This window comes from Mytilus edulis, chromosome 5, assembly GCF_963676685.1.
Source record: "Mytilus edulis chromosome 5, xbMytEdul2.2, whole genome shotgun sequence".
In the NCBI taxonomy this organism is placed as follows: Eukaryota; Metazoa; Mollusca; class Bivalvia; order Mytilida; family Mytilidae; genus Mytilus; species Mytilus edulis.
The window spans coordinates 44963369-45024316 of NC_092348.1; the positions used below are offsets into that span (position 1 = coordinate 44963369).

At 31.8% G+C, this 60948-nt stretch overlaps 1 protein-coding gene across 1 annotated transcript; it reads left to right on the forward strand.

Annotated features, from left to right (window-relative positions):
* The first annotated feature begins 10615 nt into the window (after nt 1-10615).
* LOC139523772 (protein turtle homolog B-like) lies at nt 10616-60705 on the forward strand. Its single transcript, XM_071318021.1, has 14 exons — nt 10616-10718; nt 11973-12263; nt 34425-34721; nt 38379-38660; nt 40649-40933; nt 42880-43188; nt 45542-45820; nt 48335-48625; nt 50450-50545; nt 53605-53635; nt 55415-55491; nt 55909-55933; nt 58308-58373; nt 60590-60705. Exons 1-14 carry the CDS (start codon nt 10655-10657, stop codon nt 60594-60596), a joined length of 2400 nt encoding a protein of 799 aa, XP_071174122.1. The 5' UTR covers nt 10616-10654; the 3' UTR covers nt 60597-60705.
* The last annotated feature ends 243 nt before the right edge of the window (nt 60706-60948 follow it).

Here is a 60948-nt window from a genome sequence, read left to right on the forward strand (position 1 = left end):
TTGCTCATTTTCGGAGTTCATGCGTTTCCCTATTTAAGTTTGTAACTTTGATTTTGTCTTCTTAATTGATTATGAGATTTGAACATCTTAAAACTACTATTGCTTTAAGTTAGCAAATAACTCAATTTACATTTTGATTTTAGGTAAGATATATTCCGTATCTCTGTCTTTCCTAATGGGTGTTGTCTTTATTCGTGAATCTTAAGTGATATAGATACAATGGATAAGCGTTGATTCTTGAAAAAGAAACCATGAGCCCGGAATCTTAAGTTTACGAACTTATGTTTAATTATTCGAATAATACATTGTAGTGAAGACCTATCTGATAAAAAATCACAACAACCTCTCACAATGAACCCTTTGTGTCGTATTTTGGTTCTAAATTGGTTAAAACTATGTTCTTTAACTTCACCACGGTAGCAAGCAATTTATCTATATTAAAGATGCGGGTGTTCATAGAAGATAGGCGATTTTTTTAACATGGTTAATTACCGTGCTGTTAGTCAGTTGTGATGTTCATTGATTTTTTTTAGAGTTTGTTTGCCTTGGAATAGAAACAACACATTTTCTACGCTTCCTCTCATTATATCGGTAACTTCTATGAAACCTACGACTACACTTCAATGAACTTTTTACAGAATCTTATGCACCTAAATGGACTATTCACCTTCTTATTAGTTTTTGCTTTTAAAGAAAAACATTGTCTTCGCAATATATATACACATATGAGACCAGGATATCAATTTTGCGTACTCAAACAGATGAAATGGGATAATGACTTTTTTGTATAAAATTTACATTGATACATTATGATATTGGTCTCTCCAGTCTCCAGTCAACGATGTCTTAAACTAAATCCATTGTAAGTTGGATCCGTACTGATTGATAATTTAGTCTTAGATGCATGATTTTTTTTTATATTAGTGTTATTGGATTTGAAAATTAAAATTCAGTAACTGACAGTACTCTTAGGCTTGCACTTATTGTCTTTTTGTTGTTTGAATGTACAAGTACCTGCCATTCCGTGTGTTTTGTTAGATGTACTTCTACCGACTTTTGACCTCGGTTTTTATATTATTTAGACAGGTTACCTACTCTGTGGTATGACATCCTCGTATTCGGTCAATTACGAGCTACCTCAAAAAGTAAAATCCAATATATAAACGGTGCAATTTGGGGGAAAGTTTACTGCTTTCTGATGATTTATTCATGTGTATAGAAAGCATTCAACAGTAAACTTTCCCCCAAAATCATACCGATTAAAATCTTAAATTTACTCATTTACGTTGCTCTTTCTTGACCGAGTACCAGGATGTCCAACTACAGAGAAGTCAAAAGTCGGTTATATAAAAACGGTTTATTCAATATATATTTAATTAGTTTCTATATGTCTTCCACACAGTTGTTAATATAACATATCAAATTAACATCTACAATCTTGTAGTGTACTACTCAATTTATATTCATGTGAAGTTTTTTTTTCAATTCCAAATTAAACAGATTAATTTGTAGCTATTGTTTAGCTAAAATAAATGTTAGCGATTATATGACGTCTTTGAATATTTCATTTATGTTAATCTTTAAAACCAATTATCAAACTTACATGGATGCTTACAAAATCAGCATGCATTAGACACTTAGACTACACACTAAATATTGCAATTGTAATATTTTTGTGGCATCTCCATATATATTTGCTTAATTTAAAATATCTAAATGTTAGAAGATTTACATCATGATTTTGATATAAAAAAGAGAATATGGTACATGTATACGTGCCAATGAGACAACTCTCCAGTCACAGTTTCTGAAAAGTAAACCATTTCAGGTCAAAAGTCGGCTTTCAACACAGAGCTTCGATTCATACCGAACAGCAAGATATGAAAGACCCCAAAATAGCTAATGTAAAACAATTCAAACATCAAAACTAACGATCTAAACTATATAAAAAACGAGAAACACGTATGAACCCCACCAAACGACAACCACTGAACAACAGATTTGTTTTGGCGTTATTTATAGATCTTTATAATCTTATAGTTATCATGGTTTTATCTATAGGGTTGCTATGATTATGAAGTTTTAATTCCTGAAACATTTAGTCGCTTAATGATTTTAATTTTGGTAATACTTATGACGGTTCCGAACAGGTTCTTGATGACAAACTGAAAAAAACAAATGTTCTTGAGATGATAAAATGACACACAATATTCCATAGTCATTACAGCAGATTTCATTGAGTATGTAGCCAAAGGTAGTATCTTTGGTTAGCTTGCTTGTTAGCTGAACCGTGAATTCATTATCAGGTCAGGTATACTACCCTTCTTTCGAAGTAGCCTAGTCCAACAGACAGATAGATTGGTTATCTGCCGGACTAGTCTACTCTTAAAGGAGGGTAGTTTATCTGACCTAACAATGACTTCACGCTTCAGCTAACAAGCAAGCTAACCAACGATATTACCTTTGGATACACACTCAATGAAATCTGCTGTAAACCGAAAAATGAGGTTTTCGGGATTGTTTCTGTGACATAAGGAACATATCCATGGTCTCCTGTTTTACTAATATTCCATGATGGCCAAACATATCAAGATTGTGTTAGTGAACCCCATCGACAAGATTACATGTACTTTCACATTCGGGACCCTCATTAATGTAAGCAACATCCATCTACGAAGGAAATCATATACGGAAATGGTAATGTTTATGCATGTAATATAGTTGTATTGCTTTCTTTGTTCAAACTATGATAAAGTAAAAAAAATCTATACTTTTTTTGGAAATTTAAAGAATCTGGGATATACGCTACATTTTAACGAAAAAGACTATTGTATTTCAAGCAAGGACCACAACTAATGAATACAACTTAAAAATTATGATTTTAGACACATTTCATAATGATATAATATAATGTTTTTAATATATTTTTTCCTGGTCAAATTATATATCATATAGTTAAGTAGTGTCCAAAACACAAACCTGTCTCTAACCATTCGTCTATTTACTGAGGCCGCAATGTTTACGCTTAAGGTTAATATAGTTGTATTGGTTATGCAAGTAGCTATGACCTTTGATCTTTCTTTACTTAATATGAAATGATGCGAAATTAATTTATACGCGTTTTCATTATTCCCCAGCAATACATTTATAAAGCAAATCTATGAGCGTATGTCATTTAATATTAGCACGCCATCCTCAATTTATGTTCATTTTTGTAATTAATGATTCGTAAAGTAATAAATATGCTAATTTACAAGAGGTGTTGATCAGCGTATACACGGAGGGTGGTGCTTAGGTTTCGTATTCGTCGTCAAATAGCATTAACTAAATCTATTTAATCGATTGTTTAGCTGTAGTCATATGTATTTTAGACATTTTAAAGGGGACAAACGCGTGTTTTGTTCAGCTTAACATGCAGACGACTGATAGCGGCGCCAAACTATCTTCTGCTCTCAGTGTGTTCCGAACGACTCTCAGCAGACGGTAATGAAATATTACCGCATGGTTACAAGTATATAGAGATCGTTTTAAAGTTTCAATTTGATATGACAAGGGAATTTTAACTTAAACATAGAAAGACAACGTATGTTAGAATGATCTATCACCAGGGCAGATGTCTTGGCTATCATCAGTGGAATAGAAAAAATGACTTTCGACATAGAATTTCTGTTTACCATATTAGCTTATTAAAGCATAACTTCTGTTTTTACAAATATCATTAAAGCTCGTCCTCAATCAAAGTCATAAATACAGTATACTCAAATTTTTTACAGAATGTTTCAATTTTAGGGTCTATGATTTTTTTAATTTGTACAAATTATCTATATTTATTATTTAATAGTTTGAACTACAAAAAAAATACAACTTAGACGTATATGTTTATAACTTTTGATTTATGTTTCCAATGATGTCAAAATTAAGGTTGAGTATATACAAAACTGATAGACAAAAATAAGTATACGTCCAGCGGACACCATGCCACGCGCGCACTATCCCAGTTTGATCTTTAGTGAACTGAACTATTTAGTTCCACCCCTTATTTGGCATATTATATTTAAAAAAAAAATAACATTCAAATAATCATGTTAGAAAAGTTTCAAGTAAAAACGTTACCACAATGGTATGGCAACTGAATTGACAACAAACGTTAACATGAAACTGGACTGAAAAAACGGACGAACAGATTCACAGACCAGAAATCATTAATACTCTAACAATCGTACTAGGTCATTTACCAGACACTTCACATTCTGTGACAATGTTTAACGCACACAACAATAGAATAATAGAAAATGAAAGAAAAGTTATATGTATTTGTACTTCATGGTATCGTTTATCAAAAGGACATTCAAACTCAAATTCGAAATAAAACTGAAAACGCAATGGCGAAAAACGAAACACGATGAATAGACAAACAACAGTTTACAAAACAAAGCATATTAAACAAAGACCGAGAAACACGAACCCAACTATATACCGGGTGTGATCTAAGATGTTCGAAGGGGCAATAGAATATAAAGATCGTGTCAGTATATTTTCAATTTTATAAGCTTAAAACACTGTATGTTTTTTTCGAGTAATTTTCCTTTAAATGTGAAGTTTTCTAAACGGATTAAGGAATTTTTCACACTGATAACTTATAAAAAAATGGCATCTCATCTAAGAATATCAGATATACAAGGAACCCTTAGTTTTTTAATCCAAGATAACAGGTTTGTTCAATATATTTTGCAATGTACTACTGCTTTAGACTTGGGAAATGTCCTTCTCCGAGATTTTGCTTTTACATCTTATTTGGCTGAAGCTGCTGACACCATGATAAATATGATAATGACTTGATTTCTGACCATGAGTTCAAAAATTAAAAAAGCAGAATAAATTGTAATCAATTAATTCTAATTTTCCTCAATTCACTTAATTCAAGAGGATTTTTATGTCCAATATAGAAATAAGGATATGTGGTATTCTTGCTAATGATACAACAGTAGAGACCAAAAAAAGTTGAAGATAGCATATTTAGGCAACCGTACGGCCTTCAACAACAAGCAAAACCAATTCCACAAAGTCAACTATAGAAGGCCCTATCTAATATGCTCTCTTATAATTGCTATCCAAAATTCTAAGATATCGATTACCAGTAACATTTGAAGACACAAACATCAGATTTGTAGAATGCTAAATGCAGTACATACAACAAAATGTCGTAAGTCATGACTCGTTATGACTTTTTGTTTACCTTCAAGTTGCAAATGAGACATATGCATTTACAGGAAGATGGTCACTTTACGTTTAACATACGGGACAGACAATCCGTGTCAAAACAATACATTTTACCCGTGCCGAAGAAATTATAATGCCTTTCATTGAACACAAGAGAGTACTAGTTCCAAACATTGAAACACAGTCTTTATGATCTGAAAAAGAGGCACACTATGACTTCTAATTTCATACAATGTGTCGTTATAAGATTCAACATTCAGAATGGGTTTTATAGTCATTCCCGGTCCCTAAGTTTCCTATGATACTAAAATTATGGCTTTTTATAGAAACTGACTTGTGTTAATTATGTATTACATGTACCCTGAATAGATGGTTGTATACTCAAAAAACAAATTTTATCAATTGACGTCTGCATTATTTACATCAAGTATGATTTTTTTACAACGACGACAAGTATGCACATCTTTAGCCCAAACAATATTATACTGATTTCATGCAAAAACTGGACTTGTAGTTTCATATTGTTTTCGACAGGTGTGACATTGTAACTGTTCATTTTTGTTTGCAGCAACATGAACACATACTTATATTCCAATGATTGATATACTATACGGCTTTAAAGCGATATTCGTAAAGAAAAACAACATACTTTGATGGTAGATTAGTACATTGATCTTGTAATAAGACATACAAGTATGGTATATAATATATAGCAAGTTTTTTTCTCTGTAAAGTCGCATGGTTAATAGAGGAACTTGATAACTTGACAAAAAGATTGAGCGACTATTTGCCTTTATGACATGCGAATACTGATTCACAGTAGGTAATAAACGGTGTTTACTGATTTCCAACGAAAAGATGGACGTGTTTTAGAAAACGTTATATTTTTAACATTTATAATTTAAATAATATCATATATATCAAAGTTTCCAGCCCAGCTTACTTCTACATTGGAACATGATGAATGTTTTCTTATACTGGTGATCACAGACCATACTATTTGTTTGACGACATATCCCGCTGCAGAGTTGAAATAAACGTTCATTTGAATAAGATCACAACAAATAAACGTTCAAAAGAATAAGATTGTACCAGTGTGACGCTTGTTTACAAGACTTAAAATTATGAAGTTTTTGCTAGTGAAATTGAAGAAGAGACGATTCCAACTGCGAAAATCAACATAAATGGAAAAAACCATCATATCAGACATTGTCGTTTACTCTCTATTAAATAAATATATCTTTTATGGGGTTAACATTACAAATCTTAAAAAAGCCTTAATAATTGAATAAATCTGATTACAAATTCATTTTACGGATATGATTACAAAGAAAATAACTTACATATTAAATTTAAGTAATAAAACGAAATTGAAAAGCTTTATAGAGATATATGTTAATGTAAAGCTAAACGATGTTCATGTAGGGAATTAGATTGAAACACTTCATAAAGTAATAAGGTGTAATCTCAATGAAGCTCCGTTTTCAATGGACAAATCAACCGCATAACAATTTAAAAACCATCGAAATAAGAAATTGAATATGATAGTTGTTCAACGTAATATTTTGATATTAAATACATCATTTTATATTTTAAAATACATACACTTTTCTAAATTCGTGTGATTACAAATTCTCCAACTACCAAGAAGTTTTTAAACGTGAAGCAAATACCACAAATTGAAATACAATCATGCTTAAGTCTTGTCAAAAACAAGAAAAAAGCACAAAATATAAAAAGAGAACAGAAAAGAAAAGACATTGATAAATTGTTTTCTTGTTATTTCTCTTACCAAAATTTATGAAAAGCAATTAATTTCTATTCTTTAAAAGTGAATTTCGTTTCATGAGTTGACTCTATTTTCGAGGATGTTACGTGGGGCTTATTACAGGAGAGATCCGTTTGCGCCAAAATATTCAAAAGTTCCAAATATTGGCGCAATTGATACATTTGGAAAACAAAATTTGGCGCAAATGATACCCTTGAAAAACAGTAATTGGCGCAAAAGGACTGCTGCTCTTATTACAGTAATACCATCTATCAATGTAAAATGTTTTTTTCATCAAATATTTTGCAAACATTCGTTTTGTGTTAAAAGAAATATTGATAAAGATTAATTTAATGTTATATGATAGTGTTCGAAATGTTCGTGTATACCTTAGACAATGACAAAACGTTTATCTTATTTTGCTTTATTAAAATTCTAGAGAATTTGACTTTTAACATTATAGATCATTATAAAGAATGCCTTTGACGCTGTTTGAAATCTACTTTGAAGAATAACAGTTGATATTGGAATTTTTGTATTGTTCTTGCTTATTTCTTAACTGATTTTCTTTGCATGTTAATATTTTTTATGAAGTGATTCTAACGTACGATAATCTGAAATATCTATACGTGTAATACTATACATAAGGCAATTAAACCAAACAATATGGCTACGGTTGGTTGGTTTATGCTTGCTTAACATACAGTGGCAACTATTTCATGCATGTGTATGTCGATATGGCTATGTGCCCTGAAGGTAGTATGACAACTGCATTTTATTATCCTCCACTATGGGATTAGTCGGTGAATAATTCGGGGGGAAAAAAGCAAAGTAACAAAAAATACATAGGAAACTTCAAATCGAAAAGTCCCTTATCAAATTACAAAATCAAAAGATCAAACACATCATATGAATGGAAAACAACTATCAGATTTTGTAGATTAAATCTGTTCAAGTTAATTTCTGGATTTCCTTTCTGTCATTACGATCCTTTTTTGATTTTATGCCTACGGCGACCGCTTTGACTATATGAATTTTCCATAACAATCACGGAAAACTTAAACAAATTCGGTTTACTTCTAAATCCAACTGCCATTAGCATGACTTCCATGAATTATTTCTTAAATATTGCTTTCTTTCTTATAATTGATTGATTATTAGTTGTTGTTTAACGTCACGTTAAGCACTATTGTGCTATTGTGCTATTTCGTGGCTGTTAACTTTCATTGGTGAAGGAAGCCGGAATGCACAGAGAGAACCAAAGACCTTTGTTAGGAAAACTGACAATCCTATATAAAAAATAAGAAGATGTGGTATGATTGTCAATGGAACGACTATCCACAAAAGTTCAAATAAAGTGAATGTAATTGTATGCGACCGTACGGCCTTCAAAACGAGAAAAACTCATACAGTTTGGTCGGCTATCAAAGTCCCCGACATGAAAAATATGATAAAACAATTCAAATGAGAAAACTAATGACCTAATTTAAAACAAAACAATTTACGAAAAACAAATATGACAGACATGAACCAACGCCAACCACCGAACTGGGGACAGGTACACAAAGAATGTAGCGGGTTAAACACTTTTGTGAGCGCTCAGTCATCATTCTAACCAGGAACAGCACACCATAAGAAGAAACTATATATATATATATAAAAACATTTGTTGAAAAAGGCTTAACTCGTCAGATCGATACAAAGAAAAAGACAGACAGACAGACAGACAGACAGAAAGACAAATGTGTGCGATTTACTCAAAATAACTGAAACACAGCATAGATTATTGAAAAATCCCAATCTATCTGAACGTTTGATATAAACAGTTGATTGAAATTAATGTGTCGTTTGTTTCAGATTATTTGCCTTTATTTAATTTTAAACTGCTTTTTATTATATTAATATTAGAGTTGAATCTCTTTTCACTTGAAAAATTACTATCCTTAACAAAGTAAAATATCGATAAACGTTTAAAAGAAACCAATCTAGACCATAAACAGTTTACATTTAAAGGCGGAGCACACTTTAATTTGTTGGGGGGAAAGTAAGAAAAAAAGTAAAATAACAAAAATACCGAACTCCGATGCCAAATTCAAAACGGAAATTTCACAATAAAATGGCAAAATCAAAGGCTGAAAAAGATGACAACTGTCATATTCCTAACTTGGTACAGACATGTTCTAGTGTAGAAAATGGTGGATTAAACCTGGTTTTTGATTTTATAACTGGCTAAATTGAACCTCTCACATGGGTGACAGTCTATCGGGTTAATTTAAATGCTTTTTATCTTACATATAAATAATAAAAAAAAAAAGATAAGGTGTATGAATTCATAATACAAAATGACTACACTGAAAGCAAATAACTGTCGTTCTTATGCTTTCCTTATCAGTCACAGATAACAACTGACGTGAATAGACCGGTTGAAACGTCCAGTTTGACTGAAATTCTATGCTATAGCAATATCAAAATGAGGTTAACGAGTTACTGTCTTGTATATGAGTGGCGACGGAAATCAAAAGCATCACGATAGAGATTAAAAGCACTTGCCTGTTTAAAAAATATAATTATGAGAATATCCTCTCTTTTTGTTTTTCTTTGTTTATATATTTCTTTGTTTTTTGAGTGATTAAGATTATAACATAATGTTGAATGCTGTACCCCTATTTCTGACATATTTGACCCATTACATGTACATGTGTACATGTATGTCGGGATTTTTTCACAGAGTGTTGTCAATTTAATGGAATTTTGTGCGACTGTCATACAAGTGAGAGGTTCAGCTAACTGTAAAACCAGGTTTAAGCCAACATTTTCTAAATAAGAAAATATCTGTTCCAAGTTAGGAATATGACAGTTTTTATACATTGGTTTAATGATATTGAACTTTTTATATAACCATAATTTTGATTATTGTCCTCGAAGTTATTTTATTATAAAATTATATTATAGTTTACTTTATTCCTAACATTACCCACAACATAATCCGTCTTCAATTGTAAAACCGTTTATGGTCTAGATTGGTTTCTTTAAACATGTATCGATATTTAACTTTGTAAGGAGAGTAGTTCTTTAAAGTGAAAAGAGAAACAACTCTAATTTTAATCTAAAAAAAAATAATTTGAGTTCAGATAAATTATCTGAAACAAAGGACACACAAATCAATAAACTGTTTATGTAGTATTTCACAGTTACTTTGATTAGCATTATATTGGTAAAATAATACGCCTGTCTGTCTGTCTGTCTGGGCATTCCAGCTTTCTCAACAACAACAAAAAACGGTAATTAAAACACCAACTAATCAATTAATTAATTATAATAAATACATACATAAATACTTTTAAAAGAACTAATTCATGGAATTCCTTTGATTTTTAAGTATATCTGAAGAAATTCTGAAAGCAAGTTGGGATCTTAGGTCAAATAATAATTTAACAGTGATAATTTTTACTTTTTAATTATTTCTAAATACCTCCTCCTTAAATGATAACAATAAGGAAGTTAATATCCTTACCAAGTAAACGTTTCGGTACTTGTTTTAGAATCGGAAAAGAGATTTTATAAATGATTACCTTTTCCTGTCGTCAAAAGAGACGATTTCCGGCTACATCAAAGTTACATGTATTCCGCAAAATTCGGTTGTTGTTTATTATTAATAAGAAACCGATGGAGTCAATTATCATTTTCTTAATTTTTAGCGTTGGTTGTTTTTCAGTTAAGCTGGCGACTGGTGAGTAATTTCAAAGAATATTTACTATTATGAAGCAAAAGGATGTCTATATGTATTCAGGGTTTTTAAAAAAACAAAACAACTTTGACATGAGTAGTTTAGCATATGCTATTGCACTATGATATGTAATGCTTGTCTCTATCCGTGGTATTGCATTTCCTTGCATTTGATGATTTAAACACGCGAGTGAGCAAATGAAAAGCTTGGCTTTAGGGGATTTATGAAAGTATTTTTTTTTTTAACCTTTTCAGTATTGGTATTTTCATTTTAAAATTTGTGAAGTTTCTGTTTTCAAAGATATGTGATATTTCAAACCGATGACGTGTATTAAACTAGTAACGAATATATTATCAAGAAACGAAAAGTGGATGTAAATATAAAAAAGAAGATGTGGTATGATTGCCAATGAGACAACTCTCCACAAGAGACAAAATTGTCACAGAATTTAACAAATATAAGTCACCGTACGGTAAAGAAAAGTAATTTTTGAAACCAGCAATAGCAGGAATAATCTGGATTTTCGGAAGATTATACGGGATAGCTACTGATTAGGTTATTTATAAATTTGACACTAATCATATTAGTGTTGCAAATAAGACAACTCTCCAATAGAAATTTAATGACGTAAAATGCAACATCATCGCCATGAAAATATGCGGAAATTTATACAGCATTTTCTTAAATGTGCTTCCGCATAGTTCATCTATTTGCTTGGATCTATCTCATTGACATATACTCACCATTTCTATTTGTAGCTTCTGTCATCTGTCAAAACCTTAGTTTCTGTCCTTAAACTATACAATTATGTATTTCTACAACATTATTGAATTAAGGATGTTCGTTACTCGGTTTCAAAATAACTAGCATTTCATCACATTATTATATATTGATAGGGAATTAATAAAGGAAACAAAAGAGCGAAATAAATATAATATAGGTCACTGTGCTTGTTTTCGAGATATAAGCCATAAATATTTTGGCGGGAAAATATTCTCTCTAAATGTTTTATAGCTTTATCATTGACAAGTTTAAGTTCTCAAAAACTATAAAAAAATAATAAAGATTTTATAAGACTTTTACAGATGGCTTATAAATATATATGTCAAAGATTAATAAAAAGAAAAATAGGGTTAATGGGCAAATATTTTTAAAGGCATTCAAATGGATAAAACCAGAGGATTCCGAAAATCTGACAGAAATTCCAAAAACATGACAAGCAAACATCCTTAAAGTCCAATTGTTGGTTGATTTCAGGAAAGCCAGATCCACCGAAAGATGTCAGAATACATTTTATCGGTAGAACAGCTAAAATAGCATGGAAAATTCCTACCAATATTGAAGGGGCAACTTGGTCTCGGATTTCTATTAACACTTCAAAAGAAGGTGATATGTATTTAGATTCTGGAAGACAATATAAAGATATAAGCATTTCAAAATCCTCCAGCTTTGAGGTCGACAATCTAAAGATGTGTTCAGAATATTATGTCAAAATACAATTTTTGAGTCCACCTTCAGAATTCACTACACAACAGTTTTGGATGACAAGTAAGTTATTATTACTTTCAGTATTACATAAAACAAGAATGTGTCCATAGTACACGAATGCCCCACTCGCACTATCATTTTCTATGTTCAGTGGACCGTGAAATTGGGGTCAAAACTTTAATTTGGAATTAGAATTAGATAGATCAAGTTGATGTAACTTTAACTTCACCAAAAACTACCTTGACCAAAAACTTTAACCTGAACTTCGCACTATCATTTTCTATATTCAGTGGACCATGAAATTGGGGTCAAAACTATAATTAGGCAGCAAAATTAGAAAGATAATATCATGGGGAACATGTGTACTAAGTTTCAAGTTGATTGGACTTCAACTTCTTCAAAAACTACCTTGACCAAAAACTTTAACCTGAAGCGGACGGACGAACGGACGGACGGACGAACGGAGGCACATACCAGAAAACATAATGCCCCTCTTCTATCGTAGGTGGGGCATAAAAATATTATAAACTTGCTACATGAAAAACAAGAGGCTCTCAAGAGCCTGAATCGCTCACCTTATTTTTTTTGGTTAAATCTCTCATCAATGATTATTTTGGCTTTTCAATTTATTTAAATGTTCTTTGAATCGTCCTATTTTCTTCAAAAGCAAAAAAAAAATCATTTTCTCCTATGTTCTATTTTAGCCATAGGAGCTATGTTTCTGACATACAAGGAAATGAAATATAAAATTTATACTAGATACTCTGAAACTCATTTAGCCTAAGTGTGGCTGAAATTGATACAGCAGTTTCAAAGGAGAAGATTTTTTAAAGTAAGTCAACATGATGAACAAATTGTGAAAAAAGTCTTTAAAGGGCAATAACTCCTTAAGGGGTCAATTGACAATTTTGGTCAAATTGACTTATTTGTAGATCTTACTTTGCTTAACATTTTTGCTATTAACAGTTTATCTGTATCTATAATAATATTCAAGATAATAACCAAAAACTGCAAAATTTCTTTAAAATCATCAATTCAGGGGCATTATACCTGAAAAACCAGTTACCCAATTCGGCTGAAAATTTCAGAACAGGTAGACCTTGACCTAATAAATACTTTAACTTCTTGTCTTATTTGCTCTAAATGCTGGAGTTTTTGAGATATAAGCCAAAAACTGCATTTTACCCTGTGTTCTATTTTTAGCCATGCCGGCCATGTTTTTTGACGAAATAAAAAATCGAAGCACAAACTTTATTTTATACACCCTACTGATCATTCAGTTGAAGTTTGGTTGAATTTGGTTAAGTAGTTTTAGAGGAGAAGATTTTTTAAAGTTAGCAAATATGATGAACAAATTGTGAAAAATTGTCATTAAAGGACAATAACCCCTAAAGGGGTCAATTGATAATTTTGGTCATATTAACTTAATTTGTAGATCTTACTTTGCTGATGATTTTTGCTGTTTACAGTTTATCTTTATCTATAATAATATTCAAGATAATGACCAAAAACTGCAAAATTTCCTTAAAATTACCAATTAAGTGGCAGCAACCCAACAATGGTTTGTTTGATTCATCTGAAAATTTCAGGGCTGATAGATCTTGACAAAATGAACATTTTTACCCCATGTCAGATTTGCTCTAAATGCTTTCGTTTTTGAGATACAAGCCAAAAACTGCATTTGACCCCTATGTTCTATTTTAAGTAACGGCGACCATGTTTTTTGACGGATCAAAAATCGAAGCACACACTTTGTGCAGGATAATCTAAGGAACAATCATGCTAAGTTTCATCCAAATCCATTCAGTAGTTTCAGAGGAGAAGATTTTTTAAAGTTAGCAAATGTGATGAACAAATTGTGAAAAATTGTCATTAAAGGACAATTACCCCTTAAGGGGTCAATTGACAATTTTGGTCATATTAACTTATTTGTAGATCTTACTTTGCTGATCATTTTTGCTGTTTACAGTTTATCTTTATCTATAATAATATTCAAGATAATGACCAAAAACTGCAAAATTTCCTTAAAATTACCAATTAAGTGGCAGCAACCCAACAATGGTTTGTTTGATTCATCTGAAAATTTCAGGGCTGATAGATCTTGACAAAATGAACATTTTTACCCCATGTCAGATTTGCTCTAAATGCTTTCGTTTTTGAGATATAAGCCAAAAACTGCATTTGACCCCTATGTTCTATTTTAAGTAACGGCGGCCATGTTTTTTGACGGATCAAAAATCGAAGCACACACTTTGTGCAGGATAATCTAAGGAACAATCATGCTAAGTTTCATTCAAATCCATTCAGTAGTTTCAGAGGAGAAGATGTTTGAAAAATTGTTAACGACGACAGACGACGACGACGACGGACGCCAAGTGATGAGAAAAGCTCACATGGCCTTTTAGGCCAGGTGAGCTAACAATATTTTAGGCGAAACTTTAAACAAGCCATTTATGGATTTAGGAGAGGTGCAGTAAAATCAAAAGTTCCATGACATCAATTATCATTCAGAATGAGTCGTCAATGATTACAAAAAGACAACAGAACCATATACACATGATTATGATACATACCATAATACATATACAGATGACATCTTGCTATTTAAGTATTTTGTTAACTGCTCAAAGTGTGAACATATAGCTATTTACAATAATCAAAATAATTATTTTATTTTGCATACATAATTCAGCTTTATGTGGTCTGTTGTTACAGTAAATGAAACATTTAGCTTACACCATTTTAAATGGACATATCTTATCAAAACAAAAAGGATTTTAAGCAATAAAGAAAAATAATATCTAACCAAGTTCATCTTTTTTGTCTACATGTGTACATTTAAAAAAAATATATATCAGCAAATATTAGCAAAAATATACCAAACTAATTATACGCAGCTCAATTTCTAGTTCTCTATTCCTGATAGATGAACATTAATATTTCTTAAGTGTTTTTAGAAGTATAGGCAATTTATTTTGATAACAATTGATATACTTTGTAATTTTTGACAGATTTCACAAAATTTATCTTAACATTGTACAATGTATGTCAAATCTCTCTATTCTCATAAAAAGTGTTACCCGCATATCGTAAATTAAAATAGAATGAAATTAAAAACAGTGTGGCTGTGGCCTTTGGTTGACACATTAAATTCATCAATTGACTGGGACAATTTAGGTGAACGTTTGTTTGTAACGACCACTGCTCACTGTGTACTTTTTAAAGACACTTAAACTATGGGGTCACCAAAGGTTCTCAACACCTCAATAAAGTAATTCGAAAAAATTAACCAGAGATAACACGATGTTTTGATTTATATCAATTATATAAATCAAAACATAAAGGTTATTCCTGATTATTTTTTCGAATTATTTTAAATTAAAGGCGTTAAGAAACCTTTGGTGACCCCACAGTTTAAATGTCTATCGTAGGTACGTCGTGAACAGTGGTCGTTACAGACAAACGTTCACGTAAATTGTCCCAGTCAATGGATGAATTTAATGTGTCAATCAATGGCCACAGCCACACTGTTTTGAATTTCATTCTATAGTTTATATATTGTGAGCTCAAATTCAAATTCATCACAAAAAGAGCTCAAGCCAAATATCTTATTTTCTTTAAAAAGAAACTAAATATTATGTAAATCGGTTTAAAATTATTCCATAAAAGATGTTCAACGCCCATGCATTAAACAAGCAATACATTTTTTTAAATTCTAAGATTTTCTAACTCAGGAATAGATTACCTTAGCTGTATTTGGCAAAACTTTTAGGAATTTTGGTCCTCAATGCTCTTTATTTGGCCTTTTTAACTTTTTTTTATTCGAGCATCACTGATGAGTCTTTTGTAGCCAACACGCGCGTCTGGGGCAAAATACAAAATCTAATCCTGGTATCTATGATGAGTTTATTTCTAGATAATATGGAAAAACTAGTTTATCAATCGTAACAATAAAATGCTATTGTACACTAGTTATTTACATTTTTGTCGGAATTATTTGTGGAGCTTACCTTACTTAAATGTGAAACTTGCCAATGTCGTTTTTTGGCATTCTTATATGGTATTTGCAACTCGCCCTGCAGTCTTAATGATAATAATAGTATTTGCCATGTATTGTTATTGTTTACCGTTTTCTGATCGATTTAGTTTTAGGGTTTCCATTATCAAAACATGAACCCTGCCATTTCTGTGTTTGAGGGAACGTTTTATATATCCGCAACTCCAAAACGCCGTACAGCAAGTTATTACAACTTTCTCGCTATCCTAACCACATGATGCTTTTGTACTTTTTTAAAGTAAATTTATTAACGTAGTTTGCTTCCGCAAATCATATGTACACATACAGTATACATTATATCACATTATCCCAAGATATCCTAAATGTGAATTTTTAGGACATAGAGAACGGTTATAAAAGGGGACAACGGCACAGAAAAAATCTCATTCTTTATTTGAGATATTTTAAATAGTGCAGAGACTCATGCAAACATAATGACTATTTACATGACTATGCAACAACGTGATGTTGTTAGTGTTCAATCGCACCAGGTTCTTAATCATTATGATTGCAGGCAACGTCACAGTCTACATTATCAGGAGTACTAGTTTCAATTATTTTAAATATGGTTCATGTTCTTCCTGGTTTCTGTTTATAGAAATATAGATTATTTGTTTAAGTACATTTATATTTTGTACTAGTGACATTCAATAGATCTTTAATGAAAAAAAGAAGTTTTTTACATATTCTATGTACAAATGTATAATGGTTCTGTATTGATAGTTGAAAAAAATCAGTAAAAATGCACCACTCTTTAGTCTAACTATATCTCTTAGTTTCGTAATGAAGAGTAGTATTCATCATTTCGACAAGGAAAAGCCATCTTGAATTCCAAAATGTCGTATTCCCAAATAATACGCAAAATAGATATAACTGCATAGTACCTAACACTATCTTTACTGGATAGCTGCCAGTACCTAACACTATCTTTACTGGATAGCTGCCCAATGGACCACTTACGAGTTGGTCCTTCACCGAAAAAAAACCTCATCAATTATGCGCGCCTTTAATTTATCACGTCATTTACCAGATAGAGGGGATCGCCAGTATCCCTGCACTATTAACGTTCATCAAGCGTCTTTAAATATTGATCGTCATTGTGCAGTATAAATTAAACTAGAAATGTTTGTTCTGTTTGTACTTATTCACAATTCCCTAATGTTAGCTGTGCTGATTGTCAATTATGAAATTTGCCGAATAATACGTGCAATATAGCATCATAGTATTCCAACCACTCGCTCAACAGGGGAACGGAAATTACGATGCCCCAAACGCACGAATGATGTTCATTAAAACCAAAGTTTTTGACGGAAATGCATCGAAAGTTTTTTTTTCAAAACAAAAACGAATCCCCAGATTCTCCAATGTTAACCTTTTGCACTTGGATTGTTTCTATGAAACCATGATGTTGCTATGACGATGACCTGTCTGTGCCAACGGAGTCAACAACATTTCATATAAATAAAGTTTCAATTTGTAAAGTTTGTCGAAATAAAAACAAAAACATGATATCATAATGTTAAAATTGCATAATAATGGAAACAAATGTATTCACGTTATGCACAATGTTAGTACGAATTCCATTCTGCTATAGCTATAGATTAGCATAAAAAAATTAAACACGTAGACCCTCAGTTTGATAAAATACAGTGATTTCTGATTGAATTCATTACATTAGACTTGAAATTAATGAAAAAAGGAACCGAAATTTAAATTTAAATATTTCGGGTTTGCGCATTTATACCGTGAAATTGAAAAAGCTGAGAGGAAAAATATTTTTTATATTTTGAAAGTTTTTTTTATTTTTCTGCTGGTTCATGATATTGTTTTGCCGGAAAACATTCGTATTATTCAATTGGAATGACTTCAAAAAGTATAGCCATCTTGTCCCAACGGAAAAAAACGCTGTATTTTCTTTAAAATTGAGGTTTTAACAAGCTGTCTATCAAATAAACATAGTTAGATCATAGAAAATGAAACTTGACAGTAAAGATTTTCTGTTTTTCTTTGTTAACAATACTGTGTTTAGTATTTTTTCGTTAGGTACCAAGGGTTTTAGATCGTTTCAAAAAGAATAGCCGTTTTGTCCCAACGTTTGCAAAACGTAATTGATGACATGCTAGATGATTTTTAATTTTATATCGTAATTATCTGTTTCCACTTTAATTCGAATAAAAAAAAAATAGATATAGGAAGATGTGGTGTGAGTGCCAATGAGACAACTCTCCATCCAAATAACAAAAGTAAAAAAAGTAAACCATTATAGGTCAATGTACGGCCTTCAACACGGAGCCTTGGCTCACACCGAACAACAAGCCATAAAGGGCCCCAAAATTACTAGTGTAAAACCATTCAAACGGGAAAACAAACGGTCTAATCTATATAAAATAAAAAAACGAGAAACTAGAAACACGTATAAATTACATAAACAAACGACTACTACTGTACATCCGATTCCTGACTTAGGACAGGTGCAAACATTTGCAGCGGGATTAAACGTTTTAATGGATCCAAACCTTTTCCTTTTTTCTGAAACAATAGCATAACATCACAACATAGAAAAACTTACGATAAAATATCAATTGGCAGGCTTAACTCAATCAAAAGATACAACTAATGTATGAGAAAGGAATTATTATTAGTTTAATTTAAATTCAAATGTTGACCAAATGAGATTGATATAAAAATAATATCGGGACCTCAGATTTTGTTAGCATATTTGTTTTATATAATGAAGATTGTCTATCTGGAAGTTTTAAATCGTCAAAAGTAACATGAAAATGATTTTTTTTTGTTAATTAAATAATATAGAGAAAACCCATTGCTGGCAATTATAACAAACAAAGGATATGACACAAAAATGGAAAACGGAAACGAGAAAATTTAAATATTTTGCGACAAAGAAAGCATCGGGGATGATAAAATATAGACAGGAAACGGAATCGGGAAGAGAATGAAATTCAAAACAGTGTGGCTGTGGCCATTGATTGACACATTAAATTCATCCATTGACTGGGACAATTTAGGTGAACGTTTGTATGTAACGACCACTGCTCACTATGTACTTTTTAAAGACACTTAAACTATGGGGTCACCAAAGGTTCTCAACACCTCAATAAAGTAATTCGAAAAAATTAACCAGAGATAACACGATGTTTTGATTTATATCAATTATATAAATCAAAACATAAAGGTTATTCCTGATTAATTTTTCGAATTATTTTATAATTAAAGGCGTTAAGAAACCTTTAGTGACCCCACAGTTTAAATGTCTATCGTAGGTACGTCGTGATCAGTGGTCGTTACAGACAAACGTTCACGTAAATTGTCCCAGTCAATGGATGAATTTAATGTGTCAATCAATGGCCACAGCCACACTGTTTTGAATTTCATTCTAAATGCAACAAAAGGAGTATGTACAAATGTATAAATATGGAAACAATAGGAGAATATGAATTCAAAAAATACTTTATATTGAAAATAAATCAGTGTAAATTTAGAAATTTATTTATCAGATTCATTAATGTGAACTGCTGCCGACCGGAAAATTATCAATTATGACCTGAAAAGACTTACAACTCCTGTAAATAAATATTCATTAAAATAAATATCTATACGATCACTTTGAGTTTTATTTGTAAAACTATACTTTTTTCAGAAAAACCGAAATCGGTTACCAAATCCACAACAGTAAATTGATCTGATCAATAATATGCTTGAACGCCTAAAACTTTCTTTGAAAACGTCGAAATCGCCTTATTTTGATCGAGGAACGTCATGAAACGCTTAGAAGTACCAACATCGTGCGCAACGTCATTGTAGTTGCGGACGTTACATACAGTATATCTATAATACTAAAATTACGAGGTCCAATTTGTCAGCCGTCATCACGTAAAAACGACGAATCAAAGAATTCAACTTTATATACAACTAATATAGTACAAAGGTGTAGATTAAAAAATACACCACTCCAGGCCCTTTTGTTTTCCACGTAATTAATATCGCCAATAATTAGGAAGTTCCGGGTCGAGTCCGATATCGATACCAATAGTATATTCACCTGTTACCGATTACCTTATCTGTACGTTCCGCATCTGACAGGCGCACCACCAAACGGTGTTTTCAGGATTAATATGCTATATAAACGGGTCATAATCACAGGGTTGACACTACCAGAGACACATATACACATGTGTATATATGTCTCTGACACTACTAAATTGTCAAATTGTTACCTATTGTAGTATTTTAATCCGTAAGACTTTCTAAGATAACAATACGAATACTAAAAATCTGGACTAAAAATAAGTTTCAATTTGTTAGCGGGCATGACGTATTAAAACAGCGAATCAAAGAATTCAACTTTATTTATAACTAATATAGGACAATGCTGTTGATTAAAAAATACTCCATTCCAGGACCTTTTGTTTTCCAAATATTTAATATTACCAATTATAATTGATAAGTTCCAGTTCGACGGGTTCAAACAGAAAGATTTGAAATCAGAGAAAATTGTGTATCTTATCATCGGCATGACTTTATCAGATGACAGTACTAATACTAAAATAAGGCTTGCGCATAGTTATATACTTTAATTCAGTCACGGACCCGTGATATCACGGGTGTGTTCTAGTAACACTAATAATAATCTGTTTTATCGGTTCCAATCCATTCACTGACTTTCACTTTGACTTTTAACCATGGCCCTTTATTCGGCACATTTTGCCCATCATTCTCTTATCTGGAAAACCCACCAGACTCTCATGTGTGTTATAGATGGATAGCCTATATCCTTTCTTTTCTACTATGTCAATCGAAGTGTTCAGATTCATTTTTGGAAGGAAATTTGTCACGGAGATTACGTAATTTTGACTACAAAAGAGTCTGAACATTAATATTGATATGGCTGAAGGCCGAAATATCTCAAAATATCATTGTCCATATACTGTATTTCACAGAACATCTAATATTCATGTACGAAGGGTGTGCGTCCCTTTATTCGGACATCATTAGTACTATTTGTGATATTATGATAAAAGATGGTGAACTGATGGAAAACAACTAGCTTTTGAAAAGTGTCTTAGTTTGTTATAAAAGTTTTTTTTTACCTTTTGAAGATACAAGACATTGGAAATTTCTCAGAAAACGGTACTCTCTAGAAATTTTATATTTTCAACATTCATAATTTTTCTTACAAAAGATTGTGAATTTATAAGATTTATTTTGCACTAACTAGATAAAATCAGATGATTCCAAATACCTTGAAAAAAACACTATAAAACTGATAATTTTATTTAAGTAGTGATTTTTTTTGATTTTTTTTAAATCATAATTATAGTTATTCTTTTTATTACATTGGCAAATGGCTTTTTTTTTATGAAATTAATGTAGAAAATGTAAGGAACTATATCTTTTTCCTACGCATTGACAATTTGTTTTGATCCGACGTTATCGACGTCTTGACAACGCCTATTATTATACCTTACGTATATTACAAACAATTCCATTGGATATCAACTTATCATGTGAAATAATTCAGTTGATTTTCATTTAATTGCAAGGGAGGACGAATAACCCTTAAAAATTACACCAGCGGTGAATAACCCTATTATTCACTGGCGAATTACCTTTTGAGTGTCTAGATTTGCACTCGAGTTATCTTCCATGAAAATGACGTCACATACTTAAATAAACAAAATGGCAGCGTTCACGTTACACTGACAGCCCATCGAGAGACGAGTAAATAAGGCTTTGGAAATGAATATAGTTCCAGCAGCCGATGATATAAACGGTCCTTTTCAGGGCCATATTTTACAAAAAAATTCTATCTTTGTTGAACATTCGAGAAATTCTAGAACACAAATGTATTCTTATTTTCAAACGTCAGCTTGTGTTTGTTATCATGTTATGTTAGTCCAAATAATTATGACGTCTTGAAAGGCTATTATAATTTTTTTTCTTTGACGCCTTACTTCGACGTAAGGCGTCAAAGAAAAAAATTATAATAGCTTTCAAGGCGTCATAATTATTTGGACTAATGTTATGTAAAAAATATAGAAAGTGTTAAAAGGGCCCTTTCACTGTTAGTTCGGTATAATAAAACAATTTTGGCCCCTTAGAATCGATGAATATCCAAAATTGTCAACCCTTAAAAGTTATTTCACTTCGGGCTGTGCCCTCATTGAAATAACCTTCTTGTGTTGACAATTTTGGATATTCACCTTTTCAACGGGCCATAATTGTATATTGTTGTATGGCGTCAGAGAGTGAAATAACCACGTTTATTTCACATGTGAAATTATCGGTTTTTATCTAACTGGGATTCAATGTAATTCATTGCAACCAATGTAATAAACTGAATTACGGTACTGCGGTTACTTAGGTTGACGTTGCTCTGTACTTTTAAGGTTGAGAGAAGGTTTTTTTTTAAGAAAACAAGCAGAGATAAAAGAGAGCCGTGGTGTAGTGGTCAGTGCATCGGACTACTTAAACAAAGGTTCCTGGTTGGATTCCCGTTTCGGGATGAACATTAAAGGGACTGAATTTTCGGCTCTCCCTTGACACCATGTGCGGGTATGGTCTTGAGGACACACTGATAGTCCGTCGGAAGGGGACTATAAATGGCTGACCCGTGTTAAGAGAGAACCATATCTCTTGCACGTAAAAGACACCCTTGTAGATTTCGAAAAAGAGCAGGCTAATGCCGCTATATGTACAAGGCAGCACTCGCACCCGCAATGTGGGAAAGGATTAAAAAGTTCCAATAATTTGATTCCCAATCCATTATAAATAAATATGTTTAAACTAAGAGATAAACGTAAAACGTTAATTGTATAGAAGTTTGCATAGTATTCTAACATATTGTTTTTTTTTATCTTTAATTTGATTTTTTTGGTACTGTTTTTGCACCTGCAGAAAAATTGGTACGATCGGAACTGTACCAACGTTAGCGTGTGCTACGCCAGTGCTTGATAATTGAATTACCACGGCGATTATTTTTAAAATTCAACAAATTTTCTAAATGATATCAATACACATGCATATCAAATCTATCGAAATAAAAAAAGGTCCGGTTACCTGGTTAGGGTTTTTGGTATTCGATATTCTGTCCTCCCGACGATTAACCGTTTGATTGTTTACAAAACTAATTTACAGCATTAATTTGCATCTGTTGCCCTGGTAATAGTTTTTTGGGGAAAATTCTATAAATGGGCAATAGTTTTACCGAAAAGGGGATGTCGCGTACAACTTGTTCACGTTTTTCAGTCGTGTTTGAGTGGACGGTTTTGTCTTGAAAACGCACACAGCAAAATTATTTGATACATTATCTCGCTTCAGATTCTTTTATTTTTATATATTTAGGCTATATATTGGTAAAACACTATTAAAAAACGAAATATATGGGTCAAGTGAGAATTAAGTCTTATTACATTTATAGTGATACGTAACAACATATTAGGTGTGTTTGAATAACATTTTTTTTTCTTAAGCCCTTGATGACAGACTGTACTTGTGCATCTTTTTGTGCACCTAAATAAAATTAAATTCCCTTTCTTATGTGCAAAACTATGATAAGTAGTCGTCAACCTCAAATTGTTTTTAGTGTGCCCTTTCAATCGATTTTTTGGATTTTTTTGTTCTGTTTGAAAATCCTACAGACAATCCAAATCAAATCAAAGTTTTGTTTGTTGTAAATACATAGTTAACAAAATAACACAAGTTGTAGTGAGCTTTTAAAATCCACATTATAATAAATTACACACATGCAAATAACATGTAAACTAAACACACATATTATAACAAACGTACATAAATTACAGCAGGATATTAAACGCACATACATGACATAAGCAAATAAATAATACTGCAGATTAAAATATAAAATCATAGCTAGCTAATTTTAGTATTTAAAAAAAGGTGGAGCAAAGCTATGCTCAAATCACTAATAGCATGCATTACATTGGCATGCGCTGCCATTCTAGACTAAGTTCTGAATTAGATTGGAAAATTGAGTTTAAGAATTTTCCTGTCTTATGTGGTTTGGCAGCTCATTCCATAATTGTGCAGCACTGTAGTTTTAACTTTCGGTATGTCAGCTGTTTCTTACATCTAAAATTATAACGTTGAGTTTTAATATTTATTAGGTCATGAAGATAACTGGGACTTTTCTTGTGTACAACTTTAAATGTTTCAATTCCAATGGTTCTGAGTCTGTGAATTATTAAAGATGGAAGTTTAGAAGTCAAAAGTAAAATTTCATAACTGCTTATATAGTCTTCATTTTGGTCTCTTGTGGACAGTTGTCTCATTGGCAATCATACCACATCTTCTTTTTTATATTCATATTTGAAGCGGAGAGCTCTTTCCTGTCTTTTTTTCAATTATTTGCGTATTTTCTCCATTACAGAAAGGCCAAATTACCGGACAATGATTAATGAAAGAGTAGTAAGCTGTTAAACGTCCTAATCTGTTTAGATATTTGCCAATATATACGTTTAAGAATGTTTAGTTGTTTAGAAGCTTTTTAAAAAATTTATGAGATATGTTTATTAAAGTTTAGTTTAAACTCTATCGTTACACCAAGGGATTTAACATCTTCATCACATGCAATTTTATTGCCTTCTAAATTAAAAGTTAAATTATATTTTTTAGTCTTTTTCCCAATAGCAATGGCCTAGAACTTATCCTGATTTGCTTTCATTAAATTTTGTGAAAACCATTTTATCATTTTTTCACTGTCATTTTCAAGTGTTTCTACTAAATTATCTACATTATTGTCACAGTAAGACAGGGCATTATCATCTGCATGATTATATATTGTACTGTCTTGAACACAGTAGCAAATATCATTTATAAAGATATTAAACAACACTGGACCAAGAATTGACCCTTGGGGGACCCCATTTATTAGTATTTCCAAGTCACTGTAAGTGTTGCCAATCTTTATATGTTGCATCTTATTTTCAAGGTAACTTTTAAATAATTTTAACGAGCCTTCAGAGACGCCATAAGCCCCTTTAGTGGAGTGACCAAGCCATCAATTTTCAACTTTAATGGACCACCCTACCTGTAGGCTACATTATGACTTTTTGGAAAGAGAAATGTTTATAATGATTCTTTAATTTTTGCCTGGTCGTAGAATTGAAATATGGTGCATTTTTTTTAAAAAGGTCAAAGGTTCGTGATTGAGTTTCTCACTATTGTCAATTTATTTCACAAGAGGTTATAAAAAGTTTTCAAAAATATCTGAATTGTTACTAAACAAAAAAATCATAATGAAATAAACTGTGACACTTCATTTTCAATTTAATTTGAAAATAATAAAACCACTAAATGCACATTTTAAAGGGAATTCAGACTAGCAACAAAATAGAAGATGGAACAATCGAATCTCAATTCATTTTTTTTTTACATCGCATGTACTTCTAAAGAAATATTTATGAATGTTACGGCATTTATAAAAAGAATCGAAGTCAATTTGATTTTTGCTTTGATGTTTATTTATTGCCAGTCACAAATATTTCTCAAGGCAATTAAATCAAATGAGTTTAATGATGGACTAAAGTTTCATCGTATATTCTAGCTCTATGAACCTTTTAGGTTTTATGTGCCTTTGCCTTACAAAAGCACACATGTACCCCTTAGAAAGAGTGGTTGTATGGTGTATTTTAACAAACAAAGAACATGACAACTTTCGAAAACCTGACATCAGTCATCGTTTTCATCGTCGTCTTCTTCCAAAATTGCTCGGTGAGTTAAATAATTTATACAACCATCAGACCCTTCACATGAACAAATACTGGTAAACACGGATTTTTGTTGGTTGCATACACAGTTGTTATTGCCAGCTGTTTCCCTATGTCCGTATACGTACAAACAAGGCCTTGAAGGAAATCTACTGACATAGGTCCCTCACAGAAAACCAAGAGCAAACTGTATTTACCCTCTTACCAACCAGAGTCTGTGGAAAGTATGATCACTGGTTTAACAATATGAGAGTTTATCCAAACTTTCGTTTGAAGCATTGCACGTGGGATGTGCTGTAAAAACATGTTCTTACACTGGAGAGTTTTCACAAGACTGGCTTCATTTGTGGCGGCAAACTCCACCCTTAGCTTAATTAGATCATCATGAAGATACCTGAACTTTCCCTTCGGATCACACAATGAGGCGATTAATGCACTTCCAATGTTAACAGCGATTCCTAATCTCCTGTTTGAAAACTTATCGGATTTGGCACAACGTTTGGGAATTTTTGTCCTCAATGCTCTTCAACTTTATACTTGTTAGGCTTTCTAACTATCTTGATCTGAGCGTCACTGGTGAGTCTTATGTAGACGAAACGCGCGTCTGGTGTATCAAGTTATAAGCCTGGTACCTTTGATAAATACTATCATAACTTGGAAGATTGAAATAAGAACAAAGTTCCTCTTCAAGGAGATGAATTATATCACATTTACAACATTTCCACATGGTACCATCATCAGAGCTGAAGGTATTGGAACAATAGGATATGCCAATATCCTGACTACAGTCTCATCTCACGAACATTAGCAAAAACTAAAGCACGACGAACTATTTTAACTGGGTTTATATGTGCCTTAACAAAGTCACCCGATTAACACTTCAGTTTTATGTCTTGGTCGTATCATCGAAAGTATTGAGAGGAGACCACGACATACATGTAGGACTGTAGAAGACATGGGTTATAGACTCATTAGAGCAGCCTTCCACAAAAGATTTAACCATCTGGTTGCCACGTTCAAGAGATTTAAGAAGAGAATCATGAACATTTATTGAGGCTTTCATTTCTGTAGAAATACTAGTATTTATTAATAGTTAAGGATGATCGGCAACGTTAAATGGATCAGCCATATTTGAATGCATATACCCTATCTAATCAGGGACATTCTTGTCTCGTGTCATTGCCGTTGGCTTGTTTTCTTCGTGTTCAATTTCTGCATCTGTGGCTAATCCCGGTTAATAATCCGTGGTTAATAATAGTTTTCTCTGTAGCCAAATTCTCCAGATTCAATCTAAGGCCCTATGTTTATGTCTGATTGAAAACTCACCTGACATAAAGACAGAATTTGCCGTTTGACAGATACAACATATCCAATATGTAGGCTGGTGTCCACCCAGCATAGTTCGTCCGATTGGTAAAAGCATCGCAACATTGCAGCTACCATTTTCAAATGTAAAAGCCACTTCCCATTCCGTTCAGCCCTAATGTTCTGTAACAATATCTCAACTGCACGAAGAAACATATCCCAAAATGCGAAGGTTGGTGATAGTTTACAAGAGTGTCTTCTGAATTCTTCAAACAATGGCAACAGATGTTCTTGAAAATTAGAAAAAAAAAAAAATACCTTCAGCGCTTTTGGGTGTTTCAGCAAATAAAATGTGACATACATTTGGTTCAATATTAATTAACGATTTTCGTCTCAACACCAATTGAAGAATGCTTTTAAATTAAACAAAAGAGCCATGAGAGCTAGCCTCATATACCAAAGATCATCCTCGAACACGTCTGGAATAGACAATTTTACATTTGGGCAACAGCATACAATTAATTGTCAAATGTTTGCAAAGCATATTCTTGACCAGCACGTTTTGACATATCTTAACATTGTTTCATAGTTGTAAATACTATTGCCATGTCGAGGCTAGGCATCTATAATCGGAGCATAGGCTACAGACGAAATTTCAGACTTAGCCTTTTGTAAGAACCGGTCCAAAAATCGAATCTAAGTTTTGTCTCGAAAGAAGTCGCATAAATACCAAAGACAGGACAGATATATCCCGGTTTTCGATGAAACGAGACACATTCTTCCCATAAACATTAGAATAACGAGGAGGTCCATACCGTTATGTTGGCTTGTCGTAAGGTTAACATGCCATACGATCGGTATTCGAATCATTCAACGTCAAAGATCTTTATAGTCCCCGTTTAACCATTATGGAACTCATGTGGGGGTTTGATGATTCGATTTGATACTGAAATACAACTCTAGCCATGGAGCGAAATGTATTTTTACCATCGATTGTTTCAGCATTTACGTCAATATTTTCTGCTCCCTCCTGTATAATACGACCACCTTTTCTAAATACAGCAATACCATTAGGTACATAGGACATGTTTTGGAGTCTGTCTATTTCAAAATTTGCTAAACTATTCCGATATGTACGTACTTCAGAATAGGATGCACAAAAACCATGAGAGTTTGGATTTTCAATACAAATTTTAGAGCCGCACTAATGGTGTAGTTGTAATGCCAAAGCCAGATAAAATGGGGATAACAGGTTTATGTTTAAAGCAAGTATGCATTCTGTTTAAAATTCCTAGGACTTTTCGCAGTTTGTCGACAAGAAGTTTAGAAAAAATTACTACAATCTTTCAATGAGCATCAGAATAATGAGAAGGTCCATATCATATTCATTGAACTATAAGCAAAGTTAAAAATCCTCATTTAAGTTAATTTATAAGAAATACTGACTTGGAATGGCTTCGAAACTTTACAATAGGAAGTTTAAAACATTTTAATTCGGAAAATCATGAAATTATCAATGTGATCTAAATTTACAAATGTTGTAATCACTTCTTTAGAATAATACACTAAACTGAGTGAAAATGTACAAAATTTAGAAAAAAGATGAGGAATTCTAGTTTTACATTATGAATAAACAATTAAACTCTGTATAAAATGCAAAATCATATGTCAAAAGACAAAAAATAGTATCAAAACTCAAATTTTTCCCCATCTTGAAACTTGAAAAAAAAAATCAAATGTCTTTTTTCTTTTCATTTTATAAAAAACTGCACCGTATGAAATGTCTACGAACGGGCAAAAAAGTTAGCTTATGGTATTGGCTTTGCAAAAAATCGTTTTTAGCCTGCAGGTATGCCTGTCCATTAAAGTCGTAAAATAAGCATCTTTTTCTTGATCTGTCACTCCACTACTAATTTTAAACTATATAATTTGACAAAAGGGTTTTACTAAGTTTGAAAGGCCGTACTGTTAACTATAGTTGTAAAATTCTGCGTCGTTTGATCTCTTGCTGAGAGTTGTCTCATTTGCATTCATACCACATCTTCTTAGGGAGGTCCCATTCGATTTTTATGGTGTTAGGATGAAAAATTCTGTTCTGAATTTTGTTTTTAGTTGTAATCTCTGTCCTGCCTTTTTATTTTTCAATCTATTCTGTCCTGTCTTTTTTATTAGTTTATCCAGACTTTTTTTTAACATAAATTGTCATCCTGCTCCCCCCAAAGCTGCTCATCTGTGTTTCACTCAAAACTCCTATTCTACCTTTTTTTTCTAATTTCATCCTAGCATCCCATAAAAATCAAATGGTAGCTCCCTTATTCTTTATATATGGATTAGTTTATCTCTTAAAATCGGCGTTTTGCATTTGCGCCGTATTTTCTTTCATTTGAGCCGATTTTTTTTCTTTCATTTGCGCCGTATTTTCTTTCATTTGAGCCGATTATTTTCTTTCATTTGCGCCGATATTTTTATAGGTAAATTACAGGTGAATAGATATAAGAAGATGTGGTATGAGTGCTAATGAGACAACTCACTATCCAAGTCATGTTTTTTTTTCATTTATCATTATAGACCTGTTCTGTTAGCCAGTTGTACAAATGTTATGAATTGTTAATTATAACATGTTAACTGTTGTCCCCTGCTCACCACGGGGAGGTGGAAGAAGGCCTACTAGATACATCTCCAGACTTATTCCTTGACCGTACTCGTAGTTCTTTCGCCTCTGTCTCTCGTTCTGTGGTTTGACAGTAGTCAGACCATCAACTGAATCCGTGGTGACTGTAGCTTTACACGATTTTATGTAACACCAGTAAGATTTGATTTTTTATGTTTCGGGACATTGACCTTCCGTTTTAGTGTGCAATCAAAATTATCTTATTTATTAAACCTAAGTGAACAACACTTTTAACCAGATTTTACCAATGGTACATGTGCTAGTATTTTCTGACCTGTAAATCTAATAAGAAGCAAAAATAAAATCGGCACAAATGAAAAAATGAAATCAGCGCAAATGAAAGAAAGAAAATTTTAAAAATCGGCGCAAATTTCATACGCCCCTTAAAATACTGACATTCGGGTTGACACTTAAAATAGTTGTTTACATGTTAATAAATCAGTCAGGATCCTACTTCGTCAAAAATATCTCCCCATTACGCCAGTTCATTTTCACAATCGTAAAAATGGAAGCCATTGTAGCGATGACGCGCTACCAATTTTGCTCTTGGAAACCGATAAATTTATCCACATTGCACCAATACGATCCTTATAAGTCAGTTATATTTTAAAAGACAAATGTATCAACTAGCTAATGAGCATCAGTTAATGATATTGTCTGCATTGATTCAACTTAAAACTATTGTCTGATCGGTTGTTAGGTGGAATTTTCGAAAAATCATAAACATTTAAAAAAAATCTAATTAAATATTTCGTGGAAGGGCAGACTAGATTTTTTTAGTGGTTGAAGACTATAAACCCTAGTTATCACACACAAAAAATTAAAATTTTTCGAAGATATGCATTTTCATCATCCAACTTGTAAGACTGTCGTCAAGTACTTTCAGTAAAAAAATAGCTATTCGAACACACCTTCCCTGTTTGTGTGACTCATTAGATAGGTATTTCACTTGACCCATATATTTCATCTTTTAGTACTGTTATTTTTTTGTGTTATAAAGTCAACCTGTAGCTTTAATATATAAAAATGATAGAATCTGAAGCGAGACGATGTATGAAATATTCTTACTTTGAACGATATCAAGACAAAATACTCAACTCAAACACGCCCTAACATAAAAAGGTGCACTCGATTTTCTCTTTTCGATACAATTGTTACCTATTTTTTGGAATTTTTTCTTCAGTCACATAATGGAAGGGCAGACACGAAAATTACTGAACTAATAGATTGATATCTTTTCCGTCCGTGGTAATGTTTTCAAAAAAATCGGAGGTTATGCATTTTTGTCATCCAACTTGAAAGATACCCATGTCGTCGACTTGATATCTAATTGTTCTGCTTAACTATGTACTTGATAAATTGAAAACTTATGCAAATGGTGTTTTTAAAATAAAACACCTCGTAATTGAGAAGAAAATTGCAGTTTTGTTTGTTTCTATTAACTTTTTAAAAATTTGTCACTATAGTAAACAATACAGTAAACGTTTATCGCCTTCTCTAATAGAGAGCTTCGATTCTTTTGTTCTATTTCAACCCGGTTTCCGACTGAAATGACATAGGATGGTTTAAGATTTTTGTAGTTTGTTTTTTACTTAAATATTCAATGTGTGCTTCGAAATTATAAAATTGTACTATTTTCTATGACTGAAACTAACATAAAATTGAGAATGTAAACGGGGAATATGTCAAAGAGACAACAACCCGACCATATAACAGACAACAGCAGAAGGTCTCCAATAGGTCTTCAATGCAGCGAGAAATTCCCGCACCCGGAGGCGTCCTTCTGCTGGCCCCTACATAAATATATGTACTAGTTCAGTGATAATTTAGTATGCTAAAGTTAAAAATAATACCAGACTACCAAAGGCCAGAGACTCCTGATTTGGGACAGGCGCAACTATGCGGCGGTGTTAAACATGTTTATGAGATATCAACCTTCCCCTATACCGTTTGCCAATGTAGAAAAGTAAACGCATAACAATACGTACATTAAAAAAATCAGTTTAAGAGAAGTCCGAGTCTGATGTCAGAAGATGTAACAAAAGAAACTAAACAAAATGACAATTATACATAAATAACAACAGACATGCCAGCACATATTTCTTTTAAATACATTTTATAATATGTACTAATCATTTACACAATAAGATACAATTTGTGCTTTCTTTACAAAAAAAAAAAACCCTAATACCAACGAAATAATGTACATTGCTGTCAGTTAAAGTGCAAAGTGAGGCTCGCCTTCTTCTGAATGGAAAAAAAAACGCCAAAAACCAGTTCATTATCCTTAAGTTTGTATTTAAGAACCTCCGCAAACCTCATTTCACATATTTTGATTGCTCAAAATAGCTAAAAGGAGATTTCATAGCATATGTTACCGATAAGTGGTAATGTGTCGTCCGGTTGTCTAAATGAGATGATATTTACCAGCAGTATTGAAACACATTAGCAAGACGAACACAGACTATACTGATAAAGGTATCTGGATAATTCGTTCCAAATTCGATTCGTACCAACTAATTCGTCCAAAGTTGCTTGGTCAATTTGTTCCATCTATTATTAGGACACCAGTGTTTAACATATGAACTATTAATATAGTTTTACCCTTATTACGTGTATGCTCATAAAATCGTTTATGTATTCATTAACAGAATAAACATGCACTCAGCTTGGGTCAAAGATGGGGTCATAATTCTAAAACCAAAAGTAACTCTAAAGAAATGGAAAACAAAAGAATTGAAAAAAAAGGATAACAACACGTTGTAAATTTTATGCGTCTGAAGCAATTTTCTGGATTTACTTTCGTCAGGAACGCTCAAAGCAAATTCTTTATAAGCCAGGGATGAAAAGTGTTGAAGAGTAATATACAAAATAATGTAACTAAAAAAAGGCATAAGAATAACCAAATTCATCTAATGCCAACTTTGCCTGAGAGAGTTGAAACTTTAGTTTCCATATAATTTCATAATTTATAAACAGACAATTTTAGAAAAAAAGTAGAATAACAAAAATATCGAATTCCGAGGAAAATTTCAAATCAAAGTCCGTAATCAAATGGCAAAATCTCAATCCCAAACACATCAAACGAATGGATAACAACTGCCATATTCCTGACCTGGTATAGGCATGTTCATATGTAGAAAATGGTGGATTAAACCTGTTGTCAACGATGTGTAAATAAAACAAACATACATAATAGGTGAATGTAAAAAAAAAAAGATTGTTATAAACCATACCTGTCCAGTATGAACGTAATGACTACAGAGCTGATGATTCTCTTGGTACGGATAGTCCACCTGCAGAGGTATAGATGCAAATTTTCTTTCATACATGCATTAAGAAAAAACAAAGACAACCGAAGAAAAAATTAATGTATTATAACTTAATCAAGAAATAAACTTTGATCTGCATTGTTTGTTAAAATCCAACAATGAATGATTTTAAAAACAATCTATTAAAAACTTAGTTAAATATGAAATACTAGTATACTGCAAACATAGCAAGTATAACTTACATTTGCCATGCAGTGTACACTGATCTATACAAATACTATTATATACGGATACAAATACATTATACAAAAACATAAATGATTGTTTGAGTCCCAGGAATTATAATGAACCGTTGAAAATCAGTTAGAACGAATTGACGAAATTTATTGGTAGGAATCGAACTTGGAACGAATTGACTACCATTCTTTGTAAACAATGATCAAGATTGTGAAACTTGTGTTTTTAGTATCCAAATGCCAACTACTTTAAAGTCATATGAAACGAGTGACTGGTGAAAAATAATTTTTATCCCATTCTTAAACCAATGCATAAATATACCATAAACTTAGTCTTCTGTGCATAATTTTATCTTTTTTTACGCAAATATATCTTATAATCGTCATTTTTTTCTCTCTGTCTGTTATGATCTAACAAATATGGCAGCTCATTAAATGCCGTTTTTTGACACCGAAGTTTTCCGATTCTCACCTTATAGTAAACAATCGACAAAAAAGCATGAATAGTGAGCACGTCTTTTACATGTACAATCAGATAATAGTTTATTTTAGTGACAGATCTATGCGTATTGCGATCATCGGATTTTTACGAGAAGGTTCACGCTAAGGTCACTTTGCATATGGAAATTATGTCGGGGAAATGCTTCCTTGAAGCAAGCAACTATAAAATTAAACTTTTTCTAAATGTGGACAAATTAAAGAATTTTCTTTAGGGAAAAATAAATATGTACACAAGTTTAATAAGGAAAACTATCCAATTTTTTTTTTGATAAAAAACATATGCATCATTTTTGTTAATTTCAGGTTTCATATGACTTTAAAATACAATTTAGATATTTTTTGAAAGGTGTTATACTTTATTAGGTATGTTTCATTGATGTACATGCGATATTGTTTAATTTTTGGGATATTACCATTGCAATTATATTTGTAGACACTACTTTTACTGCTAAAACCAACCAACATGTTTCCTTATCATGGAAGACCAGCCTGACCGATTTTTTCAGTGTTCAGAAGCACTCTCCGTATACAGATGTATACAACATTTATGAAGTCTCAGGCGGAAGTATCTTTATAAATCGCATGACGAAGAAATACATAATTAACACAATGACAGGGGATGTTCAAGTCATAAACATTACGATTATCCAAGTCAATAAGTCTGATGCTGGGTTATATACAACAGGGACAGATAGACATGTGGATGGATGCTGTTTATTAGTTGTAAATAGTATGTACATGTAATAAATTTTGGTTTTAGTTAATTCCGCATATAACATGTAAAAAATAATCCTGTACAGGTAGGAATACTTGCTTTTTCCATGAGGTGTTATTGATAAGGTTTAAATTTGAACAGAATGAGTGCTACATTGTACTTTGACTCAGAAAAGTACTTATTTCTAAAATATGTTCGTTTTACAGTTACTGTAATAATCTGAAATTATCAACAACAAACAGATAATCAATGATAATATTTAGATCTTAATAATTAAGAGATATTAAGGTCCACAATTTGTATATTTAGATACGTTATCAATCCCATACACTGAATGCCATATATGTATTGGCTGTGTCTTTTCAATCATTGTAGATTACATAACTGAAGTATGTGTTCATTGCAATCAAAACAGAAAGTTGTAAAAACCTATATCCAACAGTGTAATAAGTCAAGGGTTAGATTCAGTAAAAAATCTCCCATTTATTGTAATGCTAATCTATGTCTCGAATTAAATTTATACCTGATTTACCTTTAGAAATTAGAAGCTTTAATATATCATTCATGAAAGTGCAAATATAGCCCTATCTTTTGCAATTATAACAACATAGGGCCAAGCGGCAATTCTGGGCATTCACATGACCTTGTTTACAAACAGAATTTAGTCTGAAGATTCGCACGTAGTTCCTTTACTGATCCCCATTACTTTTCAACCCTGTAGTAAAGTCATTAAGTACATTCAGCATTAATTTTTTTTTATTAAAACTAGCTTTGATTCATCTATCAAAAAATATTTGTTATCTACCAATCAGAAGAGCACAGGACTTCAGTTGTAAACAGAAAGCTCTCCCCGAAATGGGCGGTCCCCGATGACGTATATTTATTTACCGAATTTACGCTTCAGTTTTGAAATAACAGTAAAGGAAATATATGTTTGAAACTAATACAAATTATGCAGTACGTAAGACAATTTTGCATTCCGCATCAGCATGCAGTCATCAACACATTTGAGTTTTTACCACCGAATATATACTTTCATAAATAGTTTCCCTTTATCAATAACGGTTTGTAATTTTGATACAAGTTAAATAATACTATTAAAAAAGTAAGTCCAAATTTGAATTTTTGTTAATATTTGAAAAACATGATAATGTAGCATTTTCGTGTGTTACTTAAGTATTTATTAATATAATCCCTATTAAGGTAACTGGGGTGTCTAAATGTTTGAAGTAAGATTTTTTTAAAACATTCGCAAAAGACTTTTGGATCAATGTTCTTTTAAAAATTCAGTATCAAAAAGGGGTCATGGACCTTGATTTTTGACTGAAATACATTGAAATACACAATATCGGGGTTATTTAATATTGGCTTTTTAAAGAAAACGTATTTTTCTGTTATGGGGAATCATAAAAAGATAGAATTTGCTAATATCTAATGAGAGAATTGCTTTTCATTAATACTAAAATGAAATATGAAATTAGTATATGGGATCACAGGCCTTATTTTGATGTGAAAAAAAACACAAATTGAGATATGAAATTCGATAAATTATCTACAAGGATTTTTGTTCTTCAAATTCTAAATACACACAACGACACTTTAGTTTATGATAGTCAATCTTTAAATTTAAGTATATATATCCAAGATATTTTTGGTGAATTGAATAATGTGGTAAAAAAATAATTCAGAAAAAGACAACAAATCTACCATTAACAATGTGCAGCTTATACATGTTAGATATATCTTTCCAATTTAAAAGTCAATCAACAATAGTTCATTTTGACCTTGTTCAGCTGTACCGGTCCCAAGCGTATGTAGTGGGTTTAAGTCGTAAATATACAATCCCCTATCTGATCAAATAAAATCATGGTAACTCTTACAATATAAATTTGCTGTTTCTGCGTAAAGAACATAGCAATTAAAAGGAAGACCTGCTGTCACACCTATTTGTCTTTATATTGAGCGTAACCTTGATTGACACATTTTTTGGTATTTTTCTACCCGGATAACCATTTTATTTGTATTTTTTTTTACAAATTTCCTAGCACTTATAAACCTGATATTTTGAATAACGTACTCGTGGAAAGAGATTTAGATTTGGTTTATGTAACTTAGTCAACCCCCTCCCCCAACCCCCCACCCACCCACCCCCAAAAAAGGTGTCCAAACGAAAAATAAAAAAGAAAGACAAATCTATGGTAGAAAATATCTTAACTTTCTCAGCAACAAAAACGAAATAAAGATTTTTTTTATAAAAATCCGTTTTTAGATGGTGAAGTTCCCTTGTCACCATCTTATGGTGTTTGTATATCTTAACTTGTTCGATTCGCTCGTGCATGTAACAGCGTATTTGATTTTATAGAAAGAAATATATGTATTACTGACCAATTATTACACCAGGGTTTTCGATATCACTCATAGTCAAAACATTTACTCTGTTTTATCATCGGTACAAGAACATCATTCGTAAATTTAAATCAACATGCAGACAGCTTATACGTTCAGGTATTTCACATCCAATCTGTAAATTATAATGCTGATAACTTTGATAACTGTTGTTTGGTAAAATTCGATACGAAGCACAAACATGTTGCTATTTACCTCAAAAGCTAACCAAACCATTAAACAGACTTATTCAGAAGCTATATAATTACGATACTGTTGTCAGGTCATAACAAATGGCATATTTTGAAATTAATATTGATTCACTCAGGGTCTTTGCTTCGAAAATAATTACATTTATTATAAAACCAGTTGTTACCTTGATAAGGGTTATGTTCTTGTAATATATTTTATGATGGTATAATACTAAATCCCTAATGGGAGGAGTTGTGATTTTCATATGAAAAAGACAGAATATTTCAATCAGTTAAATTGAGATTTGAGCTTGTATGTCAGTCCTTTGTTAAGTTATGTATCATTGTCATTTTGCTTAGTTTCGTCTGTTACAAATGAACCTATTCTTATGTCAGACTCGGACATCTTTTAAGCTGAGGTTTACTGTGTGTATTGCCGTGTTTTTGTTTATTCTTCGTTGGATATAGGTCGAAGGGGGAGGGTTGAGATCTCACAAAAATGTTTAACCCTCCGCATTTTTACGCCGGTTCAAGTCTGTAGCCTCTGTTCTTTGTTAGTCTTTGATGTTTTTCTTTCTTATTTTGGTTCATTTATATGGTTCGAATTTAGATTGACGTTCATTTTCACTGACATTGTATACAGTTTTGATTTGAGGCCAGCTCCCGGTGTTGGATTTTCTCGCTCTGTCGAAGATCCTTTGGTGGCCCTCGGCTGTATCATGGTCTTTAGTCGGGCTATTGTCTCTTTTAATATAATATTGTTTGCCATACAAGCGGGACGTTTGTCTAGCCATACAATCAGGTTCAACCCACCATTTATTCTTTAAATGTCCTGTACCAAGTCAGGAATATGGCAGTTGTTATGAAATAGTTCGTTTCTATGTTTGATGGCGTTTTATTTTGTTGCACTAGTGTGTTTCTGTTGGTCCGTTGTTATAATCTTATAGTTGATGTGATTTCCTTGGTTTAAATTTGTAACCCGGATTTGTTTTCTCTCAATCGATATATGACTTTTATCAGCGGTATACTACTGTTAACTTTATCTGACACATTCTCTATTTCCAGTCTCAATTTTACTTGTTTACAAATATTTCAGCACAACCAATGAAACCAACGTTGATATTTCATCCTGTGCATCCTTTCGTTGATGGTAAGATTACCTTTATCTGCAATTCCTCGATGCAACGGTGGCCTAGATATATATATTCAAATCTGTCTTATCAATATTTTGGAAACCCTAGAGGAGATATTGTCTACAACACTTTAACATTACAAACACTTACGAAGTCGGATAAAGGAAAACAAATATCGTGTAGGGCTTCTGGTGATCTAGGACAAGTTTCTAGCATGAGTGATACGGTTACTCTGGATCCTTTCTGTAAGTATGATGAAGTAAACGTGTTTAGTGCTAACTGTAGTGTCATTGAGATGTGTGTAGCACGTGTATCATACATTTGCTACACATATTGATTATGCAGGGTGAGCATGTGCTAATATTCAATAAATCATATTATTGTATTAATTTCATTCTGCTACTTGAACGTATCATAAGATTTCCCTTACATAATTGTGTTTACTTTCTGACGTGTATATTTTTAGATTCTGTAGTTTACCAAGAAACAAACAACTAACTACGCTTTGAAGATGAAATAAGAATAATTAAAGATTTTTTTGTAGAACAATCCTTTTAATTTTTCCTAGATAATCATAACGGTATTGAATATCTCAATTAGACATGGACATATCTGTTAAATTCCTTTCTTCACTGACCCTTTACGTTTTAGAAATAAAGAAAAAAATATATTTGGCGCACCTGATTGACCAATGATACATATGTTCAATATAGTAAGGATTATTTGTTTGTGTGTGTCTACAATTAAATAAATTATAGACCATCCAAACACCCATAAATTCTTAACAAAACCCACATTTATCCCGGACGTACAAATTATGATGTTTTATTTTACGTCTTTGATTGCGGGCTTTTTTAACATGTTAAATATGTCGGTTTGTTTGACGATACGTCCTTATCTAATGATATTTGCAGTTGGTGTTCAATTGTATCAAATGGATTTTTTTGGCTGAAAGACGAATAAATGTGCCCTCATTTTGTATCAATGCAACCCATGCAATATAACAGCACCATGATATTATAAAACAATTACCTATGCCTACCTAATTAAACAACTCTATTTTGTTTGCATAAGGAATGCTTACTTGGTGCAAGGATTCTGCTTTTAAATAGATCGAACATTGCTTTCATTTAAAAGAAGTAGTTGAATCTTTATTTTGGATAATTGATATAAAGATATACTGATACATAATTATCCTTATGATTCATGTAAAAATAGTATTTGATCAAGATTTATTGAGATCTCAATTTTAAAATAGACAACTACACAGTCATGCAAATTCAATTTCACCTATATCTTATATTATAATTGATTACCTGTTGAATAATACTGCATTCCTCTCACTGTATTTTAAGTTTTATTCTCAGTTACGTCTCTATTAAAATTACACTCATTTTCCAGCGGGAGTCCCAATGTCCCTCCTTTCATCCCAGTCAAACCCTATTATATATTGGTAATTTGTTCACGTCCTGAAATTACAATAGATATTTGCCATTGTACATGGTTATCATATTTATTTTTCTGTTAAAAAATCTGTATTATAAGAATTTAATGCTGTTTTGTGGAAAATGTATAAGAGATAAAAGTAAATGACCATGAGTGAAATGATTCAGAGAATCTATGTACATAGCGTTGGATTATTGTAGCAATAACTGCGACGTTTAGACAAAAAAAAACATGTTTAATTTTAGCTTTATTTAAAACACAATGTGAACTGGGGTTACATTGTATTATATCCAGCAAAAAAAGATAGTAAACAATCAATAAAGTTCAATAACTCTGTGAAAAAGCAGAAATATGAAGTTTTGTATCCATTGTTTCGTCTTTTGATATAGTTCAACGTTCAAGTTTGTCAGTTTTCACAGAATTTACAGTTTTAAATTTACCTTGTATTTCGGTACTTTTGTTATATTTATTTTCACATGTTTCATCAGAACAAAAAGTATCGTTTAATTGCTGCCAAAAAACGTGAGGTCTTTTAATGCCAAAAATAGCTTATCATTGAACTTTGACAATTACTGCTTACCTGCTTTACTGATCACCGCGAAATTGTAGTAGGCTACTACTATTTCCCGGCATGAAGACAACCATAGTTGTGTCTGCAAAGTATTTGGCAATTTAAAATTTATTAAAAGTCCCTTGATGTTTGTTCAGTGAATGACTCACAGTTTTGTTTAGTGAATATTCCTCAATCGTAACATTTTTCATATATTCTATTAAATTGATTTATTAGATGGTCCTGACAATGTAGTCCTGAAACCAGCATACACAGCTGTTAATGTAACGGAAGGAACTACTTTAGGCCCTTTACTTTGTTCTGCATTATGTCACCCGGAATGTATATTCAGATGGGAGACAAATATATATAGAACAAATAGAAGTGAAGTCTTCCTTTCAAACAAGTTTCTAGCTGTGGCAGACATAAATCAGAATCAATCCGGGATCTACCGTTGTCATGTGGTTCATCCCTATGATAAAACACGTATGCGTGGAAGAGAGATAGCGGTTAATGTACAGTGTAAGTATCAGTTTACCTATGAAAATCAAGGTAAATACATTATGTAATAACAGGAATTGGTCGACAGGGTATGCATATATTGGAAATGCTTGCCATAAACACTCACACTTACTCCAAAAGTCATATTCTAAAATAAGACAGAACCGTTACAGATCGGACGAAAGTATTAGTATTAAAGATCTACAGATCAAAGACAACGAAAACATCACGCTAGTGAATTGGAACACCTACACATCGTATCGATAAACCGATTGGTAGTGAACGTACGATGAAAACTTATGTATTTTGGATTTCAGTATTTCGTCCACAAAACTCTGTTATCGTAGATTTAATATATAGTATGTATACTGTGAACATTCACAAGGGTAATGTATTAACTGAGATATCATAATGTACCCCATCAATGAAGCATATGGTATTTTACATGTTTCAATGCTGAAAACTTGATTGTTGACAATTTTACAGATAAATCATCACGTTTGTCATAGAATTCGTTATTTCTTGTTCACTGGGATATATGAGCTGTAAGCACTCATTGAAATGTTAGCTAATTAGTTACTAAAATCTTTAATTTAGCTAAAAGGGATATTTAAAAATATGCGCTACTTTGTGTCTTCAAGAAGGTTCTGAATTACTTCTCCTTCATATTAGTATACACAAGTCGATTAGTAGTGGTGAACAATTAGTACCAGTAAGCTGTATCTGCTTCTTACTTAAATGTTACGTCACAAAAGTCAACAAATATGTTGTTTTGCAAACGTTCCGGCATAATAGTGTTGCAGAATTCCGAAAATGATATAAAAAACAAAGAAATGTGTATGTGTTATATTGCAGTTCCATGTTCTAAATGTTTTTTTCTTCATTTGTCAACTAATTAAAATAATTGTGAAGGCGTCATAAAATGTAATATTGTTAAAATATTGGGGTCAACTTATCATACCTCCTTCACAACTTTACAGGCGAATTGACATACATGACGGAAATGAGATATCTTAAGCCTCAACAATACAAATTTAGTATTAACAACATGAACAATATGATTTAATTTTAACGTTATGAAACATCATATCTCATGGTGAGGATGGCTGTTTCCGCAGATTGAATGCATATTCAGTACGAGAACATGTTAAAAATATTAATATAAACCAAGCCATTTACTAGACCGACTATTTTGGCTTGTTTTTACATGCTTCAAATGTAGTTCTCAAGGTAAAGATGCACACACGTAAATGCCATCATACCCGGATATGTTATTCTTACTCCGAGTCGACCAGTCTTTGTTCTCACTCCAAATATCAATTGATTATCGAAAATGCAGCAAATACTAATTATACAGATTTTGGTTTGACATTCCCCGGTTTCGGACCAAACACCTCCCGAACCCTACCACGAGACCAAAGAAACGATTGAATCTCATTGGTGAGCGTAATGGTAACTATATAAGCTCGTATGTACGTGTTCACGAAATATTTCATCTTTGAATATTTTTCTTTGCAATTATTGTTTCTTTGTGTGTACACTCAGACGGTCAATCGTAAATATAACTTCATTCAGCTTGGTAGCCATAAAAACGTTTCTACTAATTATGCCAAGAAAAATGCATTAAAATTATGCCTAGATAAAGTATTTCCTATATAAAATGTTATTATCATGAAAAAATAACACTAACTTGTTTGTACACCGCAAACATATTTGCAAAATGTGTATGCGGTTCCATCAAAATATCAAATTTCAGAATCAATATGCATAACATTTACCATAATTCAAAATACAAATGACCTTGACAGAAGTTGAAATTTTTGACGTGCAAGTGTCAATGAGAGAATATAAACATTATTGTTAGTACACACATTATTTTCTGCTATTACAATACAAATATTTACCAAAGTAAAAAATGGTTTATCATATACAAGTTATTTTTAGAAATAATGTCTGTGTTGTTTCAGATTCTCCAAAAATTAGAGAATTTTGGTTAAGTGATAAAAGTGAGACTTATGTGAGTAACCCCACAACCTATAGTTTAAATGAAGACGTTTTACCAAAGATGACACTGCGTATTGAAAGTAACCCAGATCCACAATTAGTATTAAGCTCATCTTTGGTGAGTTTTCCACCATTGAAATATACCAAAAGTGATACTAATTTTTCTTCAAAACTACCTTCTCTAACCTGTGAAGATTCTGGAAATTTTACTATACAAGCGGTGAATGGAATTAAATATGGAGATAACAGGACAATCAACTTTGTAATAAGATGTAAGTCTAATATACAACTGTCAACTATATTGTTCAATTTAGGTAAAAAGGTACGGAATCGTATTGATGACATAAGGAACTCATCCGTTATATCTGTGAAACCATTATACCATTATGGTAAACCAACTCGTGATGGCGTCCGTAAAACTTACGAAGGGATAAATAGTTTTAAAAAAAGGGGATGGTTTTTATACGTGATAGTTATCGAACGCATTATTATTGTTTCAATGATCGGTGTTATAGTTATACTTAGCGGACAATCATCCTAGTTGTACCATATTTTTTTTTTCTTACATGCGTCTTTATCAAGTATTCATAAAGGGTTAAGACTCACAATCCATCAAAACGTAGGTGTAAGATTTTACTTAACACCACCTAGAGACATAGATAAATGATTATTTATAAAAAGGAAGATATGGTATGATTGACAATGGAACAACTCTTGACTAGAGACCAAACGTCTTATTAATTGATTAGTATACATGCATGTTTAAATAGAAGAGCAAAAGTATTTTTAATTGATTAGTATACATGCATGTTTAAATAGGAGAGCAAAAGTCTTGACATATTGAAAACAATTATGCTGTAACTTCATTATCATTCGTGATATACCAATGTTTGTTGATTTCTTGGGTTAATTGGTATAGGAAGATGTGGTATGTGTGCCAATGAGACAACTCTCCATCCAAATAACAATTTATAAAAGTAAATTTTTTCTGAAACAATAGTATAACATCACAACATAGAAAAACACACGATAAAATAACAATTGGAAGGCTTAACTCATCTACAAACGTAAATTAACCCACTATGAACGAATATAAAACAGGTAAAGGTGAACCACGTTTTTAAATGTTCAACGATTTGCAAATTTACTATAGGCTTGTACATGTTGTATGCAACTCCAACCAAAGTAACAGAATCAAATATCCATGAAAATATAAATTTTACTCAATTCTACGAATATTGGAACAGGTATTCGATACAAAAAATGAATCGACAATATATCATTTGCTTAAAAAAAATTGTTAAGATAGCATAGGGATAATCATGAATTATGTAAGCTTTTAAAAAAATATACTTCAGTCGTTGAACATTTATAGAATACCAACAGTTGTGACAATCTATATTATGCATTTATTTTCATCACGTAATTTGTTAATTTCAAATTACAGTGGCATATTAGCTAATTAACATCTCTGTTTTTCTACAAATCAATGCTTTATGTTGTACATTTCTCAGTGCAACATTTGTCATTCAGTTTCGATAAACAGACAATATTTTATATTGTGCTTTACGGGGAAAATGGTTGATAGACAATATTCTTATATCAGGCAATATGGTTGCTACAAAGAATGTGGGTTAAATTATTTTAAAGTTAAGTTTGAATAGGATATTGTTTCATTGTCTTTTGTTACTACATATTTTAAGGAGGAAAGGACTTACGCTATTATAGTCAAAGCAAACCCGAAGTTAGGCAATTTAATTGATTAGCTCTTAAACAAATGGTTAATAAGTTAAGCATGATTTTAAAGTATCTATTTATCCTTAGGTACATAAAATATGATATAAACAGCTGCATGAATTAAATTTTTCTTTTTCATTGAACCTACAATTTATATTAATACACCTCATGATCATCATTGGATTTATTTTTGAATGAGAGCAAAGAAACATGTCACATGTTTTGCATATGACATTTTTTATGGTTACCTATTCTGACATCGGACTCGGGTTTCTTTTAAACTGAGTTTTATTGTGCGTATTGCTATGTTTTTGTTTATTATTATACATTGGTTAGAGGTATTAGGGTGAGGGGATTGAGATCGACCTAAACATGTTAACCCCGACGCGTTTTGCGCCTATCCTACGTCAGGAGCCTCTGCCTTTGTTAGTCTTGTATGTTTTTTAATCTTAATTTATTTATACGTTTTGGAGTTTATTGTGAAGTCCATTTTCGCTGAACTAGTATACCATTTTTAGGGGCCAGCTGAGGACCACCTCCTGGTGCGGGATTTTCTCGCTGCGTTGAAAAACCATTGGTATCTTTCGGCGGCTGTTGTCTGCTCTTTGGTCGGGTTGTGGTCTCTTTGGCATATTCCAAATTTCCGTTATCTATTTTATAACATGCATAACAGTGTCTATACAACAAAAACAAAGCAATCCCCAACAACAGTGGTGATCTAACAAAAACGATGCAATGATCAACAACAAATAGAAATATAAGTCCTGGACAAAAAACAATTACAGATCTTATGAATACCAAATAATTGTTTTTTATTGCAAAATATAACCATTTGAGCAGAAAACGAAAAGTCGTAAATATGTTTGACAATTAACAAATGTATTGCAGGTAAACCACGGAATGTTACAGTAGAATCAACCAAAATTAAAACAGAAGTTAACACCAGTGAGATTATAAGGATGCATGTTGTATCATTCCCGGCACCAACTGTAGAATGGCGTCGTGAAACTGAATTCCAATGGACGGTTACGAAAGATAAATATGATTATAGATATAGAATTCAGTCCAAAGTACATATTAAGTCGACAGATGACTTTGGCGAATATGGAATAAATATATGCAACAGATTAGGATGTAATGTGCAAAATATAATTTTGACACCGAAAGGTATGTATATTATAAAGTATTGATTATAAATTATTTCACGTTGTTTTGTTGTTGTTGTTGTGATAGCCTTTTCCTCTGATTGTTGCATGAGTACGTTATCTTCGCGAATTGATCGATATACGTATTAAGAACGATTTTAAATGTTGCGGTTGCTCTTTTTAGGAATAATATCTTACCATGTGACAACCTCCTACAGTTATTTCATTGTAAGCAGAAGTTCATCTCTTGATCTATGGGTAGAAATGTGTTAGGGGTTTGCTTTATTTACATTTTGATACTTTTCTTATACTAGTTTATAGAATATCATTTCACATAAATGAGTAAAAACATATGCTTACCAGCTTTATTTCAAACTAAAAAATGTGCTTAACTCTCAACGTATCATAAGATGGCGTACAGGAAAGATACTTTTATAACAATGAATGCCCCATTGCTCCCCTCCGCAGGTGATGAGGGCATTTTGTGTAACCCTTGTCCATTTGTCCTTCAATAATTTCCTCCGTCCCATTTCTTTTCCGCACTCTAATTCAGTTTTCCTCATCCAAATCTTAAGAAACTAATACACAATTATAAATACAAAAACTCGCAGAAAGAGTTCCAATTTCGGCAGTGGGTCACTTGCCGAGTAATGCCCCTTTATAACTTTGAAAATTACAAATGATTTCTTTCCCGCAATCTAACTAAAGTTTGCTTCATGCAACTTTTATGCAACACATACCCAATGCTAAGAGCCGAAAACATTTGAATAAAGGGCCACTTACTTTTTGAGAGTTATGTCCCCTTTATAACTTGGAAATTGAATTTATTTTCGTTAATGCATTCACTTAAGTTTTCCTCGTGCATATTTTATTTGATTAACTTATTACATATAAAATAAAACATACAGTGAACATACATGTATGATAATAAAACACAGCACACAAATAGCGCAGACTCAAACAGGAGAACTCTATAAAATCCAGCAGTGACATCAAATGTTCTTCAAACGTATTAGCAAGCTTGAGTGGAGGCATTCAGAAGACACATTCTCCTTTTTTTTTTTTTTTTTTTAAATATTTGTGCTTAGCATTTCTTCGAAAAAATAGTACAAAATGATGTCAATGCATTATCTTTAGCTTCATGATGATAATTCACGTCGTTCAGTATATGTATGTTCAATCTGTCTGAATATATCCTTATAGCCAAACGTCTTTGACTTTTAACATTAATCAATATATCATCTAGATATGTCAAAAAGTTGTTCCCATAAATCAAATATTATAAAGTGTTATCCTCAAATTCAAATATCACGTTAAATTTATTTCTGTAGCAAAGTCTACTAATTGTTACTATGCAGATAGTTTTATAATATAACAATCTATTTACTTCTAAACTAAGTTCAGAAATAATTTGAAAAAAGTATTCACATTTGAAAATAAATAAACACAAAGCAATACAAGATAACAAGCTAATTTAAGATTTAAACTTTTTCTATTAAACTTAAAACCGCCTTCTGATAACTCATATTTTCATATTTTATTGATATTCACGAGAAAAATATACAAAACTTTAATAAAAGTCAACGACAATTATGATGAAGGATTAGAATAGCTATTAATATATCAGACAACACGATAGTAAGAATAAGATGTCATTGAAGTGAGTATGCTGCTTTGTTTCAAAAATAACAAATTTGCTAAAAGACAGTTACAAATAGTCAGTATATAATTTACTGAACTAAATAAGCAATAACAAGTGAAAGATCCGTGTTTTTGTTTTTGAAGATTTGTCATGTAAATTGAGATTTTTCATACATTTAACATTGAAACTTTTTTTTCTTTTAAAAACTATGAAAAAATAACTAAGATTAACAGCTTTTTAAACTATATGAAATTACATTATTCAAAGGACGGTATGAAACAGCGGGCAAAATTTTTAAATGGTACATAATCGATAAAACTGGATTCCGAATATCTGACAGTCAAAAACAAGATAAGCGAACATCCTTAATGTTGAAAGTGATGCAAGATATGAGTTATCCAACATATATATTGACTTTTATATTTGTGATGAGATATTCCTGTGTTATGCATAGATTACCTTAGCCGTATTTGGCACAACTTTTTTGAATTTTGGATCCTCAATGCTCTTCAACTTTGTACTTGTTTGGCTTTATGAATATTTTGATATGAGCGTCACTGATGAGTCTTATGTAGACGAAACGCGCGTCTGACGTACTAAATTATAATCCTGGTACCTTTGATAACTATTTACCGATTTTACACTTCATGTGACTAACAATGCGATGAGAAGTATGTAAACACAATGTCACTCATTTCTTTAATACGACAAACGCAACATTGTTGTTTTTCTTAATTTTTACACGATATCTTACTCTACTGTACCCCTAATAAAATCAGAGTTCCTGCCCGCATTCACAAACGTAATTAACTACAATTTTATATTGCATGGGTTGTAAGTTTCTGGAATGTTTCTGGTTTTATGACTTTTAGTTAACCATCTTTTATTTCAAAGGACAATTCATATCACCGTCTAATGTCTACGTGGTATGCAAAAGCACAACGGCAACTGTTATTTGGATACCCGATTTAATCGGAGGGTTCTACGAGGATTTCTATGTGAAATATACAGATATGGAAATTAATAATGGGTCATCTAACAAAATTCTCTACAATGATACATATCAACATATGGTATATGTAGTTGATGGGTTACATCCAGGTAGAAGATATCACTTCACTGTGCTGTCTGTTAGCATACTAGGACAACTGAGATCTAAGACAATGGAATGTTTAACAGATGATGGTAAGATAAGAAAGCATACTATGTTATTTTTTATAAAACAGATTTACAACCACATGTAATGACGTCATGTTGTTTATCAAAGGTTATGTATGTTGATCAACACGTATATGCAATGATTTGGGAGATAATTCAAATGTTCGTATAGACTACGAAGTTCAAGAAAAGTATAAGTAAATGAAATACCATTATAACATTATGCCCTTTGTACATACAGCTGTTTCTCAAACAACGCCTCTTTTGGGGAGAAATAGAATATTCATAGATAATTAATTTTGTTTATATACTGGTTCCCAGTTCTGATCTGTAGGTTGCATTTCATAGATACATAACTTGGGAATGTTACCAGTAAATGTACATCTGACTATTGTTTATATTGAAATCTGTGGTAACCCTACAGTCTAGGTAGGGGCAGTTTAAGTGTAAGTTTAAACTCTTAGACGTTCGGGGCACATAAAGGTTGAACATATGCCGCACAGCCCTTTATTTTTTCCTCTGAAAAAAATAGCAGCGCATTTGAACTTTCCATTCAAGGATATGATTTTTTTTCAAAACTTCATATTAAAAGTGGTACAGTTTTACTCGTAAAGGGAGTTCCTGAAAATGCATTGTCAATATTTACTGAAATGCAACCTACAATGAACAAAAGCTCTATCATGTAGTACGCTATGAAATCTATAGGGATGAAAAACCAGATAAAACTCAAACGAATTAATTAATTCTAAAACAATAATCCAAAATTATATACGACCGACAGCAATACGCGATTAATCACTGAGTAACAGGATGTAAACATTAGAGTTTTTCACCTTTCATGCAAGTAAATATAAGTAGATAAGTAAGGGCAATACTTCAACATTGTGTTTCGAAATGTTGAGACGCAAAATAAACCCGAAATGATACAGCAATACGGTATCATAAACCAACCACTACATGACGTTACAATACTTCGTAATGTAATGGTCAAGCCCCTTAGATTTAAATTAAGACAACATGTTAAAAACAACAAAACATATTACTATAAAGCCAATTTTCTAAAAGAGTTACAACCGACTACTAACATGGTTTCTAGGTAAGAACTATACCACTTGTTTTAATTAACTGTCAATTTTCCTTGTTGTCATTTCCTTTCAGACAAAATAGTATATTGTTTTCGACAGGTAAATAAAAACAACTGACTAAATCACAAATGGCTGGAAACAAATTTTCTTAACTTACCTTTGTTACCGCAGTGGACTGTAAATTACTTAAGAGTTTATTGTTCTGTCTTTAACAGCTGTTTAGATCAAAATGAGTGTTTCTATTCGGAATTTGTTAAATAATATAACAACTGTAACATGTGTAAGCTGTATATATATTTTTGGAATAACCTGAGATAAATCTCAGATGATGAATTCTCTAAAATAAACACTTCAGTCTTAAATGTCTTGAAAATTAAAGTGAAAAAGATTATAAATTTTACCATGAAAACATTGCCAGGTATTTTAATATGATATACCGAAACGATTACACTCATTAAAAAAGTACTTTATAGTTGAATTACGTTTTCTTAAATGTATTAGAAATTCTTATAAAATTACCCTAATTATTTTCATGAAGCGCGGGAATAAAAAAGAAAAACAGCATTTATTTTTTATGTTTTCAGATCATCGAAATAAAAAGAATATAAACATTATAAAGTCATCCTAAAAACACGATATGAAAATTAAATCTATACTTATAGAATTGTTTAAAGATTAACAATATTGAATGATTGAACAGACAATTGTGTGAGTTTCACTATACTTTTCAATATATCTATATAATTGTTTATTACTAATCGCATAGCATACCAAGTAGAAAATTGGCGAACAGCTGGAATAGCAACTTTAGTGGTTGGCTTGGCAGCTTTAGTTGCAGCATCAGTTTTCTTGATTCGAAATCGTGAGTTATACTTAATATATAATTTTACTTACCGTGGAGAGTATTTCTATATAAGAAATCAAATTCCTCGGTTTAGCATCTAAACATGTAAACATTAATAAACAAAGTTTGGGTCAACAAACTAAAAAGGTTACAGCATCCTTGAAAATTATATTTTTGAACTTTTTGTGAAGACTGGATTTTGCCAAAATTTCCGATCTGTAATCAACCCCAATCGATACGTTATAAGATCATACAGCACAACATATATATATTACATATATATTTCCTAAGATGGCCCTACCCCAAAAGATAATTAATGTATCTAAATATATAATATCTAACATATTTACACCACTGGGTCGATGCCACTGCTGGTGGACGTTTCGTCCCCGAGGGTATCATCAGCAAAGTAGTCAACACTTCAGTGTTGACATGAAAATCAATAATGTGGTCATTTTTACAAATTTCCTGTAACAAAACTCTGAATTTTTCGAGAAACTAAGGATTTTCTTATCCCAGACATAGGTTACCTAAGCCGTATTTGGCACAACGTTTTGGAATTTTGGATCCTCAATGCTCTTCAACTTTTTACTTGTTTGGCTTAATAAATATTTTGATATGAGCGTCACTGATGAGTCTTATGTAGACGCAACACGCGTCTGGCGTACTAAATTATAATCCTGGTATTTTTTATAACTGTTTACAACCACTGGGTCGATGCCACTGCTGGTGGGAGTTTATTTCCCCGATGGTATCACAAACCCAGTAGTCAGCACTTTTTGTGTTGACATGTATTGTCATTGATAAGGTTATCTTTATAAATTTACTGTTTACAATTTTTTCGATTTTAACAAGATAACAATATAGTCTAAATTGATAGAAAAGATTAAAGCTCGTCAACATACAAATCAATCTTTGATAACTATTTACACAACTGGGTCGATGCCACTGCTGGTGGACGTGTCGTCCCCGAGGGTATCAACAGCCCAGTAGTCAACACTTCGGTGTTGACATGAATATCAATAATGTGGTCATTTTTACAAATTTCCTGTTAACAAAACTTTGAATTTTTCGAGAAACTAAGGATTTTCTTATCCCAGGCATAGGTTACCTTAGCCGTATATGGCACATATTTTTGGAATTTTGGATCCTCAATGCTCTTCAACTTCTTACTTGTTTGGCTTAATACATATTTTGATATGAGCGTCACTGATGAGTTTTATGTAGACGAAACGCGCGTCTGGCGTACTAAATTATAATCCTGGTACCTTTGATACTATTAACATATAAGTAGTGTAACACTGAAGTACACTCTTAGTTGGATTTGACACTCATTTAATAATGATTAACTACAAAGAAGTCATCATAAAGCTGTTTTGGTAGTTTTTGTAGGTTTGAATCATAATTCTAACACACAATTCAACTATTTAAGATTTACATATCAAAGATGAAGTCCTTGTCAACATCGAAAGGATAATTTGATAGACATATTCCGCCTTACACATTAAGAATTCAAAGTGATTGCTGCGGTCTTAAGGTCGTTGAAAAAGTCGAGATATTCTTCAAAATATCAATTTTCTGACATATGTCAATATTTTTACAGTGTGACTTTGAGTTCCGTTCTAGTTCAGTCTTTTTCCAGCAGTTTTCATTAATTTTGGAAAATAATTATTTAAATATTACTTTAAAAAGTATGAATAGCTTGATGATTCAAGAGTTGAGTTGTTTTTGTTAAAGATGATGATATCTGCATTTTTGAATACGTATTGATATACAATTGATGATGGGATGGACATCACAACTTCATCAGTCACAATTAAATGTGTGTCCCTTAAAAGAGTTAACTCATTTAATATAATACATGTAAAAGGGGACGTTATATTGCATTTGGAATTTCTCCAAGAATGTTTGCTTATTTCAAGGTGATACCAATATCAAAATAAGTTAATTGACACGCAAATTTACTATGTATCTTTAAAAAAGTCGAAGGTTAAATTCAACTTCGAGTAAGAACTAGTTATTTTTTTATTATAACACTGAGTTGTTTTTTAAGTATAATTTATATTTGGAGACATCCAGTTGAAAATAAGTATTTATATCATAAAGGTATTATCCAAATTACTTTTAGAAATTGATAAAAGCGTTTTGAGCTTCATATGGAATTTACTTTTGATATCTTTTGTCCCTTTTGTAACATATACTGTAAATCAGAAATAAAAAAATAGCACTTACGTTAACTTTGTAATTGAAGTAAGAAGTTCAACACTCAACACAATTGATACAAAATGAATATTTCAGGGAAATAAAATAAAAAGACTACACAGATCTTTAATCCAGACTTTATAAGTTTTTAATGCAATATTTAAATCAAAAGAGATGTTTGGTGTACGACGATACATATGAACAATAGCATCCTGAAAATAAAATACAGTACTAAACAATGTATTTTTATTTTATTCATCCAATACATTTACCTTTACGTTGGCATAATTCATGGGAAAAAAGAAAACAGTGAAATATTCATAAGCACCATACAAGTGTCGACCTAACTACTTGTATTGCTTAATATTTGTATTTTCATCAACTAAATTATTTTTCTTTACACATCGCATTTGACAAAGAATATATATTACGCAAAAAGTAGTAGCATTTTTTTAAACAATATACACGATTTGACTGCTTCTTGTATTTTACATCATTGCATAACAATTGTAACATGTTATGAACAACACGGTGGATAAATTTAGTCCAAAGAAGACTGCTTATTTTTCTGACCACCTTAAATACACTTAAAGTGTGGAATCTTGTTCCCTTTTGTCAATCGTAAGGTTACATGTATGTCTCCTGTGGTGTTGACCTAGTTTGTATGTCATGATATTTTCTGTCTATCTTAGACCCTAGGTATTTGATGATATTTTTTTCTGTATTATAAAATGCCTTGTGGTCGTTTTTATTAATATTATCAATAGCTTTTTTTTTTTACAGTTGATAGTCACACATTAAATAGGTGTGGCCCTTTCTATTTGAAATTATAAAAGTTTAGCAGAAACTAAAACTAAAAAATATTTATATTTCAGGGTTGAAATCCAAGAACGTTATACCAAAGGAGTATGTATCATGAAGCAATTATGTAAAAGTCTATATTCACAACCGATACGTATACTGCCCTACCACATTAGAAACAAACGATAGTTTTTTGTTTAGTATGATAATTAAAAAATATCTTTATCAACATCTAATATAGGTCACGCAAAGAGTAAAATCACAAAAATTTTACACAGTGATGACTGCTGTATCCATATTTTAACTATTTAACCTATTATGTCAGTTTTGTTCACGCATCGTTTTAAATATAATGGAATTTGATGCGACTGTCACACAAGTGAGAGGTTTAGCGCTATCAAACCAGGTTCAATCCACCATTCCCTACATTTGAGAATGCCTTACCAAGTCAGGAATATGACAGTTGCTGTTCATTCGTTTGATGTCTTTTATCATTTGATTTTGTCATTTGATTAAGGACTTTCCGTTTTGAATTTTCCTCAGAGTTCAGTATTTTTGTGATTTATGTTTTTCTGCTGAGATTATACCACATTTATTAATTGAAAGAGAACTGTACATGTGACAAAACTGCTGACTTATGTCAATAATTGATTTTCATAATCATGACAGCTCACTCGGTTGCTGATATATCGCCATAAAATGTTTTAAAGGTGTAACACAAAAGAGATCTGTGATATCTAATTAGAGAAAATCTATAAACTATTTTCTAGTCTAGAAAATTACTTTTGATGTAATTTATATGTATAAATTAATTTAACGGGGAAAAAAGCGTATGGCAATTGAGTAAGATAAGAGGATTCGAGTTGTTCTACATGACGAGGTGTGTAACATTACTACAATGTAATTAAATACTAACCTTATTAGTTCTTCTTATATTTGGCAATTCTCTATAGTATTCCTTTGTCTACATCTTCATATTTTGTATTCAAACAGTGAAGTTCCACCCTACGCATCTTACATGTGTTCATGTTGTAGGATAAGTCAATGTCAGATTTGTTTTGGCTGATAGATAGTCAATTGTATAGACAACAAAAGGAGCATAACGTGTGGAAACAAACAGACATATTATAACACCAAAATGAAATAATTTTTTTGATTGATATTTTGATTGGTTTCGTGCTTGAGTTTTCTTTCGTAATGTTTTGTAATAATTATAGAGGCGAATATACTAAAATGACATTCATATTGAAAAATTTTAAATAATTTGAAAAAAAAAACAACAGAAAACGACATAAACATGATAAAGAAAAACAACAGTATACAAAACACAACACAAAATTTAAATAGAGCAACACCAACCCAACTAAAACTAGGGAAACATCAGGTGCTATGGAAGGTTAGTAGATGTAAGCAGTGTTTTGCAAACACATTTTTGTCATTTTGTCGATTTGTTTTGAGGGAAGGGTGCTATGGTGTTTTCAGTTGGTCTTCGACCTATGAGTTGTATATCCCTTAAGTATCTTCAGTCTCTTGTTAATCAGGTGCATACGTTTTCTTGTATCTCTTTGGTCTTTATTGAACAAAAATTTGAAGAAAAAACCAGTCAATTGTGAAATAGAAAAATACTACTTGCATATCAACATTATTTGTAAAATAGTTATATTGATACAGAAACTATAGCTCTGTCATGATGCTGAAAAAATACCATATAGCATGCATTATACATTTTGTATTATCGATTGTATTGTGACCAACAATAACGAATTGGTTTGTAAATTATCTTTGAAACATTATACATGTTATCCTTAGCAGATATCTGTTAACAAGAATGTTTTAATGCGAAATTTTCTACGATATTTCTAAAAAAAAAATTCGTTTCTTTAGATCTGATGGATATATAGAGGTGCAGAGAAGCAATCCGGTATTTACAGAACCATATTCTACTTTGCAGTCTCAGCCGGGTATGTGCTTTTAAAAAAACACAATCATAGCTGAATATTGATTTCACAATAAAAAAAGAATGAAAGATCATTTCCCTAGTTTATTTCTGTCTAAATTGAGTATACAGGCCTCGCATTGACACTCTTATAAAAGGATTAGTTTAAAGTTCTCTAAATTGCAGAATATGTAACGACATTAGACATGCAATCATTTTTTCTTTTGCACATGACTAATTATTCTGTGTTTATTGCATAGTCCAGCATTCGCTTGTCAGAAAATGTAATATACAGTCATACGAAAAAGCATTAAATGGAACACAGTGTTTTATACATCTATAACATTTACTTTACAAGTCTAAAACTTTGCGTTATTCATTTAAATACAAGTAGAACAAATTAAGCTAAGCAATATATACATGATTCAATTTCAATTTACAGAATCACGACCTCTTCAAGAGCCAAGGTAATTATGAAAATGTTCACATTTTACCGTACCACCATGTTGTGATTTGTAGGTACATGTACCAAGTAAATGAATGAATTTCCCATATTCATGCTGAAAATTTGAATCTGATTAAAGATAGTTTTATCATCTGATCAAAATAGTTTGAATGGGTTAACTAAATTTCGCAAACTTTGAGTAGATAGAGTATACATATTTTGAAATTTACTAAATACTAAGCATTTCCTAGTCCTGGTAAATATTACTTTTTCTTTAGTCGGCAAAACTTTTCAGGATTTCATCTTCAAAAGACTCATTCGTGACGCTAGAAAAAAAATTATGAAAATAAAAAAAGTCAAGAGAGTACGAAGTTGAAAAGCATTGAGGACATGAAATACCAAAAGGTTTTGAGGAATACAATATTATATGCCGGGTATCTTACATTGGGTTCTTTTTTTTTTATCCAATTACAAATGAACTGAATCAACTTGGGATATAAATATCATGGTTCTGAATAATTAACTTCAACACGTTAAAGTCATAAGAAACCTCAAATCAAAAAAAAATTAATGCATATGATTTTTATAACTCAATGGATAGTTTTCATTATAAAACTTATGTACATATACTTTTTTCTGAAGAAAATTCTTCAATTTATTCATATTTAGAAGAAGTTTACTTTATTTGAATAGCTTCCTTCCAGCAAGCTATTCCCCGACATATTTTCCGTATGCAAGGTGACCTCAGTGTGACCCATCTCGTAAAAATCCGGTGACCACAATACGCATGGATGTCCTTAAAATAAACTATTATCTGAATTTACATGTTAAACACGTGCTCAATTTCCATGCTTTTTTGTTTATTTTTCGTCAATTGTTGACAAACAGGTGACAATCGTTAAACTTCGGCTTCAAAACACGAACTTTAATTACCTGCCATATTTTCACAACAACACTGACCGATTGAGAAAAAAAATTGACAATTATACGAAATTTACACGAAAAAAATGATAAATTCGAGCACAGAAGACGAAGTTTAGGATGTTTGTATGCATTAGTTCAAGAATTGGAAGAACATTATTTTTCACCGGTCACTCGTTTCTTATGACTTTAAAGACCAGAAGTATTTGATATTAACACTAACAAAGTTTTGAAGATTTGAGTAGATTTTTCTAGCATTACAAATTTTGTAGATTTTGTTTGTTAGTAGCGTTTCATATTTTATCATATTGTGAAGTTTACAACACCTTTCAATCAAATGACATCCCAAATTCAAGAATAAAGGATATCAGTTTAAGAAACTATGGGGTATCGTAATGCCTTCGGCAATGAAAAAATCTCAAACCGCATCGTAAACTACATATGAAAGGCCCTTACATAAGAGAATGTGAAACATTGCAAATGAAAAATCAAAGGCCTGATTTTTGACAAAACAATAAAAAAACAAAACCAATACGACATAGGGCAACCATCAAATACATCTGAACTACAGGCTCCTTTAATGGGTTTTGAACATGTTTGTGTGCGCTTAACTCTCACGATAACCTATGCAGTGGTTTTAACCATATAGCAATTTGTATCTATTCGGATTGAAATTTGTTTTCAAAACTTAAACACTAATTTGGCATGTGTTGCACGAAATCTATTTGGTTGACCTTATTATCTTCTTTCTTCTTTTCCGATATTTTTCCTCGATATTAAAACGCATACATTATATAGAGAATAATACATGGCAAAATCCGTATCATATGTCGTATCATCCCGAGACACCTTGGGCTGATATTGGTCGAGGGTGATACGGCATGTGATACGTATTTTGCCATGTTTTATGCGCTTTACTATATATTTCAACAGAAGAGTATTATATTATATGAACTTTTTTCTGATCCATAGCACTGGGTTACCTTCAGTTCTACTTTTGTCTTGTTTCAATTACTTATCTGAAGCACCTAGGTTACCTTACAATTTGCGTGCTGTTGTTTTAAAAATATTCTGTTTATTATTATAATTTTTTGTGTTTTGTATTTTTTATAGTTCCATTTAGTGTGCCACAAAATATGAAAAATTGACGTTCGTGACGTCACATACCAATCAATGACGTCATTCAATAAATTGCGTCACGCCCGAATGACCGTTCTATTGGACCTATTTTGAGGAAAATTTTTGTTAAGCAAAAAAAAACCCAAAACTTACTTATGTAAAAAAAGAAGTAGGGGTGTGATAAGGGTAGGGATGTGATAAAGGGTATGCGATAAAGGGTAGGGGTGTGATACAGGGTATGCGATAAAGGGTGCGCATCAAATTTGCGCGATATGGATTAAACAGCAGGCTATTTATCAAATATGCAAAACTACTGTATTTACTACTAAACATATGATAAATCTGAATATTAACAGTACTGAAACATATGACGAATGTGGAATAGCACCTGATGTGGATACTTACCAAAGCATTGAAGACGGGTAAGACATTATATGCTTCGAAAACATTTATAGAAGAGACTTTCGGAATACACTTAATACTGTTCTTTGGTATATGACTGAACTTGCATTCATGTTCATAAACTGCATTCTTCATGTTTTACATTTTCGTTTTTATTCAACTGGAATGTTATCTGGTCAACATGAGATGGAAAAGATTTAACTCTGTTGTCAAATTGCAGAAGAAAAATGTATAAAACGTATGATAAGTTCGTTAAGTTACAATAATTGTGGTTTTTGTGTAATTATTGATATTCAATTAAAACACGTGTTTAGGCCATGAGCGCATCTTATGGTTCAAAATACAATACACAAAGTTTCTCTCTCATGAATTTCAAATAACCATATTTGATTTCTTCATCCAACTTGAATAGAAATAACACATTTTCAATTTCGTACGTCCAACTGTTTGATTCGAGATGAGTTTGATGTTGACGGAAGGCGAAACCGGCTTCTCAAATTATAGGCTTAGTATCTTTGAATTATAAAAAGCACGAAACAACCAAAACAAATAACACACCAACCACCAAGACACGAATTGCAAATAAAACATGGTCTAGATGGCTTGATGCATGGTACAGACAAACATGTAATCGGGTTAGATCAGTTGAACCTGCGATTTATCACCCTTTATCAAGCAAAAAAGTATTTTGTTTGGGTAAAACTAACATGCTTATACGACGTCTTTATTTCGCTTTGTAACAAAGCCGTGTTCTAATAACATAAACTATATTTGCCACCTACGCACACACTTAGTGTTTACAGTCTTGTTATTTTCATTGATATTCTAATAAAATAGTTACACATAAAATTTATTCGACATTGTTCTTCAATCTATATATAAATATGATATATTTAACCTTGTAATTAGTTTTTAACTTATTAGATATAAAAATGGAATTTATAACATACTTCATGAGGAGCAAACGGGGACAGCTTATTATTTGAAAAAAATAAAATAACAAAAAATCAGGGAAAACATTAAACGGAAGTCTTTTATCTAGGAACTGTAATGTATTTTTGTACGTTTCGACATATAAATTACCTTATCATGTGTTATGTTACTAGGAATCGAAAAAAATCCTTCATGTCATATGTTAATGACCATTTAAACATGGGTAGGCATTGTGTCCAGTGTAAAATATCGACAAATATAATGCCTACCAATGTTAAAATGAACACAGATCATGACATGGAAGAATTGTTTCTTAAATAACAAAACCTGCACAGTCCGTTGTTCATCAACTTAACAATTTTTTTCTCCTCTGAAACTTCTGGGCCAAATAAAACCAAACTTGGCCTAAATTATTCTTATGATATCTTGTTTAAAATGTATCTGATGTTCATCAACCAAGATGGCCACCATGGCTAATAATAGATCAGGGGGGTAAACTACAGTTTTTTGCTAATATGTCTAAAACTAAAGCATTTACAGCAAATCTGACGGAATGCAAATGCTCAATAGGTCATGTAGGTAAAGATCTATCTGCCCTGAATTTTTCAGACGCATCATACAACCTGTTGTTGGGTTGCTGCATCTGAACTGGTAATTTAAAGAAAATTTTGCAGTTTTTTGTTATTTTCTAGACTATTATAATTGATAGAGATAATTTGTAATCATTTTGGCAAAATTGTTCAACAAAGTAAAATCTACAAATAAGTCATCATGACAAAAATTATCAAATGACCAAATTAAACCAAACTGCCTCAATTTTACTAGAATATTTAGTTTAAAAACTGTATCTGATCAGCCCGCCCATCAACCAAGATAGTGGCCATGGATAAAAATAGATATTGGGGGTAAAATGCAGTTTGGTTTTTATCTCTGAAACTAAAGCATTTAGAGTAAATTTGACATTGGATAAAATTGTTCTTTAGGTCAAGATCTATCTGCCCTGATATTTTCAGACGCATCAAGCAACCTGCTCTTTAAAGCCTCTATTTATTTTTTTTTATTCCCACTTCACATCTACAAAAAGTTAAACTTAACTTCTTCTTAGAACAGTACCTTAATAGATTAAACGTGTGATTTTGAAGACAGGACATACACAGTACTTTCAAATCACATATTACAGGTATAGCACTTATTCCAGTACACATATATAATGCATATGGAGATTACATGTAAATGATTGCAAAGAATCTTTTAACCTTTTTATTTTGATTAATGTTTTATGGAAATCAAAATATATTTTCAGGTCATGAAACGAGGAGTCAGTGAAAGTATGTTTACATAAAGATTGAGCCGTTTGCTGGATCTCTTTAATTTTTGAATTTTATGTATCTCTCTGTATTAAAAGACAATCAGTTTGACAACTATTAAGCCTCTAACATAGTTGAAAAACAAGTGAGGAACAATACTCGGTGTTTTGACATTCCTACCAGTAAAACACCGCAACATTCAAATTCATTCTTTGTCTCCACAATAGTAAATTGGAACCACCTCGACGACACTATTGGTCCCGCCACAAGTGTTAAGAGCTTTAAATCTGCTCTCGCGAAACGTCAGTAAATTGACGGCGCTTTCACTCACGTTGTATAAAAAGCATAATTGGTA

Bases quoted from the DNA above. Each gene is read 5' to 3' on its own strand.
- LOC139523772 (XM_071318021.1), top strand. From the start codon at position 10,655: ATGGAGTCAATTATCATTTTCTTAATTTTTAGCGTTGGTTGTTTTTCA. The intron at 48,626-50,449 runs GTAAGATAAGAA...CTAATCGCATAG, and splicing joins GGAATGTTTAACAGATGATG to CATACCAAGTAGAAAATTGG. The intron at 53,636-55,414 runs GTATGTATCATG...TCGTTTCTTTAG, and splicing joins AAGAACGTTATACCAAAGGA to ATCTGATGGATATATAGAGG.